Raw genomic sequence first — 72089 nt, forward strand, 5'->3', positions numbered from 1 at the left:
TGCGAATGGTGACTGTTGCCTTCAATCCCGAGGCAATATCTGTGTTTCATCAACACTTTAAAGGTCCACAGATTGCAGAATGCCTCCAGATGTGCATCGGAAACTACTACTGGTCTAGCAGGGAACGATCAAAGCGTAGACTGTTAGAGACATTACTCTTATGGAGGAAAGTGCGCATGGTGACTGTTGTATTGAATACCGATGCAATTTCTGTGTTTCATCCACACTTTGTAGGTCCAAAGATTACAGAATGCCGCCAGATGTGCATCGGAGACTACTACTGGTCTTCCAGGAAACGATCAAACCGTAGACTGTTTGAGACATAACTCACCTGGAGGAAAGTGCGCATGGTGACTGTTGTATTCAATCCCGATGCAATTTCTGTGTTTCATCAACACTCTGATAGTCCACAGATTACAGAATGACACCAGATGTGCATCGGAAACTACTACTGGTCATCCAAGGAACGATCAAAGCGTAAACTGTATGAGACATTACTCCCATGGAGGAAAGTGCGCATGGTGACTGTTGCATTCCATCCCGATGCAATTTCTGTGTTTCATCAACACCCTGATAGACCACACATTTCAGAATGCCACCAGATATTCATCGGAAACAACTACTGGACTTCCAGGGAACGATCAAAGCGTAAACTGTTTGAGTTATAACTCCCATGGAGGAAAGTGCGCATTGTGACTGTTGTATTGAATTCCCATGCAATTTCTGTGTTTCATCAAAACTTTGTAGGTCCAAAGATTACAGAATGCCTCCACATGTGCATCGGAGACTACTACTGGTCTTCCAGGAAACCATCAAACCGTAGACTGTTTGAGACATTACTCCCATGGAGGAAAGTGCGCATGGTGACTGTTGTATTCAATCCCGAGGCAATTTCTGTGTTTCATCAACACTTTGAAGAACCACAGATTACAGAATGCCTAAAGATGTGCATCGGAAACTACTACTGGTCTTGCAGGGAACGATCAAAGCGTAGACTGTTTGAGACATTACTCCCATGGAGGAAATTGCGCATGGTGACTGGTGTATTCAATCCCGCGTCAATTTCTGTGTTTCATCAACACTTTGAAGGTCCACAGATTAAAGAATGCCTACAGATGTGCATCGGAAACTACTACTGGTCTTGCAGGGAACGATCAAAGCGTAGACTGTTTGAGACCTTACTCCCATTTAGGAAAGTGCGCATGGTGACTGTTGTATTTAATCCTGATGCAATTTCTGTGTTTCATCAACACTCTGCTAGTCCACACATTACAGAATGACCCCCGATGTGCATCGGAAATTAATACTGGTCTTCTATGGAACGATGAAAATCGTAAACTGTTTGAGACATTACTCCCATGGAGGAAAGTGCGCATGATGACTGTTGTATTCAATCCCGAGGCAATTTCTGTGATTCATCAACACTCTGATAGTCCACACAATACAGAATGAATCCAGATGTTTATCGGAAACATCTACTGGTCTTCCAGGGAGCGATCAAAGCGTAAACTCTTTGAGACATTACTCCCATGGAGGAAAGTGCGCATGGTGACTGTTGTATTCAATCCCGATGCCATTTCTGTGTTTCATCAACACTTTAAAGGTCCACAGATTACAGAATGCCTCCAGATGTGCATCGGAAACTACTACTGGTCTTGCAGGGAACGATCAAAGCGTAAACTGTTAGAGACATTACTCCAATGGAGGAAAGTGCGCATGGTGACTGTTGTATTCAATCCCGATGCAATTTCTGTGTTTCATCAACACTCTGATAGTCCACAGATTACAGAATGCCATCAAATGTGCATCGGAAACTACTACTGGTCTTCTAGGGAACGATCAAAGCGTAAACTGTTTGAGACATTACTCGCATGGAGGAAAGTGCGAATGGTGACTGTTGCCTTCAATCCCGAGGCAATATCTGTGTTTCATCAACACTTTAAAGGTCCACAGATTGCAGAATGCCTCCAGATGTGCATCGGAAACTACTACTGGTCTAGCAGGGAACGATCAAAGCGTAGACTGTTAGAGACATTACTCTTATGGAGGAAAGTGCGCATGGTGATTGTTGTATTGAATACCGATGCAATTTCTGTGTTTCATCCACACTTTGTAGGTCCAAAGATTACAGAATGCCGCCAGATGTGCATCGGAGACTACTACTGGTCTTCCAGGAAACGATCAAACCGTAGACTGTTTGAGACATAACTCACCTGGAGGAAAGTGCGCATGGTGACTGTTGTATTCAATCCCGATGCAATTTCTGTGTTTCATCAACACTCTGATAGTCCACAGATTACAGAATGACACCAGATGTGCATCGGAAACTACTACTGGTCATCCAAGGAACGATCAAAGCGTAAACTGTATGAGACATTACTCCCATGGAGGAAAGTGCGCATGGTGACTGTTGCATTCCATCCCGATGCAATTTCTGTGTTTCATCAACACCCTGATAGACCACACATTTCAGAATGCCACCAGATATTCATCGGAAACAACTACTGGACTTCCAGGGAACGATCAAAGCGTAAACTGTTTGAGTTATAACTCCCATGGAGGAAAGTGCGCATTGTGACTGTTGTATTGAATTCCCATGCAATTTCTGTGTTTCATCAAAACTTTGTAGGTCCAAAGATTACAGAATGCCTCCACATGTGCATCGGAGACTACTACTGGTCTTCCAGGAAACCATCAAACCGTAGACTGTTTGAGACATTACTCCCATGGAGGAAAGTGCGCATGGTGACTGTTGTATTCAATCCCGAGGCAATTTCTGTGTTTCATCAACACTTTGAAGGTCCACAGATTACAGAATGCCTAAAGATGTGCATCGGAAACTACTACTGGTCTTGCAGGGAACGATCAAAGCGTAGACTGTTTGAGACATTACTCCCATGGAGGAAATTGCGCATGGTGACTGGTGTATTCAATCCCGCGTCAATTTCTGTGTTTCATCAACACTTTGAAGGTCCACAGATTAAAGAATGCCTACAGATGTGCATCGGAAACTACTACTGGTCTTGCAGGGAACGATCAAAGCGTAGACTGTTTGAGACCTTACTCCCATTTAGGAAAGTGCGCATGGTGACTGTTGTATTTAATCCTGATGCAATTTCTGTGTTTCATCAACACTCTGATAGTCCACACATTACAGAATGACCCCCGATGTGCATCGGAAATTAATACTGGTCTTCTATGGAACGATGAAAATCGTAAACTGTTTGAGACATTACTCCCATGGAGGAAAGTGCGCATGATGACTGTTGTATTCAATCCCGAGGCAATTTCTGTGATTCATCAAAATTTTGAAGGTCCACAGATTACAGAATGCCTCCAGATGTGCATCAGAAACTACTACTGGCCTTGCAGGGTACGATCAAAGCGTACACTGTTTGAGACATTACTCCCAAAGAGGAAAGAGCGCATGGTGACTGTTGTATTCAATCCTGATGCAATTTCTGTGTTTCATCAACACTCTGATAGTCCACAGATTACAGAATGCCCCCAGATGTGCAACGGAAACTACACTGGTCTTGCAGGGAACGATAAAAGCGTAAACTGTTTGAGACATTACTCCCATGAAGGGAAGTGCGCATAATGACTGTTGTATTCACTCCCGATGCAATTTCTGTGTTACATCAAAATTTTGAAGGTCCATAGATTACAGAATGCCTCCAGATGTGCATCGGAAACACCTACTGGTCTTCCAGGAAACGATCAAAGCGTAGACTGTTTGAGACATTACTCCCGATGAGGAAAGTGTGCATGGTGACTGTTGTATTCAATCCCGAGGCAATTTCTGTGTTTCATCAACACTTTGAAGGTCCACGGATTACAGAATGCCTCCAGATGTGGATCGGAAACTACTACTGGTCTTGCAGGGCACGATCAAAGAGTAGACTGTTTGAGACATCACTCCAATGGAGGAGAGTGAGCATGGTGACAGTTGTATTCAATCCTATGCAATTTCTGTGTTTCATCAACACTCTGATAGTCCACAGATTACAGAATTCCTCCAGATGTGAATCGGAAACTATTACTGGTCTTCGAGGGAACGATCAAAGCGAAGACGGTTTGAGACATTACCCCCATTTAGGAAAATTGCGCATGGTCACTGTTGTATTCAATCCCGATGCAATTTCTGTGTTTCAACAACACTCTGATAGTCCACACATTAGAGAATGAACCCAGATGTGCGTCGGAAACTACTACTGGTCTTCTAGGGAACAATCAATGCGTAGACTGTTTGAGACATTACTCCCATGGAGTAAAGTGCGCATGGTTACTGTTGTATTCACTCCCGATGCAATTTCTGTGTTTCATCAACACTTTGAAGGTACACAGATTACAGAATGCCTCCAGATGTGCATCGGAAACTACTACTGGTCATATAGGAGACGATCAAGGCGTAGACTGTTTGAGACACTACTCCCATGGGTGAAAGTGCGCATGCTAACTGTTGTATTCAATCCCGATGCAATTTCTGTGTCTCATCAACACTTTAAATGTCAACAGATTACAGAGTGACTCCAGATGTGCATCGGAAACTACTATTGGTCTTCCAGGAAACGATCAAAGCGTAGACTGTTTGAGACAATACTCCCATGGAGGGAAGTGCGCATGGTGACTGTTGCATTCAATTAGGAGGCAATTTCTGTGTCTCATCAACACTTTAAAGGTCCACAGATTACAGAATTCTTCCAGATGTGCCTCGGAAACTACAATGGTCTTGCAGGGAACGATCGAAACGTAAACTCTTTGAGACATTACTCCCACTGAATAAAGTGCGCATGGTGACTGTTTTATTCATTCCCGATGCAATTTCTGTGTTTCATCCACACTCTGATGGTCCACACATTACAGAATGCCCCCAGATGCGCATCGGAAACTTCTACTGGTCTTCTAGGGAACGATCAATGCGTAGACTGTTTGAGACATTACTCCCACGGAGAAAAGTGCGCATGGTTACTGTTGTATTCACTCCCGGTGCAATTTCTGTGTTCCATCAACACTTTGAAGGTACACAGATTACAGAATGCCTCCAGATGTGCATCGTAACTGTTGTATTCAATCCCGATGTAATTTCTGTGTCTCATCAACACTTTAAAAGTCAACAGATTACAGAGTGCCTCCAGATGTGCATCGGAAACTACTATTGGTCTTCCAGGAAACGATCAAAGTGTAGACTGTTTGAGACAATACTCCCATGGAGGAAATTGCGCATGGTGACTGTTGCATTCAATCCCGATGAAATTTCTGTGTTTCATCATCACTTTAAAGGTCGACAGATTACAGAATGCCTCCAGATATGCCTCGGAAACTACAATGGTCTTGCTGGAAACGATCAAAACGTAAACTGTTTGAGACATTACTCCCATGGAATAAAGTGCGCATGGTGACTGTTGTATTCAATACCGATGCAATTTCTGTGTTTCATCAACACTCTGATAGTCCACACATTACAGAATGCCCCCAGATGTGCATAGGAAACTACTACTGGTCTTCCAGGAAACGACCAAAGCGTAGACAGTTTGAGACATTACTCTTATTGAGGAATGTGCGCATGGTGACTGTTGTATTCTCCCCGATGCAATTTCTGTGTTTCAACAACACTCTGATAGTCCACAGATTACAGAATGCCTCCAGATGTGCATCGGAAACTCCTACTGGTCTTCCAGGTAACGATAAAGGCGTAGACTATTTGAGACATTACTCCCATTTAGGAGTATTGAGCATGGTGACTGTTGTATTCAATCCCGATGCAATTTCTGTGTTTCAACAACACTCTGATAGTCCACATATTACAGAATGAACCCAGATGTTCATCGGAATCGAGTACTGGTCTTCCAGGGAACGATCAATGCGTAAACTGTTTGAGACATTACTCCCATGGAATAAAGTGCGCATGTTGACTGTTGTATTAAGTCCCGATGTAATTTCTGTGTTTCATCAACGCTCTGATAGTCCACACATTGCAGAATGCCCCCAGATGTGCATCGGAAACTTCTACTGGTCTTCCAGGGAACGATCAAAGCGTAAACGGTTTGAGACATTACTCCCATGGAGGAAAATGCTCATGGTGACTGTTGTATTCAATCCCTATGCAATTTCTGTGTTTCATCAACACTCTGATAGACTACACATTACAGAGTGCCCCCAGATGTGCATCGGAAACTACTACTTGTCTTCAAGGGAACGATCAAAGCGTAAACTGTTTGAGACATTACTCCCATGGAGGAAAGTGCGCATGGTGACTGTTGTATTCCATCCCGATGCCATTTCTGTGTTTCATCAACACTTTAAAGGTCCACAGATTACAGAATCCCTCCAGATGTGCATCGCAAACTACTACTGGCCTTGCAGGGAACGATAAAAGCGTAGACTGTTAGAGACATTACTCTCATGGAGGAAAGTACGCATGGTGACTGTTGTATTGAATACCGATGCAATTTCTGTGTTTCATCAACACTTTGTAGGTCCAAAGATTACAGAATGCCTCCAGATGTGCATCGGAGACTACTACTGGTCTTCCAGGAAACGATCAAAGCGTAAACTGTTTGAGACATTACTCCCTTGGAGGAAAGTGCGCATGGTGACTTTTGTATTCAATCCTGATACAATATCTGTGCTTCATCAACACTCTGATAGTCCACACATTACAGAATGAACCCAGTTGTTCTTCAGAAACAACTACTGGACTTCCAGGGAGCGATCAAAGCGTAAACTGTTTGGGACATTACTCCCTTGGAGGAAAGTGCGCATGGTGACTGTTGTATTCAATCCTGATGCAATTTCTGAGTTTCATCAACAGTCTGATAGTCCACACATTACAGAATGAATCCAGATGTTCATCGGAAACAACTACAGGTCTTCCAGGGAGCGATCAAAGCGTAAACTCTTTGAGACATTACTCCCATGGAGGAAAGTGCGCATGGTGACTGTTGTATTCAATCCCGATGCCATTTCTGTGTTTCATCAACACTTTAAAGGTCCACAGATTACAGAATGCCTCCAGATGTGCATCGGAAACTACTACTGGTCATGCTGGGAACGATCAAAGCGTAGACTGTTAGAGACATTACTCCCATGGAGGAAAGTGCGCATGGTGACTGTTATATTCAATCCTGATGCAGTTTCTGTGTTTCATCAACACTCTGATAGTCCACACATTACAGAATGCCATCAAATGTGCATCGGAAACTACTACTGGTCTTCTAGGGAACGATCAAAGCGTAAACTGTTTGAGACATTACTCGCATGGAGGAAACTGCGCATGGTGACTGTTGCCTTCAATCCCGAGGCAATATCTGTGTTTCATCAACACTTTAAAGGTCCACAGATTGCAGAATGCCTCCAGATGTGCATCGGAAACTACTACTGGTCTTGCAGTGAACGATCAAAGCGTAGACTGTTAGAGACATTACTCCCATGGAGGAAAGTGCGCATGTGACTGTTGTATTGAATACCGATGCAATTTCTGTGTTTCATCCACACTTTGTAGGTCCAAAGATTACAGAATGCCGCCAGATGTGCATCGGAGACTACTACTGGTCTTCCAGGAAACGATCAAACCGTAGACTGTTTGAGACATAACTCCCCTGGAGGAAAGTGCGCATGGTGACTGTTGTATTCAATCCCGATGCAATTTCTGTGTTTCATCAACACTTTAAAGGTCCACAAATTACAGAGTGCCTCCAGATGTGCATCGGAAACTACTACTTGCCTTGCAGGGAACGATCAAAGCGTAGACTCTTTGAGACATTACTCCCATGGAGGAAAGTGCGTATGGTGACTGTTGTATTCAATCCCGATGCAATTTCTGTGTTTCATCAACACTCTGATAGTCCACAGATTAAAGAATGACACCAGATGTGCATCGGAAACTACTACTGGTCATCCAAGGAACGATCAAAGCGTAAACTGTATGAGACATTACTCCCATGGAGGAAAGTGCGCATGGTGACTGTTGCATTCCATCCCGATGCAATTTCTGTGTTTCATCAACACTCTGATAGACCACACATTACAGAATGCCACCAGATATTCATCGGAAACTACTACTGGTCTTCCAGGAAACGATCAAAGCGTAGACTGTTTGAGACACTACTCCCATGGGTGAAAGTGCGAATGGTAACTGTTGTATTCAATCCCGATGCAATTTCTGTGTCTCATCAACACTTTAAAAGTCAACAGATTACAGAGTGCCTCCAGATGTGCATCGGAAACTACTATTGGTCTTCCAGGAAACGATCAAAGTGTAGACTGTTTGAGACAATACTCCCATGGAGGAAAGTGCGCATGGTGACTGTTGCATTCAATCCCGAGGCAATTTCTGTGTTTCATCAACACTTTAAAGGTCCACAGATTAAAGAATGCCTCCATATGTGCCTCGGAAACTACTACTGGTCTTCCAGGGAACGACCAAAGCGTAAACTGTTTGGGACATTACTCCCTTGGAGGAAAGTGCGCATGGTGACTGTTGTATTCAATCCTGATGCAATTTCTGTGTTTCATCAAAACTCTGATAGTCCACACATTACAGAATGAATCCAGATGTTCATCGGAAACAACTACTGGTCTTCCAGGGAGCGATCAAAGCGTAAACTCTTTGAGACATTACTCCCATGGAGGAAAGTGCGCATGGTGACTGTTGCCTTCAATCCCGAGGCAACATCTGTGTTTCATCAACACCTTAAAGGTCCACAGATTGCAGAATGCCTCCAGATGTGCATCGGAAACTACTACTGGTCTTGCAGTGAACGATCAAAGCGTAGACTGTTAGAGACATTACTCCCATGGAGGAAAGTGCGCATGGTGACTGTTGTATTGAATACCGATGCAATTTCTGTGTTTCATCCACACTTTGTAGGTCCAAAGATTACAGAATGCCACCAGATGTGCATCGGAGACTACTACTGGTCTTCCAGGAAACTATCAAACCGTAGACTGTTTGAGACATAACTCCCCTGGAGGAAAGTGCGCATGGTGACTGTTGTATTCAATCCCGATGCAATTTCTGTGTTTCATCAACACTTTAAAGGTCCACAAATTACAGATTGCCTCCAGATGTGCATCGGAAACTACTACTGGCCTTGCAGGGTACGATCAAAGCGTAGACTCTTTGAGACATTACTCCCATGGAGGAAAGTGCGTATGGTGACTGTTGTATTCAATCCCGATGCAATTTCTGTGTTTCATCAACACTCTGATAGTCCACAGATTAAAGAATGACACCAGATGTGCATCGGAAACTACTACAGGTCCTCCAAGGAACGATCAAAGCGTAAACTGTATGAGACATTACTCCCATGGAGGAAAGTGCGCATAGTGACTGTTGTATTCAATCCCGATGAAATTTCTGTGATTCATCAACACTTTGAAGGTCCACAAATTACAGAATAGAATGCCTCCAGATGTGCATCGGAAACTACTACTGGTCTTGCAGGGAACGATCAAAGCGTAAACTGTTTGAGACATTACTCCAATGGAGGAAAGTACGCATAGTGACTGTTGTGTTGAATCCCGATGCAATTTCTGGGTTTCATCAAAACTTTGAAGGTCCAAAGACTACAGGATGCCTCCAGATGTGCATCGGAAACTACTACTGGTCTTCCAGGAAACGATCAAACCGTAGACTCTTTGAGACATTACTCCTATGGAGGAAAGTGCGCATGGTGACTGTTGTATTCGTTCCCGATGCAATTTCCTTTTTCATCAACTCTCTGATAGTCCACATATTACAGGATGACACCAGATGTGCATCGGAAACTACTACTGGTCTTCCAGGGAACGATCAAAGCGTAAACTGTTTGAGACAGTACTCCCATGGAGGAAAGTGCGCATGGTGACTGTTGTATTCAATCCCGATGCAATTTCTGTGTTTCATCAACACTCTGATAGTCCACAGATAACAGATTGCCTAAAGATGTGCATCGGAAAGTACTACTGGTCTTCCAGGGAACGATCAAAGCGTAGACTGTTTGTGACATTACTAACATGGAGGAAAGTGCGCATGGTGACTGTTGTATCCAATCCCGATGCAATTTCTGTGTTTCATCAACACTTTGAAGGTCCACAGAATGCCTCCAGATGTGCATCGGAAACTACTACTGTTCTTGCAGGGAACGATCAAAGCGTGGACTGTTTGAGACATTACTCCCATGGAGGAAAGTGCGCATGTTGACTGTTTTATTCAATCCTGATGCAATTTCTGTGTTTCATCAACACTCTGATAGTCCACAGATAACAGATTGCCTCGAGATGTGCATCGGAAACTACTACTGGTCTTCCAGGGAACGATCAAAGCGTAGACTGTTTGAGACATTAGTCCCATGGAGGAAAGTGCGCATGGTGACTGTTGTATTCTATCCCAATGCAATCTCTGTGTTTCATCAACTCTCTGATAGTCCACAGATTACATAATGCCTCCAGATGTGCATCGGAAACTACCACTGGCCTTCAGGGAACGGTCAAAGCGTAGACTGTTTGAGACATTACTCCCATTTACTAAAATTGCGCATGGTGACTGTTGTATTCAATCCCGATGCAATTTCTGTGTTTCATCAACACTCTGATAGTCCACACATTACAGAATGCCGCCATATGTCCATCGGAAACTTCTACTGGTCTTCTAGGGAACGATCAAAGCGTAGACTGTTTGAGACATTCCTCCCATGTAGGAAAGTGCGCATGGTTACTGGTGTATTCAATCCCGATGCAATTTCTGTGTTTCATCAACACACTAATAGTCCACACATTACAGAATGTCCCCAGATGTGCATCGAGAACTACTACTGGTCTTCCAGGCAACGATCAAAGCGTAAACTGGTTGAGACATTACTCCCATATAGGAAAGTGCGCATGGTGACTGTTGTATTCAATCCCGATGCACTTTCTGTGTTTCATCAACACTATGATAGACCACACATTACAGAATGCCACCAGATATTCATCGGAAACAACTACTGGTCTTCCAGGGAACGATCAAAGCGTAAACTGTTTGAGACATTACTCCCATGGAGGAAAGTGCGCATTGTGACTGTTGTATTGAATACCGATGCAATTTCTGTGTTTCATCAACACTTTGTAGGTCCAAAGATTACAGAATGCCTCCAGATGTGCATCGGAGACTACTACTGGTCTTCCAGGAAACGATCAAACCGTAGACTCTTTGAGACATTACTCCCATGGAGGAAAGTGGGCATGGTGACTTTTGTATTCAATCCCGCGGCAATTTCTGTGTTTCGTCAACACTTTGAAGGTCCACAGATTACAGAATGCCTCCAGATGTGCATCAGAAACTACTACTGGTCTTGCAGGGAACGATCAAAGCGTAGACTGTTTGAGACATTACTCCCGATGAGGAAAGTGCGCATGGTGACTGTTGTATTCAATCCCGAGGCAATTTCTGTGTTTCATCAACACTTTGAAGGTCCACGGATTACAGAGTGCCTCCAGATGTGTATCGGAAACTACTACTGGTCTTGCAGGAAACGATCAAAGCGTAGACTGTTTGAGACATCACTCCCATGGAGGAAAGTGCGCATGGTGACTGTTGTATTCAATCCCGATGCAATTTCTGTGTTTCATCAACACTCTGATAGTCCACAGATTACAGAATGCCCCCAGATGTGCATCGGAAACTATACTAGTCTTCCAGGGAACGATCAAAGCGTAAACTGTTTGAGTCATTACTCCCATGGAGAGAAGTGCGCATCCTGACTGTTATATTCAATTCCGATGGAATTTCTGTGTTTCATCAACACTCTGATAGTCCACAGATAACAGATTGCCCAAAGATGTGCATCGGAAACTACTACTGGTCTTCCAGGGAACGATCAAAGCGTAGACTGTTTGTGACATTACTCCCATGGAGGAAAGTGTGCATGGTGACTGTTGTATTCAATCGCGATGCAATTTCTGTGTTTCATCAACACTCTGTTAGTCCACAGATTACAGAATGACACCAGATGTGAATCGAAAACTACTACTGGTAATCCAAGGAACGATCAATGCGTAAACTGTATGAGACATTACTCCCATGGAGGAAAGTGCGCATGGTGACTGTTGCATTCCATCCCGATGCAATTTCTGTGTTTCATCAACACTGTGATAGACCACACATTACAGAATGCCACCAGATATTCATCGGAAACAACTACTGGTCTTCCAGGGAACGATCAAAGCGTAAACTGTTTGAGACATTACTCCCATGGGGGAAAGTGCGCATTGTGACTGTTGTATTGAATACCGATGCAATTTCTGTGTTTCATCAACACTTTGTAGGTCCAAAGATTACAGAATGCCTCCAGATGTGCATCGGAGACTACTACTGGTCTTCCAGGAAACGATCAAACCGTAGACTCTTTGAGACATTACACCCATGGAGGAAAGTGCGCATGGTGACTGTTGTATTCAATCCCGAGGCAATTACTGTGTTTCATCAACACTTTGATGGTCCACAGATTACAGAATGCCTAAAGATGTGCATCGGAAACTGCTACTGGTCTTGCAGGAAACGATCAAAGCGTAGACTGTTTGAGACATTACTCCCATGGAGGAAAGTGCGCATGGTGACTGTTGTATTCAATCCCGCGGCAATTTCTGTGTTTCATCAACACTTTGAAGGTCCACAGATTACAGAATGCCTCCAGATGTGCATCGGAAACTACTACTGGTCTTGCAGGGAACGATCAAAGCGTAGACTGTTTGAGACATTACTCCCGATGAGGAAAGTGCGCATGGTGACTGTTGTATTCAATCCCGAGGCAATTTCTGTGTTTCATCAACACTTTGAGGTCCACGGATTACATAATGCCTCCAGATGTGTATCGGAAACTACTACTGGTCTTGCAGGAAACGATCAAAGCGTAGACTGTTTGAGACATCACTCCCATGGAGGAAAGTGCGCATGGTAACTGTTGTATTCAATCCCGATGCAATTTCTGTGTTTCATCAACACTCTGATAGTCCACAGATTACAGAATGCCTCCAGATGTGCATCGGAAACTATACTAGTCTTCCAGGGAACGATCAAAGCGTAAACTGTTTGAGACATTACTCCCATGCAGGAAAGTGCGCATGGTGACTGTTGTATTCAATCCCGATGCACTTTCTGTGTTTCATCAACACTCTGATAGTCCACACATTACAGAATGCACACAGATGTGCATCGGAAACTACTACTGTACTTCCAGGGAACGATCAAAGCGTAAACTGTTTGAGACATTACTCCCATGGAGGAAAGTGCGCATGGTGACTGTTGTATTCAATCCCGCGGCAATTTCTGTGTTTCATCAACACTTTGAAGGTCCACAGATTACAGAATTCCTCCAGATGTGCATCGGAAACTACTACTGGTCTTGCAGGGAACGATCAAAGCGTCGACTGTTTGAGACATTACTCCCGATGAGGAAAGTGCGCATGGTGACTGTTGTATTTAATCCTGATGCAATTTCTGTGTTTCATCAACACTCTGATAGTCCACAGATTACAGAATGCCCCCAGATGTGCATCGGAAACTATACTAGTCTTCCAGGGAACGATCAAAGCGTAGACTGTTTGAGACATTACTCCCATGGAGGAAAGTGCGCATGGTGACTGTTGTATTCAATCCCGCGGCAATTTCTGTGTTTCATCAACACTTTGAAGGTCCACAGATTACAGAATGCCTCCAGATGTGCATCGGAAACTACTACTGGTCTTGCAGGGAACGATCAAAGCGTAGACTGTTTGAGACATTACTCCCGATGAGGAAAGTGCGCATGGTGACTGTTGTATTCAATCCCGAGGCAATTTCTGTGTTTCATCAACACTTTGAGGTCCACGGATTACATAATGCCTCCAGATGTGTATCGGAAACTACTACTGGTCTTGCAGGAAACGATCAAAGCGTAGACTGTTTGAGACATCACTCCCATGGAGGAAAGTGCGCATGGTAACTGTTGTATTCAATCCCGATGCAATTTCTGTGTTTCATCAACACTCAGATAGTCCACAGATTACAGAATGCCTCCAGATGTGCATCGGAAACTATACTAGTCTTCCAGGGAACGATCAAAGCGTAAACTGTTTGAGACATTACTCCCATGCAGGAAAGTGCGCATGGTGACTGTTGTATTCAATCCCGATGCACTTTCTGTGTTTCATCAACACTCTGATAGTCCACACATTACAGAATGCACACAGATGTGCATCGGAAACTACTACTATACTTCCAGGGAACGATCAAAGCGTAAACTGTTTGAGACATTACTCCCATGGAGGAAAGTGCGCATGGTGACTGTTGTATTCAATCCCGCGGCAATTTCTGTGTTTCATCAACACTTTGAAGGTCCACAGATTACAGAATTCCTCCAGATGTGCATCGGAAACTACTACTGGTCTTGCAGGGAACGATCAAAGCGTCGACTGTTTGAGACATTACTCCCGATGAGGAAAGTGCGCATGGTGACTGTTGTATTCAATCCCGAGGCAATTTCTGTGTTTCATCAACACTTTGAAGGTCCACGGATTACAGAATGCCTCCAGATGTGTATCGGAAACTACTACTGGTCTTGCAGGAAACGTTCAAAGCGTAGACTGTTTGAGACATTACTCCCATGGAGGAAAGTGCGCATGGTGACTGTTGTATTTAATCCTGATGCAATTTCTGTGTTTCATCAACACTCTGATAGTCCACATATTACAGAATGACCCCCGATGTGCATCGGAAATTAATACTGGTCTTCTATGGAACGATGAAAATCGTAAACTGTTTGAGACATTACTCCCATGGAGGAAAGTGCGCATGATGACTGTTGTATTCAATCCCGAGGCAATTTCTGTGATTCATCAAAACTTTGAAGGTCCACAGATTACAGAATGCCTCCAGATGTGCATCAGAAACTACTACTGGCCTTGCAGGGTACGATCAAAGCGTAGACTGTTTGAGACATTACTCCCATGGAGGAAAGTGCGCATGGTGACTGTTGTATTCAATCCTGATGCAATTTCTGTGTTTCATCAACACTCTGATAGTCCACAGATTACAGAATGCCCCCAGATGTGCATCGGAAACTACACTGGTCTTGCAGGGAACGATAAAAGCGTAAACTGTTTGAGATATTACTCCCATGATGGGAAGTGCGCATAATGACTGTTGTATTCACTCCCGATGCAATTTCTGTGTTTCATCAACACTTTGAAGGTCCATAGATTACATCATGCCTCCAGATGTGCATCGGAAACTACTACTGGTCTTCCAGGAAACGATCAAAGCGTAGACTGTTTGAGACATTACTCCCGATGAGGAAAGTGCTCATGGTGACTGTTGTATTCAATCCCGAGGCAATTTCTGTGTTTCATCAACACTTTGAAGGTCCACGGATTACAGAATGCCCCCAGATGTGCATCGGAAACTATACTAGTCTTCCAGGGAACGATCAAAGCGTAAACTGTTTGAGACATTACTCCCATGCAGAGAAGTGCGCATGGTGACTGTTGTATTCAATCCCGATGCACTTTCTGTGTTTCATAAACACTGATAGTCCACACATTACAGAATGCACCCAGATGTGCATCGGAAACTACTACTGGACTTCCAGGGAACGATCAAAGCGTAAACTGTTTGAGACATTACTCCCATGGAGGAAAGTGCGCATGGTGACTGTTATATTCAATCCCGATGCAATATCTGGGTTTCATCAACACTCTGATAGTCCACACATTACAGAATGCACCAAGATGTGCATCGGAAACTACTACTGGTCTTCAAGGGAACGATCAAAGCGTAAAGTGTTTGTGACATTACTTCCATGAAGGAAAGTGCGCATAGTGACTGTTGTGTTGACTCGCGATGCAATTTCTGGGTTTCATCAACACTTTGAAGGTCCAAAGACTACAGAATGCCTCCAGATGTGCATCGGAAACTACTACTGGTCTTCCAGGAAACTAACAAACCGTAGACTGTTTGAGACATTACTCCTATGGAGGAAAGTGCCTATGGTGAGTGTTGTATTCAATCCCGATGCAATTTCTGTGATTCATCAACACTTTGAAGGTCCACAGATTACAGAATGCCTCCAAATGTGCATCGGAAACTACTACTGGTCTTGCAGGGAACGATCAAATCGTAAACTGTTTGAGACATAACTCCAATGGAGGAAAGTGCGCATGGTGACTGTTGTATTCAATCCCGATGCACTTTCTGTGTTTCATCAACACTCTGATAGTCCACACATTACAGAATGCACCCAGATGTGCATCGGAAACTACTACTGGACTTCCGGGGAACGATCAAAGCGTAAACTGTTTGAGACATTACTCCCATGGAGGAAAGTGCGCATGGTGACTGTTGTATTCAATCCCGCGGCAATTTCTGTGTTTCATCAACACTTTGAAGGTCCACAGATTACAGAATTCCTCCAGATGTGCATCGGAAACTACTACTGGTCTTGCAGGGAACGATCAAAGCGTCGACTGTTTGAGACATTACTCCCGATGAGGAAAGTGCGCATGGTGACTGTTGTATTCAATCCCGAGGCAATTTCTGTGTTTCATCAACACTTTGAAGGTCCACGGATTACAGAATGCCTCCAGATGTGTATCGGAAACTACTACTGGTCTTGCAGGAAACGTTCAAAGCGTAGACTGTTTGAGACATCACTCCCATGAAGGAAATTGCGCATGGTAACTGTTGTATTCAATCCCGCGTCAATTTCTGTGTTTCATCAACACTTTGAAGGTCCACAGATTACAGAATGCCTACAGATGTGCATCGGAAACTACTACTGGTCTTGCAGGGAACGATCAAGGCGTAGACTGTTTGAGACATTACTCCCATGGAGGAAAGTGCGCATGGTGACTGTTGTATTTAATCCTGATGCAATTTCTGTGTTTCATCAACACTCTGATAGTCCACATATTACAGAATGACCCCCGATGTGCATCGGAAATTAATACTGGTCTTCTATGGAACGATGAAAATCGTAAACTGTTTGAGACATTACTCCCATGGAGGAAAGTGCGCATGATGACTGTTGTATTCAATCCCGAGGCAATTTCTGTGATTCATCAACACTTTGAGGTCCACGGATTACATAATGCCTCCAGATGTGTATCGGAAACTACTACTGGTCTTGCAGGAAACGATCAAAGCGTAGACTGTTTGAGACATCACTCCCATGGAGGAAAGTGCGCATGGTAACTGTTGTATTCAATCCCGATGCAATTTCTGTGTTTCATCAACACTCTGATAGTCCACAGATTACAGAATGCCTCCAGATGTGCATCGGAAACTATACTAGTCTTCCAGGGAACGATCAAAGCGTAAACTGTTTGAGACATTACTCCCATGCAGGAAAGTGCGCATGGTGACTGTTGTATTCAATCCCGATGCACTTTCTGTGTTTCATCAACACTCTGATAGTCCACACATTACAGAATGCACACAGATGTGCATCGGAAACTACTACTGTACTTCCAGGGAACGATCAAAGCGTAAACTGTTTGAGACATTACTCCCATGGAGGAAAGTGCGCATGGTGACTGTTGTATTCAATCCCGCGGCAATTTCTGTGTTTCATCAACACTTTGAAGGTCCACAGATTACAGAATTCCTCCAGATGTGCATCGGAAACTACTACTGGTCTTGCAGGGAACGATCAAAGCGTCGACTGTTTGAGACATTACTCCCGATGAGGAAAGTGCGCATGGTGACTGTTGTATTTAATCCTGATGCAATTTCTGTGTTTCATCAACACTCTGATAGTCCACAGATTACAGAATGCCCCCAGATGTGCATCGGAAACTATACTAGTCTTCCAGGGAACGATCAAAGCGTAGACTGTTTGAGACATTACTCCCATGCAGGAAAGTGCGCATGGTGACTGTTGTATTCAATCGCGATGCAATTTCTGTGTTTCATCAACACTCTGTTAGTCCACAGATTACAGAATGACACCAGATGTGAATCGAAAACTACTACTGGTAATCCAAGGAACGATCAATGCGTAAACTGTATGAGACATTACTCCCATGGAGGAAAGTGCGCATGGTGACTGTTGCATTCCATCCCGATGCAATTTCTGTGTTTCATCAACACTGTGATAGACCACACATTACAGAATGCCACCAGATATTCATCGGAAACAACTACTGGTCTTCCAGGGAACGATCAAAGCGTAAACTGTTTGAGACATTACTCCCATGGGGGAAAGTGCGCATTGTGACTGTTGTATTGAATACCGATGCAATTTCTGTGTTTCATCAACACTTTGTAGGTCCAAAGATTACAGAATGCCTCCAGATGTGCATCGGAGACTACTACTGGTCTTCCAGGAAACGATCAAACCGTAGACTCTTTGAGACATTACACCCATGGAGGAAAGTGCGCATGGTGACTGTTGTATTCAATCCCGAGGCAATTACTGTGTTTCATCAACACTTTGATGGTCCACAGATTACAGAATGCCTAAAGATGTGCATCGGAAACTGCTACTGGTCTTGCAGGAAACGATCAAAGCGTAGACTGTTTGAGACATTACTCCCATGGAGGAAAGTGCGCATGGTGACTGTTGTATTCAATCCCGCGGCAATTTCTGTGTTTCATCAACACTTTGAAGGTCCACAGATTACAGAATGCCTCCAGATGTGCATCGGAAACTACTACTGGTCTTGCAGGGAACGATCAAAGCGTAGACTGTTTGAGACATTACTCCCGATGAGGAAAGTGCGCATGGTGACTGTTGTATTCAATCCCGAGGCAATTTCTGTGTTTCATCAACACTTTGAGGTCCACGGATTACATAATGCCTCCAGATGTGTATCGGAAACTACTACTGGTCTTGCAGGAAACGATCAAAGCGTAGACTGTTTGAGACATCACTCCCATGGAGGAAAGTGCGCATGGTAACTGTTGTATTCAATCCCGATGCAATTTCTGTGTTTCATCAACACTCTGATAGTCCACAGATTACAGAATGCCTCCAGATGTGCATCGGAAACTATACTAGTCTTCCAGGGAACGATCAAAGCGTAAACTGTTTGAGACATTACTCCCATGCAGGAAAGTGCGCATGGTGACTGTTGTATTCAATCCCGATGCACTTTCTGTGTTTCATCAACACTCTGATAGTCCACACATTACAGAATGCACACAGATGTGCATCGGAAACTACTACTGTACTTCCAGGGAACGATCAAAGCGTAAACTGTTTGAGACATTACTCCCATGGAGGAAAGTGCGCATGGTGACTGTTGTATTCAATCCCGCGGCAATTTCTGTGTTTCATCAACACTTTGAAGGTCCACAGATTACAGAATTCCTCCAGATGTGCATCGGAAACTACTACTGGTCTTGCAGGGAACGATCAAAGCGTCGACTGTTTGAGACATTACTCCCGATGAGGAAAGTGCGCATGGTGACTGTTGTATTTAATCCTGATGCAATTTCTGTGTTTCATCAACACTCTGATAGTCCACAGATTACAGAATGCCCCCAGATGTGCATCGGAAACTATACTAGTCTTCCAGGGAACGATCAAAGCGTAGACTGTTTGAGACATTACTCCCATGGAGGAAAGTGCGCATGGTGACTGTTGTATTCAATCCCGCGGCAATTTCTGTGTTTCATCAACACTTTGAAGGTCCACAGATTACAGAATGCCTCCAGATGTGCATCGGAAACTACTACTGGTCTTGCAGGGAACGATCAAAGCGTAGACTGTTTGAGACATTACTCCCGATGAGGAAAGTGCGCATGGTGACTGTTGTATTCAATCCCGAGGCAATTTCTGTGTTTCATCAACACTTTGAGGTCCACGGATTACATAATGCCTCCAGATGTGTATCGGAAACTACTACTGGTCTTGCAGGAAACGATCAAAGCGTAGACTGTTTGAGACATCACTCCCATGGAGGAAAGTGCGCATGGTAACTGTTGTATTCAATCCCGATGCAATTTCTGTGTTTCATCAACACTCAGATAGTCCACAGATTACAGAATGCCTCCAGATGTGCATCGGAAACTATACTAGTCTTCCAGGGAACGATCAAAGCGTAAACTGTTTGAGACATTACTCCCATGCAGGAAAGTGCGCATGGTGACTGTTGTATTCAATCCCGATGCACTTTCTGTGTTTCATCAACACTCTGATAGTCCACACATTACAGAATGCACACAGATGTGCATCGGAAACTACTACTATACTTCCAGGGAACGATCAAAGCGTAAACTGTTTGAGACATTACTCCCATGGAGGAAAGTGCGCATGGTGACTGTTGTATTCAATCCCGCGGCAATTTCTGTGTTTCATCAACACTTTGAAGGTCCACAGATTACAGAATTCCTCCAGATGTGCATCGGAAACTACTACTGGTCTTGCAGGGAACGATCAAAGCGTCGACTGTTTGAGACATTACTCCCGATGAGGAAAGTGCGCATGGTGACTGTTGTATTCAATCCCGAGGCAATTTCTGTGTTTCATCAACACTTTGAAGGTCCACGGATTACAGAATGCCTCCAGATGTGTATCGGAAACTACTACTGGTCTTGCAGGAAACGTTCAAAGCGTAGACTGTTTGAGACATTACTCCCATGGAGGAAAGTGCGCATGGTGACTGTTGTATTTAATCCTGATGCAATTTCTGTGTTTCATCAACACTCTGATAGTCCACATATTACAGAATGACCCCCGATGTGCATCGGAAATTAATACTGGTCTTCTATGGAACGATGAAAATCGTAAACTGTTTGAGACATTACTCCCATGGAGGAAAGTGCGCATGATGACTGTTGTATTCAATCCCGAGGCAATTTCTGTGATTCATCAAAACTTTGAAGGTCCACAGATTACAGAATGCCTCCAGATGTGCATCAGAAACTACTACTGGCCTTGCAGGGTACGATCAAAGCGTAGACTGTTTGAGACATTACTCCCATGGAGGAAAGTGCGCATGGTGACTGTTGTATTCAATCCTGATGCAATTTCTGTGTTTCATCAACACTCTGATAGTCCACAGATTACAGAATGCCCCCAGATGTGCATCGGAAACTACACTGGTCTTGCAGGGAACGATAAAAGCGTAAACTGTTTGAGATATTACTCCCATGATGGGAAGTGCGCATAATGACTGTTGTATTCACTCCCGATGCAATTTCTGTGTTTCATCAACACTTTGAAGGTCCATAGATTACATCATGCCTCCAGATGTGCATCGGAAACTACTACTGGTCTTCCAGGAAACGATCAAAGCGTAGACTGTTTGAGACATTACTCCCGATGAGGAAAGTGCTCATGGTGACTGTTGTATTCAATCCCGAGGCAATTTCTGTGTTTCATCAACACTTTGAAGGTCCACGGATTACAGAATGCCCCCAGATGTGCATCGGAAACTATACTAGTCTTCCAGGGAACGATCAAAGCGTAAACTGTTTGAGACATTACTCCCATGCAGAGAAGTGCGCATGGTGACTGTTGTATTCAATCCCGATGCACTTTCTGTGTTTCATAAACACTGATAGTCCACACATTACAGAATGCACCCAGATGTGCATCGGAAACTACTACTGGACTTCCAGGGAACGATCAAAGCGTAAACTGTTTGAGACATTACTCCCATGGAGGAAAGTGCGCATGGTGACTGTTATATTCAATCCCGATGCAATATCTGGGTTTCATCAACACTCTGATAGTCCACACATTACAGAATGCACCAAGATGTGCATCGGAAACTACTACTGGTCTTCAAGGGAACGATCAAAGCGTAAAGTGTTTGTGACATTACTTCCATGAAGGAAAGTGCGCATAGTGACTGTTGTGTTGACTCGCGATGCAATTTCTGGGTTTCATCAACACTTTGAAGGTCCAAAGACTACAGAATGCCTCCAGATGTGCATCGGAAACTACTACTGGTCTTCCAGGAAACTAACAAACCGTAGACTGTTTGAGACATTACTCCTATGGAGGAAAGTGCCTATGGTGAGTGTTGTATTCAATCCCGATGCAATTTCTGTGATTCATCAACACTTTGAAGGTCCACAGATTACAGAATGCCTCCAAATGTGCATCGGAAACTACTACTGGTCTTGCAGGGAACGATCAAATCGTAAACTGTTTGAGACATAACTCCAATGGAGGAAAGTGCGCATGGTGACTGTTGTATTCAATCCCGATGCACTTTCTGTGTTTCATCAACACTCTGATAGTCCACACATTACAGAATGCACCCAGATGTGCATCGGAAACTACTACTGGACTTCCGGGGAACGATCAAAGCGTAAACTGTTTGAGACATTACTCCCATGGAGGAAAGTGCGCATGGTGACTGTTGTATTCAATCCCGCGGCAATTTCTGTGTTTCATCAACACTTTGAAGGTCCACAGATTACAGAATTCCTCCAGATGTGCATCGGAAACTACTACTGGTCTTGCAGGGAACGATCAAAGCGTCGACTGTTTGAGACATTACTCCCGATGAGGAAAGTGCGCATGGTGACTGTTGTATTCAATCCCGAGGCAATTTCTGTGTTTCATCAACACTTTGAAGGTCCACGGATTACAGAATGCCTCCAGATGTGTATCGGAAACTACTACTGGTCTTGCAGGAAACGTTCAAAGCGTAGACTGTTTGAGACATCACTCCCATGAAGGAAATTGCGCATGGTAACTGTTGTATTCAATCCCGCGTCAATTTCTGTGTTTCATCAACACTTTGAAGGTCCACAGATTACAGAATGCCTACAGATGTGCATCGGAAACTACTACTGGTCTTGCAGGGAACGATCAAGGCGTAGACTGTTTGAGACATTACTCCCATGGAGGAAAGTGCGCATGGTGACTGTTGTATTTAATCCTGATGCAATTTCTGTGTTTCATCAACACTCTGATAGTCCACATATTACAGAATGACCCCCGATGTGCATCGGAAATTAATACTGGTCTTCTATGGAACGATGAAAATCGTAAACTGTTTGAGACATTACTCCCATGGAGGAAAGTGCGCATGATGACTGTTGTATTCAATCCCGAGGCAATTTCTGTGATTCATCAAAACTTTGAAGGTCCACAGATTACAGAATGCCTCCAGATGTGCATCGGAAACTACACTGGTCTTGCAGGGAACGATAAAAGCGTAAACTGTTTGAGATATTACTCCCATGATGGGAAGTGCGCATAATGACTGTTGTATTCACTCCCGATGCAATTTCTGTGTTTCATCAACACTTTGAAGGTCCATAGATTACATCATGCCTCCAGATGTGCATCGGAAACTACTACTGGTCTTCCAGGAAACGATCAAAGCTTAGACTGTTTGAGACATTACTCCCGATGAGGAAAGTGCTCATGGTGACTGTTGTATTCAATCCCGAGGCAATTTCTGTGTTTCATCAACACTTTGAAGGTCCACGGATTACAGAATGCCCCCAGATGTGCATCGGAAACTATACTAGTCTTCCAGGGAACGATCAAAGCGTAAACTGTTTGAGACATTACTCCCATGCAGAGAAGTGCGCATGGTGACTGTTGTATTCAATCCCGATGCACTTTCTGTGTTTCATAAACACTGATAGTCCACACATTACAGAATGCACCCAGATGTGCATCGGAAACTACTACTGGACTTCCAGGGAACGATCAAAGCGTAAACTGTTTGAGACATTACTCCCATGGAGGAAAGTGCGCATGGTGACTGTTATATTCAATCCCGATGCAATATCTGGGTTTCATCAACACTCTGATAGTCCACACATTACAGAATGCACCAAGATGTGCATCGGAAACTACTACTGGTCTTCAAGGGAACGATCAAAGCGTAAAGTGTTTGTGACATTACTTCCATGAAGGAAAGTGCGCATAGTGACTGTTGTGTTGACTCGCGATGCAATTTCTGGGTTTCATCAACACTTTGAAGGTCCAAAGACTACAGAATGCCTCCAGATGTGCATCGGAAACTACTACTGGTCTTCCAGGAAACTAACAAACCGTAGACTGTTTGAGACATTACTCCTATGGAGGAAAGTGCCTATGGTGAGTGTTGTATTCAATCCCGATGCAATTTCTGTGATTCATCAACACTTTGAAGGTCCACAGATTACAGAATGCCTCCAAATGTGCATCGGAAACTACTACTGGTCTTGCAGGGAACGATCAAATCGTAAACTGTTTGAGACATAACTCCAATGGAGGAAAGTGCGCATGGTGACTGTTGTATTCAATCCCGATGCACTTTCTGTGTTTCATCAACACTCTGATAGTCCACACATTACAGAATGCACCCAGATGTGCATCGGAAACTACTACTGGACTTCCGGGGAACGATCAAAGCGTAAACTGTTTGAGACATTACTCCCATGGAGGAAAGTGCGCATGGTGACTGTTGTATTCAATCCCGATGCAATTTCTGGGTTTCATCAGCACTCTGATAGTCCACACATTACAGAATGCACCCAGATGTGCATCGGAAACTACTACTGGTCGTCCAGGGAACGATCAAAGCGTAAACTGTTTGAGACATTACTCCCATGGAGGAAAGTACGCATAGTGACTGTTGTGTTGAATCCCGATGCAATTTCTGGGTTTCATCAAAACTTTGAAGGTCCAAAGACTACAGGATGCCTCCAGATGTGCATCGGAAACTACTACTGGTCTTCCAGGAAACGATCAAACCGTAGACTGTTTGAGACATTACTCCTATGGAGGAAAGTGCGCATGGTGACTGTTGTATTCGATCCCGATGCAATTTCCTTTTTCATCAACTCTCTGATAGTCCACATATTACAGGATGACACCAGATGTGCATCGGAAACTACTACTGGTCTTCCAGGGAACGATCAAAGCGTAAGCTGTATGAGATATTACTCCCATGGAGGAAAGTGCGCATAGTGACTGTTGTATTCAATCCCGATGCAATTTCTGTGTTTCATCAACACTCTGATAGTCCACAGATAACAGATTGCCTCGAGATGTGGATCGGAAACTACTACTAGTCTTCCAGGGAACGATCAAAGCGTAGACTGTTTGAGACATTACTCCAATGGAGGAAAGTGCTCATGGTGACTGTTGTATTCAATCCCGATGCAATTTCTGTGTTTCATCAACACTCTAATAGTCCACACATTGCAGAATGTCCCCAGATGTGCATCGGGAACTACTACTGGTCTTCCAGGGAACGATCAAAGCGTAGACTGTTTGAGACATTACTATCATGGAGGAAAGTGCGCATGGTGACTGTTGTATTCTATCCCAATGCAATCTCTGTGTTTCATCAACTCTCTGATAGTCCACAGATTACATAATGCCGCCAGATGTGCATCGGAAACTAATACTGGCCATCAGGGAACGGTCAAAGCGTAGACTGTTTGTGACATTACTCCCATTTACTAAAATTGCGCATGGTGACTGTTGTATTCACTCCCGATGCAATTTCTGTGTTTCATCAACACTTTGAAGGTCCATAGATTACAGAATGCCTCCAGATGTGCATCGGAAACTACTACTGGTCTTCCAGGAAACGATCAAAGCGTAGACTGTTTGAGACATTACTCCCGATGAGGAAAGTGCGCATGGTTACTGGTGTATTCAATCCCGATGCAATTTCTGTGCTTCATCAACACTTTAAAGGTCCTTAGATCACAGAGTGCCTCCAGATGTGCATCGGAATCTACTACTGGTCTTACAGGGAACGATCAAAGCGTAGACTGTTTGAGACATTACTCCCATGGAGGAAAGTGCGCATGGTGACTGTTGTATTCAATCCCGATGCAATTTCTGTGTTTCATCATCACTCTGATATTCCACACATTAAAGAATGCCCACAGATGTGCATCGGAAAATACTACTGGTCTTCCAGGGAACGATCAAAGTTTAAACTGTTTGAGACATTACTCCCATGGAGGAAAGAGCGCATGGTGACTGTTGTATTCAATTATTTTGCAATTTCTGTGTTTCATCAACACTCTGATAGTGCACACATTACAGAATGTCCTCAGATGTGCATCGAGAACTACTACTGGTCTTCCAGGGAACGATCAAAGCGTAAACTGGTTGAGACATTACTCCCATATAGGAAAGTGCGCATGGTGACTGTTGTATTCAATCCCGATGCAATTTCTGTGTTTCATTAACACTCTGATAGTCCACGGATTAGGGAATGACACCAGATGTGCATCGGAAACTATTACTGGTCTTCCAGGGAACGATCAAATCGTAAACTGTTTGAGACATTACTCCCATGGATGAAAGTGCACATGGTTACTGTTGTATTCAATCCCGATGCAATTTCTGTGGTTCATCAACACCCTGATAGTCCACAGATTACAGAATGACACCAGATGTGCATCGGAAACTATTACTGGTCTTCCAGGGAACGATCAAAGCGTAAACTGTTTGAGACAGTACTCCCATGGAGGAAAGTGCGCATAGTGACTGTTGTATTCAATCCCGATGCAATTTCCGTGTTTCATCAAAACTTTGAGGGTCCACAGATTACAGAATGTTTCCAGATGTGCATCGGAAACTACTACTGGTCTTGCAGGGAACGATCAAAGCGTAAACTGTTTGCGACATTACTCCAATGGAGGAAAGTGCGCACGGTGACTGTTGTATTCAATCCTGATGCAATTTCTGTGTTTCATCAACACTTTGATAGTCCACGCATTACAGAATGTCCCCAGATGTGCATCGGGAACTACTACTGGTCTTCCAGGGAACGATCAAAGCGTAAACTGTTTGAGACAGTACTCCCATGGAGGAAAGTGCGCATGCTGACTGTTATATTCGATTCCGATGGAATTTCTGTGTTCCATCAACACTCTGATAGTCCACAGATAACAGATTGCCTAAAGATGTGCATCGGAAACTACTACTGGTCTTCCAGGGAACGATCAAAGCGTAGACTGTTTGTGACATTACTGCCATGGAGGAAAGTGTGCATGGTGACTGTTGTATTCAATCCCGATGCAATTTCTGTGTTTCATCAACACTTTTAAGGTCCACAGATTACAGAATGCCTCCAGATGTGCATCGGAGACTACTACTGGTCTTCCAGGAAACGATCAAACCGTAGACTCTTTGAGACATTACTCCCATGGAGGAAAGTGCGTATGGTGACTGTTGTATTCAATCCCGATGCAATTTCTGTGTTTCATCAACACTCTGTTAGTCCACAGATTACAGAATGACACCAGATGTGCATCGGAAACTACTACTGGTAATCCAAGGAACGATCAAAGCGTAAACTGTATGAGACATTACGCCCATGGAGGAAAGTGCGCATGGTGACTGTTGCATTCCATCCCGATGCAATTTCTGTGTTTCATCAACACTTTGATAGACCACACATTACAGAATGCCACCAGATATTCATCGGAAACAACTACTGGTCTTCCAGGGAACGATCAAAACGTAAACTGTTTGAGACATTACTCCCATGGAGGAAAGTGAGCATTGTGACTGTTGTATTGAATACCGATGCAATTTATGTGTTTCATCAACACTTTGTAGGTCCAAAGATTACAGAATGCCTCCAGATGTGCATCGGAGACTACTACTGGTCTTCCAGGAAACGATCAAACCGTAGACTCTTTGAGACATTACTCCCATGGAGGAAAGTGCGCATGGTGACTGTTGTATTCAATCCCGAGGCAATTTCTGTGTTTCATCAACACTTTGAACGTCCACAGATTACAGAATGCCTAAAGATGTGCATCGGAAACTACTACTGGTCTTGCAGGAAACTATCAAAGCGTAGACTGTTTTTGACATTACTCCCATGGAGGAAAGTGCGCATGGTGACTGTTGTATTCAATCCCGCGGCAATTTCTGTGCTTCATCAACACTTTGAAGGTCCACGGATTACAGAATGCCTCCAGATGTGCATCGGAAACTATACTAGTCTTCCAGGGAACGATCAAAGCGTAAACTGTTTGAGACATTACTCCCATGGAGAGAAGTGCGCATGCTGACTGTTATATTCAATTCCGATGGAATTTCTGTGTTTCATCAACACTCTGATAGTCCACAGATAACAGATTGCCTAAAGATGTGCATCGGAAACAACTACTGATCTTCCAGGGAACGATCAAAGCGTAGACTGTTTGTGACATTACTCCCATGGAGGAAAGTGTGCATGGTGACTGTTGTATTCAATCGCGATGCAATTTCTGTGTTTCATCAACACTCTGTTAGTCCACAGATTACAGAATGACACCAGATGTGAATCGAAAATTACTACTGGTAATCCAAGGAACGATCAATGCGTAAACTGTATGAGACATTACTCCCATGGAGGAAAGTGCGCATGGTGACTGTTGCATTCCATCCCGATGCAATTTCTGTGTTTCATCAACACTCTGATAGACCACACATTACAGAATGCCACCAGATATTCATCGGAAACAACTACTGGTCTTCCAGGGAACGATCAAAGCGTAAACTGTTTGAGACATTACTCCCATGGGGGAAAGTGCGCATTGTGACTGTTGTATTGAATACCGATGCAATTTCTGTGTTTCATCAACACTTTGTAGGTCCAAAGATTACAGAATGCCTCCAGATGTGCATCGGAGACTACTACTGGTCTTCCAGGAAACGATCAAACCGTAGACTCTTTGAGATATTACACCCATGGAGGAAAGTGCGCATGGTGACTGTTGTATTCAATCCCGAGGCAATTACTGTGTTTCATCAACACTTTGATGGTCCACAGATTACAGAATGCCTAAAGATGTGCATCGGAAACTACTACTGGTCTTGCAGGAAACGATGAAAGCGTAGACTGTTTGAGACATTACTCCCATGGAGGAAAGTGCGCATGGTGACTGTTGTATTCAATCCCGCGGCAATTTCTGTGTTTCATCAACACTTTGAAGGTCCACAGATTACAGAATGCCTCCAGATGTGCATCGGAAACTACTACTGGTCTTGCAGGGAACGATCAAAGCGTAGACTGTTTGAGACATTACTCCCGATGAGGAAAGTGCGCATGGTGACTGTTGTATTCAATCCCGAGGCAATTTCTGTGTTTCATCAACACTTTGAGGTCCACGGATTACATAATGCCTCCAGATGTGTATCGGAAACTACCACTGGTCTTCCAGGAAACGATCAAACCGTAGACTCTTTGGGACATTACTCCCATGGAGGAAAGTGCGTATGGTGACTGTTGTATTCAATCCCGATGCAATTTCTGTGTTTCATCAACACTCTGTTAGTCCACAGATTACAGAATGACACCAGATGTGCATCGGAAACTACTACTGGTAATCCAAGGAACGATCAAAGCGTAAACTGTATGAGACATTACTCCCATGGAGGAAAGTGCGCATGGTGACTGTTGCATTCCATCCCGATGCAATTTCTGTGTTTCATCAACACTTTGTAGGTCCAAAGATTACAGAATGCCTCCAGATGTGCATCGGAGACTACTACTGGTCTTCCAGGAAACGATCAAACCGTAGACTCTTTGAGACATTACACCCATGGAGGAAAGTGCGCATGGTGACTGTTGTATTCAATCCCGAGGCAATTTCTGTGTTTCATCAACACTTTGATGGTCCACAGATTACAGAATGCCTAAAGATGTGCATCGGAAACTACTACTGGTCTTGCAGGAAACGATCAAAGCGTAGACTGTTTGAGACATTACTCCCATGGAGGAAAGTGCGCATGGTGACTGTTGTATTCAATCCCGAGGCAATATCTGTGTTTCATCAACACTTTGAAGGTCCACGGATTACAGAATGCCTCCAGATGTGTATCGGAAACTACTACTGGTCTTGCAGGAAACGATCAAAGCGTAGACTGTTTGAGACATCACTCCCATGGAGGAAAGTGCGCATGGTGACTGTTGTATTCAATCCCGATGCAATTTCTGTGTTTCATCAACACTCTGATAGTCCACAGATTACAGAATGCCCCCAGATGTGCATCGGAAACTATACTAGTCTTCCAGGGAACGATCAAAGCGTAAACTGTTTGAGACATTACTCCCATGGAGAGAAGTGCGCATGGTGACTGTTGTATTCAATCCCGATGCACTTTCTGTGTTTCATCAACACTCTGATAGTCCACACATTACAGAATGCACCTAGATGTGCATCGGAAACTACTACTGGACTTCCAGGGAACGATCAAAGCGTAAACTGTTTGAGACATTACTCCCATGGAGGAAAGTGCGCATGGTGACTGTTGTATTCAATCCCGATGCAATTTCTGGGTTTCATCAGCACTCTGATAGTCCACACATTACAGAATGCACCCAGATGTGCATCGGAAACTACTACTGGTCGTCCAGGGAACGATCAAAGCGTAAAGTGTTTGTGACATTACTTCCATGGAGGAAAGTGCGCATAGTGACTGTTGTGTTGACTCCCGATGCAATTTCTGTGTTTCATCAGCACTTTGAAGGTCCAAAGACTACAGAATACCTAAAGATGTCATCGGAAACTACTACTGGTCTTCCAGGAAACTAACAAACCGTAGACTGTTTGAGACATTACTCCTATGGAGGAAAGTGCCTAAGGTGAGTGTTGTATTCAATCCCGATGCAATTTCTGTGATTCATCAACACTTTGAAGGTCCACAGATTACAGAATGCCTCCAGATGTGCATCGGAAACTACTACTGGTCTTGCAGGGAACGATCAAATCGTAAACTGTTTGATACATAACTCCAATGGAGGAAAGTGCGCATGGTGACTGTTGTATTCAATCCCGATGCACTTTCTGTGTTTCATCAACACTCTGATAGTCCACACATTACAGAATGCACCCAGATGTGCATCGGAAACTGCTACTGGACTTCCAGGGAACGATCAAAGCGTAAAAAGTTTGAGACATTACTCCCATGGTGGAAAGTGCGCATGGTGACTGTTGTATTCAATCCCGATGCAATTTCTGGGTTTCATCAAAACTTTGAAGTTCCAAAGACTACAGAATGCCTCCAGATGTGCATCGGAAACTACTACTGATCTTCCAGGAAACGATCAAACCGTAGACTGTTTGAGACATTACTCCTATGGAGGAAAGTGCGCATGGTGACTGTTGTATTCGATCCCGATGCAATTTCTGTGATTCATCAACACTTTTAAGGTCCACAGATTACAGAATAGAATGCCTCCAGATGTGCATCGGAAACTACTACTGGTCTTGCAGGGAACGATCAAAGCGTAAACTGATTGAGACATTACTCCAAAGGAGGAAAGTGCTCATGGTGACTGTTGTATTCAATCCCGATGCAATTTCTGTGTTTCTTTAACACTCTGATAGTCCACACATTACAGAATGTCCCCAGATGTGCATCGGAAACTACTACTGGTCTTCCAGGGAACGATCAAATCGTAGACCGTTTGTGACATTACTAACATGGAGGAAAGTGCGCATGGTAACTGTTGTATTCAATCCCGATGCAATTTCTGTGTCTCATCAACACTCTGATAGTCCACAGATAACAGATTGCCTCGAGATGTGCATCGGAAACTACTACTGGTCTTCCAGGGAACGATCAAAGCGTAGACTGTTTGAGACATTAGTCCCATGGAGGAAAGTGCGCATGGTGACTGTTGTATTCAATCCCAATGCAATTTCTGTGTTTCATCAACACTCTGATAGTCCACAGATTACATAGTGCCTCCAGATGTGCATCGGAAACTACTACTGGTCTTCCAGGGAACGGTCAAAGCGTAGACTGTTTGAGACATTACTCCCATTTACTAAAATTGCGCATGGTGACTGTTGTATTCAATCCCGATGCAATTTCTGTGTTTCATCAACACTCTGATAGTAGACACATTACAGAATGCCCCCATATGTCCATCGGAAACTTCTACTGGTCTTCTAGGGAACGATCAAAGCGTAGACTGTTTGAGATATTCCTCCCATGGAGGAAAGTGCGCATGGTTAGTGGTGTATTCAATCCCGATGCAATTTCTGCCTTTCATCAACACTTTAAAGGTCCATAGATTACAGAGTGCCTCCAGATGTGCATCGGAAACTACTACTGGTCTTACAGCTAACGATCAAAGCGTAGACTGTTTGAGACATTACTCCCATGGAGGAATGTGCGCATGGTGACTGATGTATTCAATCCCGATGCAATTTCTGTGTTTCATCATGACTCTGATATTCCACACATTGCAGAATGCCCACAGATGTGCATCGGAAACTACTACTGGTCTTCCAGGGAAAGATCAAAGCGTAAACTGTTTGAGACATTACTCCCATGGTGGAAAGTGCGCATGGTGACTGTTATATTCAATCCCGATGCAATTTCTGTGTTTGAACAACACTCTGATGGCTTACAGATTACAGAATGCCTCCAGATGTGCATCGGAAACTACAACAGGTCTTGCAGGGAACGATCAAAGCGTAGACTGTTTGAGACATTACTCAGATGGAGGAAAATGCGCATGATGACAGTTGTATTCAATCCCGAGGCAATTTCTGCGTTTCATCAACATTTTGAAGATCCACAGATTACAGAATGCCTCCAGATGTGCATCGGAAACTACTACTGGTCTTGCAGGGAACGATCAAAGAGTAGACTCTATGAGACATTACTCCCATGGAGGAAAGTGCGCATGGTGACTGTTGTATTCAATACCGATGCAATTTCTGTGTTTCATCAACACTCTGATAGTCCACAGATTACAGAATGCCCCCAGATGTGCATCGGAATCTAAAATGGACTTCCAGATAACGATAAAAGCGTAAACTGTTTGAGATATTACTCCCATTGAGGAAAGTGCGCATTTTGAATGTTGTATTCACTCCCGATGCAATTTCTGTGTTTCATCAACACTTTGAAGGTCCACAGATTACAGAATGCCCACAGATATGCATCGGAAACTACTACTGGTCTTCCAGGGAACGATAAAACCGTAACCTGTTTGAGACATTACTCCCATGGAGGAAAGTGCGCATGGTGACTGTTGTATTCAATCCTTTTGCAATTTCTGTGTTTCATCAATACTCTGATAGTCCACACATTACAGAATGCACCCAGATGTGCATCGGAAACTACTACTGGTCTTCCAGGGAACGATAAAAGCGTAAACTGTTTGAGACATTTCTCCCATGGAGGAAAGTGCGCATGGTGACTTGTATTCAATCCTTTTGCAATTTCTGTGTTTCATCAACACCCTGATAGTCCACAGAGTGGGGAATGACACCAGATGTGCATCGGAAACTATTACTGGTCTTCCAGGGAACGATAAAAGCGTAAACTGTTTGAGACAGTACTCCCATGGAGGAAAGTGCGCATGGTGACTGTTGTATTCAATCCCGATGCAATTTCTGTGTTTCATCAACACTTAGAAGGTCCACAGATTACAGAATGCCTCCAGATGTGCACCGGAAACTACTACTGGTCATGCAGGAAACGATCAAAGCGTAGACTGTGTGAGACATTACTCCCATACAGGAAAGTGCGCATGGTGACTGTTGTATTCAATCCCGATGCAATTTCTGTGTTTCATCAACACTCTGATTCTCCACGTATTACAGAATGACACCAGATGTGCATGGGAAACTACTACTGGTCTTCCAGGGAACGATCAAAGCGTAAACTGTTTGAGACAGTACTCCCATGGAGGAAAGTGCGCATAGTGACTGTTGTATTCAATCCCGATGCAATTTCCGTGTTTCATCAAAACTTTGAGGGTCCACAGATTACAGAATACCTCCAGATGTGCATCGGAAACTACTACTGGTCTTGCAGGGAACGATCAAAGCGTAAACTGTTTGCGACATTACTCCAATGGAGGAAAGTGCGCATGGTGACTGTTGTATTCAATCCTGATGCAATTTCTGTGTGTCATCAACACTCTGATAGTCCACGCATTACAGAATGTCCCCAGATGTGCATCGGGAACTACTACTGGTCTTCCAGGGAACGATCAAAGCGTAAACTGTTTGAGACAGTACTCCCATGGAGGAAAGTGCTCATGCTGGCTGTTATATTCAATTCCGATGCAATTTCTGTGTTTCATCAACACTCTGATAGTCCACAGAAAACAGATTGCCTAAAGATGTGCATCGGAAACTACTACTGGCCTTCCAGGGAACGATCAAAGCGTAGACTGTTTGTGACATTACTCCCATGGAGGAAAGTGTGCAGGGTGACTGTTGTATTCAATCCCGATGCAATTTCTGTGTTTCATCAACACTTTAAAGGTCCACAGATTAGAGAGTGCCTCCAGATGTGCATCGGAAGCTACTACTGGTCATCCAGGGAACGATCAAAGCGTAGACTGTTTGAGACATTACTCCCATGGAGGAAAATGCGCATGATGACTGTTGTATTCAATCCCGAGGCAATTTCTGTGTTTCATCAAAACTTTGAAGGTCCACAGATTACAGAATGCCTCCAGATGTGCATCGGAAACTACTACTGGCCTTGCAGGGAACGATCAAAGCGTAGACAGTTTGAGACATTACTCAGATGGAGGAAAATGCGCATGATGACAGTTGTATTCAATCCCGAGGCAATTTCTGCGTTTCATCAACATTTTGAAGATCCACAGATTACAGAATGCCTCCAGATGTGCATCTTAAACTACTACTGGTCTTGCAGGGAACGATCAAAGCGTAGACTCTTTGAGACATTACTCCCATGGAGGAAAGTGCGCATGGTGACAGTTGTATTCAATCCCGATGCAATTTCTGTGTTTCATTAACACTCTGATAGTCCACGGATTAGGGAATGACACCAGATGTGCATCGGAAACTATTACTGGTCTTCCAGGGAACGATCAAATCGTAAACTGTTTGAGACATTACTCCCATGGATGAAAGTGCACATGGTTACTGTTGTATTCAATCCCGATGCAATTTCTGTGGTTCATCAACACCCTGATAGTCCACAGATTACAGAATGACACCAGATGTGCATCGGAAACTATTACTGGTCTTCCAGGGAACGATCAAAGCGTAAACTGTTTGAGACAGTACTCCCATGGAGGAAAGTGCGCATAGTGACTGTTGTATTCAATCCCGATGCAATTTCCGTGTTTCATCAAAACTTTGAGGGTCCACAGATTACAGAATGTTTCCAGATGTGCATCGGAAACTACTACTGGTCTTGCAGGGAACGATCAAAGCGTAAACTGTTTGCGACATTACTCCAATGGAGGAAAGTGCGCACAGTGACTGTTGTATTCAATCCTGATGCAATTTCTGTGTTTCATCAACACTTTGATAGTCCACGCATTACAGAATGTCCCCAGATGTGCATCGGGAACTACTACTGGTCTTCCAGGGAACGATCAAAGCGTAAACTGTTTGAGACAGTACTCCCATGGAGGAAAGTGCGCATGCTGACTGTTATATTCGATTCCGATGGAATTTCTGTGTTCCATCAACACTCTGATAGTCCACAGATAACAGATTGCCTAAAGATGTGCATCGGAAACTACTACTGGTCTTCCAGGGAACGATCAAAGCGTAGACTGTTTGTGACATTACTCCCATGGAGGAAAGTGTGCATGGTGACTGTTGTATTCAATCCCGATGCAATTTCTGTGTTTCATCAACACTTTTAAGGTCCACAGATTACAGAATGCCTCCAGATGTGCATCGGAGACTACTACTGGTCTTCCAGGAAACGATCAAACCGTAGACTCTTTGAGACATTACTCCCATGGAGGAAAGTGCGTATGGTGACTGTTGTATTCAATCCCGATGCAATTTCTGTGTTTCATCAACACTCTGTTAGTCCACAGATTACAGAATGACACCAGATGTGCATCGGAAACTACTACTGGTAATCCAAGGAACGATCAAAGCGTAAACTGTATGAGACATTACGCCCATGGAGGAAAGTGCGCATGGTGACTGTTGCATTCCATCCCGATGCAATTTCTGTGTTTCATCAACACTTTGATAGACCACACATTACAGAATGCCACCAGATATTCATCGGAAACAACTACTGGTCTTCCAGGGAACGATCAAAACGTAAACTGTTTGAGACATTACTCCCATGGAGGAAAGTGAGCATTGTGACTGTTGTATTGAATACCGATGCAATTTATGTGTTTCATCAACACTTTGTAGGTCCAAAGATTACAGAATGCCTCCAGATGTGCATCGGAGACTACTACTGGTCTTCCAGGAAACGATCAAACCGTAGACTCTTTGAGACATTACTCCCATGGAGGAAAGTGCGCATGGTGACTGTTGTATTCAATCCCGAGGCAATTTCTGTGTTTCATCAACACTTTGAACGTCCACAGATTACAGAATGCCTAAAGATGTGCATCGGAAACTACTACTGGTCTTGCAGGAAACTATCAAAGCGTAGACTGTTTTTGACATTACTCCCATGGAGGAAAGTGCGCATGGTGACTGTTGTATTCAATCCCGCGGCAATTTCTGTGCTTCATCAACACTTTGAAGGTCCACGGATTACAGAATGCCTCCAGATGTGCATCGGAAACTATACTAGTCTTCCAGGGAACGATCAAAGCGTAAACTGTTTGAGACATTACTCCCATGGAGAGAAGTGCGCATGCTGACTGTTATATTCAATTCCGATGGAATTTCTGTGTTTCATCAACACTCTGATAGTCCACAGATAACAGATTGCCTAAAGATGTGCATCGGAAACAACTACTGGTCTTCCAGGGAACGATCAAAGCGTAGACTGTTTGTGACATTACTCCCATGGAGGAAAGTGTGCATGGTGACTGTTGTATTCAATCGCGATGCAATTTCTGTGTTTCATCAACACTCTGTTAGTCCACAGATTACAGAATGACACCAGATGTGAATCGAAAATTACTACTGGTAATCCAAGGAACGATCAATGCGTAAACTGTATGAGACATTACTCCCATGGAGGAAAGTGCGCATGGTGACTGTTGCATTCCATCCCGATGCAATTTCTGTGTTTCATCAACACTCTGATAGACCACACATTACAGAATGCCACCAGATATTCATCGGAAACAACTACTGGTCTTCCAGGGAACGATCAAAGCGTAAACTGTTTGAGACATTACTCCCATGGGGGAAAGTGCGCATTGTGACTGTTGTATTGAATACCGATGCAATTTCTGTGTTTCATCAACACTTTGTAGGTCCAAAGATTACAGAATGCCTCCAGATGTGCATCGGAGACTACTACTGGTCTTCCAGGAAACGATCAAACCGTAGACTCTTTGAGACATTACACCCATGGAGGAAAGTGCGCATGGTGACTGTTGTATTCAATCCCGAGGCAATTACTGTGTTTCATCAACACTTTGATGGTCCACAGATTACAGAATGCCTAAAGATGTGCATCGGAAACTACTACTGGTCTTGCAGGAAACGATCAAAGCGTAGACTGTTTGAGACATTACTCCCATGGAGGAAAGTGCGCATGGTGACTGTTGTATTCAATCCCGCGGCAATTTCTGTGTTTCATCAACACTTTGAAGGTCCACAGATTACAGAATGCCTCCAGATGTGCATCGGAAACTACTACTGGTCTTGCAGGGAACGATCAAAGCGTAGACTGTTTGAGACATTACTCCCGATGAGGAAAGTGCGCATGGTGACTGTTGTATTCAATCCCGAGGCAATTTCTGTGTTTCATCAACACTTTGAGGTCCACGGATTACATAATGCCTCCAGATGTGTATCGGAAACTACCACTGGTCTTCCAGGAAACGATCAAACCGTAGACTCTTTGGGACATTACTCCCATGGAGGAAAGTGCGTATGGTGACTGTTGTATTCAATCCCGATGCAATTTCTGTGTTTCATCAACACTCTGTTAGTCCACAGATTACAGAATGACACCAGATGTGCATCGGAAACTACTACTGGTAATCCAAGGAACGATCAAAGCGTAAACTGTATGAGACATTACTCCCATGGAGGAAAGTGCGCATGGTGACTGTTGCATTCCATCCCGATGCAATTTCTGTGTTTCATCAACACTTTGTAGGTCCAAAGATTACAGAATGCCTCCAGATGTGCATCGGAGACTACTACTGGTCTTCCAGGAAACGATCAAACCGTAGACTCTTTGAGACATTACACCCATGGAGGAAAGTGCGCATGGTGACTGTTGTATTCAATCCCGAGGCAATTTCTGTGTTTCATCAACACTTTGATGGTCCACAGATTACAGAATGCCTAAAGATGTGCATCGGAAACTACTACTGGTCTTGCAGGAAACGATCAAAGCGTAGACTGTTTGAGACATTACTCCCATGGAGGAAAGTGCGCATGGTGACTGTTGTATTCAATCCCGCGGCAATTTCTGTGTTTCATCAACACTTTGAAGGTCCACAGATTACAGAATGCCTCCAGATGTGCATCGGAAACTACTACTGGTCTTGCAGGGAACGATCAAAGCGTAGACTGTTTGAGACATTACTCCCATGGAGGAAAGTGCGCATGGTGACTGTTGTATTCAATCCCGAGGCAATATCTGTGTTTCATCAACACTTTGAAGGTCCACGGATTACAGAATGCCTCCAGATGTGTATCGGAAACTACTACTGGTCTTGCAGGAAACGATCAAAGCGTAGACTGTTTGAGACATCACTCCCATGGAGGAAAGTGCGCATGGTGACTGTTGTATTCAATCCCGATGCAATTTCTGTGTTTCATCAACACTCTGATAGTCCACAGATTACTGAATGCCCCCAGATGTGCATCGGAAACTATACTAGTCTTCCAGGGAACGATCAAAGCGTAAACTGTTTGAGACATTACTCCCATGGAGAGAAGTGCGCATGGTGACTGTTGTATTCAATCCCGATGCACTTTCTGTGTTTCATCAACACTCTGATAGTCCACACATTACAGAATGCACCTAGATGTGCATCGGAAACTACTACTGGACTTCCAGGGAACGATCAAAGCGTAAACTGTTTGAGACATTACTCCCATGGAGGAAAGTGCGCATGGTGACTGTTGTATTCAATCCCGATGCAATTTCTGGGTTTCATCAGCACTCTGATAGTCCACACATTACAGAATGCACCCAGATGTGCATCGGAAACTACTACTGGTCGTCCAGGGAACGATCAAAGCGTAAAGTGTTTGTGACATTACTTCCATGGAGGAAAGTGCGCATAGTGACTGTTGTGTTGACTCCCGATGCAATTTCTGTGTTTCATCAGCACTTTGAAGGTCCAAAGACTACAGAATACCTAAAGATGTCATCGGAAACTACTACTGGTCTTCCAGGAAACTAACAAACCGTAGACTGTTTGAGACATTACTCCTATGGAGGAAAGTGCCTAAGGTGAGTGTTGTATTCAATCCCGATGCAATTTCTGTGATTCATCAACACTTTGAAGGTCCACAGATTACAGAATGCCTCCAGATGTGCATCGGAAACTACTACTGGTCTTGCAGGGAACGATCAAATCGTAAACTGTTTGATACATAACTCCAATGGAGGAAAGTGCGCATGGTGACTGTTGTATTCAATCCCGATGCACTTTCTGTGTTTCATCAACACTCTGATAGTCCACACATTACAGAATGCACCCAGATGTGCATCGGAAACTGCTACTGGACTTCCAGGGAACGATCAAAGCGTAAAAAGTTTGAGACATTACTCCCATGGTGGAAAGTGCGCATGGTGACTGTTGTATTCAATCCCGATGCAATTTCTGGGTTTCATCAAAACTTTGAAGTTCCAAAGACTACAGAATGCCTCCAGATGTGCATCGGAAACTACTACTGATCTTCCAGGAAACGATCAAACCGTAGACTGTTTGAGACATTACTCCTATGGAGGAAAGTGCGCATGGTGACTGTTGTATTCGATCCCGATGCAATTTCTGTGATTCATCAACACTTTTAAGGTCCACAGATTACAGAATAGAATGCCTCCAGATGTGCATCGGAAACTACTACTGGTCTTGCAGGGAACGATCAAAGCGTAAACTGATTGAGACATTACTCCAAAGGAGGAAAGTGCTCATGGTGACTGTTGTATTCAATCCCGATGCAATTTCTGTGTTTCTTTAACACTCTGATAGTCCACACATTACAGAATGTCCCCAGATGTGCATCGGAAACTACTACTGGTCTTCCAGGGAACGATCAAATCGTAGACCGTTTGTGACATTACTAACATGGAGGAAAGTGCGCATGGTAACTGTTGTATTCAATCCCGATGCAATTTCTGTGTCTCATCAACACTCTGATAGTCCACAGATAACAGATTGCCTCGAGATGTGCATCGGAAACTACTACTGGTCTTCCAGGGAACGATCAAAGCGTAGACTGTTTGAGACATTAGTCCCATGGAGGAAAGTGCGCATGGTGACTGTTGTATTCAATCCCAATGCAATTTCTGTGTTTCATCAACACTCTGATAGTCCACAGATTACATAGTGCCTCCAGATGTGCATCGGAAACTACTACTGGTCTTCCAGGGAACGGTCAAAGCGTAGACTGTTTGAGACATTACTCCCATTTACTAAAATTGCGCATGGTGACTGTTGTATTCAATCCCGATGCAATTTCTGTGTTTCATCAACACTCTGATAGTAGACACATTACAGAATGACCCCATATGTCCATCGGAAACTTCTACTGGTCTTCTAGGGAACGATCAAAGCGTAGACTGTTTGAGATATTCCTCCCATGGAGGAAAGTGCGCATGGTTAGTGGTGTATTCAATCCCGATGCAATTTCTGTCTTTCATCAACAATTTAAAGGTCCATAGATTACAGAGTGCCTCCAGATGTGCATCGGAAACTACTACTGGTCTTACAGCTAACGATCAAAGCGTAGACTGTTTGAGACATTACTCCCATGGAGGAATGTGCGCATGGTGACTGATGTATTCAATCCCGATGCAATTTCTGTGTTTCATCATGACTCTGATATTCCACACATTGCAGAATGCCCACAGATGTGCATCGGAAACTACTACTGGTCTTCCAGGGAAAGATCAAAGCGTAAACTGTTTGAGACATTACTCCCATGGTGGAAAGTGCGCATGGTGACTGTTATATTCAATCCCGATGCAATTTCTGTGTTTGAACAACACTCTGATGGCTTACAGATTACAGAATGCCTCCAGATGTGCATCGGAAACTACAACAGGTCTTGCAGGGAACGATCAAAGCGTAGACTGTTTGAGACATTACTCCCATGGAGGAAAGTGCGCATGGTGACTGTTGTATTCAATACCGATGCAATTTCTGTGTTTCATCAACACTCTGATAGTCCACAGATTACAGAATGCCCCCAGATGTGCATCGGAATCTAAAATGGACTTCCAGATAACGATAAAAGCGTAAACTGTTTGAGATATTACTCCCATTGAGGAAAGTGCGCATTTTGAATGTTGTATTCACTCCCGATGCAATTTCTGTGTTTCATCAACACTTTGAAGGTCCACAGATTACAGAATGCCCACAGATATGCATCGGAAACTACTACTGGTCTTCCAGGGAACGATAAAACCGTAACCTGTTTGAGACATTACTCCCATGGAGGAAAGTGCGCATGGTGACTGTTGTATTCAATCCTTTTGCAATTTCTGTGTTTCATCAATACTCTGATAGTCCACACATTACAGAATGCACCCAGATGTGCATCGGAAACTACTACTGGTCTTCCAGGGAACGATAAAAGCGTAAACTGTTTGAGACACTTCTCCCATGGAGGAAAGTGCGCATGGTGACTTGTATTCAATCCTTTTGCAATTTCTGTGTTTCATCAACACCCTGATAGTCCACAGAGTGGGGAATGACACCAGATGTGCATCGGAAACTATTACTGGTCTTCCAGGGAACGATAAAAGCGTAAACTGTTTGAGACAGTACTCCCATGGAGGAAAGTGCGCATGGTGACTGTTGTATTCAATCCCGATGCAATTTCTGTGTTTCATCAACACTTAGAAGGTCCACAGATTACAGAATGCCTCCAGATGTGCACCGGAAACTACTACTGGTCATGCAGGAAACGATCAAAGCGTAGACTGTGTGAGACATTACTCCCATACAGGAAAGTGCGCATGGTGACTGTTGTATTCAATCCCGATGCAATTTCTGTGTTTCATCAACACTCTGATTCTCCACGTATTACAGAATGACACCAGATGTGCATGGGAAACTACTACTGGTCTTCCAGGGAACGATCAAAGCGTAAACTGTTTGAGACAGTACTCCCATGGAGGAAAGTGCGCATAGTGACTGTTGTATTCAATCCCGATGCAATTTCCGTGTTTCATCAAAACTTTGAGGGTCCACAGATTACAGAATACCTCCAGATGTGCATCGGAAACTACTACTGGTCTTGCAGGGAACGATCAAAGCGTAAACTGTTTGCGACATTACTCCAATGGAGGAAAGTGCGCATGGTGACTGTTGTATTCAATCCTGATGCAATTTCTGTGTGTCATCAACACTCTGTTAGTCCACGCATTACAGAATGTCCCCAGATGTGCATCGGGAACTACTACTGGTCTTCCAGGGAACGATCAAAGCGTAAACTGTTTGAGACAGTACTCCCATGGAGGAAAGTGCTCATGCTGGCTGTTATATTCAATTCCGATGCAATTTCTGTGTTTCATCAACACTCTGATAGTCCACAGAAAACAGATTGCCTAAAGATGTGCATCGGAAACTACTACTGGCCTTCCAGGGAACGATCAAAGCGTAGACTGTTTGTGACATTACTCCCATGGAGGAAAGTGTGCAGGGTGACTGTTGTATTCAATCCCGATGCAATTTCTGTGTTTCATCAACACTTTAAAGGTCCACAGATTAGAGAGTGCCTCCAGATGTGCATCGGAAGCTACTACTGGTCATCCAGGGAACGATCAAAGCGTAGACTGTTTGAGACATTACTCCCATGGAGGAAAATGCGCATGATGACTGTTGTATTCAATCCCGAGGCAATTTCTGTGTTTCATCAAAACTTTGAAGGTCCACAGATTACAGAATGCCTCCAGATGTGCATCGGAAACTACTACTGGCCTTGCAGGGAACGATCAAAGCGTAGACAGTTTGAGACATTACTCAGATGGAGGAAAATGCGCATGATGACAGTTGTATTCAATCCCGAGGCAATTTCTGCGTTTCATCAACATTTTGAAGATCCACAGATTACAGAATGCCTCCAGATGTGCATCTTAAACTACTACTGGTCTTGCAGGGAACGATCAAAGCGTAGACTCTTTGAGACATTACTCCCATGGAGGAAAGTGCGCATGGTGACAGTTGTATTAAATCCCGATGCAATTTCTGTGTTTCATTAACACTCTGATAGTCCACAGATTACAGAATGCCCCCAGATGTGCATCGGAAACTAAAATGGACTTCCAGGTAACGATAAAAGCGTAAACTGTTTGAGATATTACTCCCATTGAGGAAAGTGCGCATGGTGAATGTTGTATTCACTCCCGATGCAATTTCTGTGTTTCATCAACACTTTGAAGGTCCACAGATTACAGAATGCCCACAGATATGCATCGGAAACTACTACTGGTCTTCCAGGGAACGATAAAACCGTAACCTGTTTGAGACATTACTCCCATGGAGGAAAGTGCGCATGGTGACTGTTGTATTCAATCCTTTTGCAATTTCTGTGTTTCATCAATACTCTGATAGTCCACACATTACAGAATGCACCCAGATGTGCATCGGAAACTACTACTGGTCTTCCAGGGAACGATAAAAGCGTAAACTGTTTGAGACATTTCTCCCATGGAGGAAAGTGCGCATGGTGACTTGCATTCAATCCTTTTGCAATTTCTGTGTTTCATCAACACTCTGATAGTCCACAGAGTAGGGAATGACACCAGATGTGCATCGGAAACTATTACTGGTCTTCCAGGGAACGATAAAAGCGTAAACTGTTTGAGACAGTACTCCCATGGAGGAAAGTGCGCATGGTGACTGTTGTATTCAATCCCGATGCAATTTCTGTGTTTCATCAACACTTAGAAGGTCCACAGATTACAGAATGCCTCCAGATGTGCATCGGAAACTACTACTGGTCATGCAGGAAACGATCAAAGCGTAGACTGTGTGAGACATTACTCCCATACAGGAAAGTGCGCATGGTGACTGTTGTATTCAATCCCGATGCAATTTCTGTGTTTCATCAACACTCTGATTGTCCACATATTACAGAATGACACCAGATGTGCATGGGAAACTACTACTGGTCTTCCAGGGAACGATCAAAGCGTAAACTGTTTGAGACAGTACTCCCATGGAGGAAAGTGCGCATAGTGACTGTTGTATTCAATCCCGATGCAATTTCCGTGTTTCATCAAAACTTTGAGGGTCCACAGATTACAGAATACCTCCAGATGTGCATCGGAGACTACTACTGGTCTTGCAGGGAACGATCAAAGCGTAAACTGTTTGCGACATTACTCCAATGGAGGAAAGTGCGCATGGTGACTGTTGTATTCAATCCTGATGCAATTTCTGTGTGTCATCAACACTCTGATAGTCCACGCATTACAGAATGTCCCCAGATGTGCATCGGGAACTACTACTGGTCTTCCAGGGAACGATCAAAGCGTAAACTGTTTGAGACAGTACTCCCATGGAGGAAAGTGCTCATGCTGGCTGTTATATTCAATTCCGATGCAATTTCTGTGTTTCATCAACACTCTGATAGTCCACAGAAAACAGATTGCCTAAAGATGTGCATCGGAAACTACTACTGGCCTTCCAGGGAACGATCAAAGCGTAGACTGTTTGTGACATTACTCCCATGGAGGAAAGTGTGCAGGGTGACTGTTGTATTCAATCCCGATGCAATTTCTGTGTTTCATCAACACTTTAAAGGTCCACAGATTAGAGAGTGCCTCCAGATGTGCATCGGAAGCTACTACTGGTCATCCAGGGAACGATCAAAGCGTAGACTGTTTGAGACATTACTCCCATGGAGGAAAATGCGCATGATGACTGTTGTATTCAATCCCGAGGCAATTTCTGTGTTTCATCAAAACTTTGAAGGTCCACAGATTACAGAATGCCTCCAGATGTGCATCGGAAACTACTACTGGCCTTGCAGGGAACGATCAAAGCGTAGACAGTTTGAGACATTACTCAGATGGAGGAAAATGCGCATGATGACAGTTGTATTCAATCCCGAGGCAATTTCTGCGTTTCATCAACATTTTGAAGATCCACAGATTACAGAATGCCTCCAGATGTGCATCTTAAACTACTACTGGTCTTGCAGGGAACGATCAAAGCGTAGACTCTTTGAGACATTACTCCCATGGAGGAAAGTGCGCATGGTGACAGTTGTATTAAATCCCGATGCAATTTCTGTGTTTCATTAACACTCTGATAGTCCACAGATTACAGAATGCCCCCAGATGTGCATCGGAAACTAAAATGGACTTCCAGGTAACGATAAAAGCGTAAACTGTTTGAGATATTACTCCCATTGAGGAAAGTGCGCATGGTGAATGTTGTATTCACTCCCGATGCAATTTCTGTGTTTCATCAACACTTTGAAGGTCCACAGATTACAGAATGCCCACAGATATGCATCGGAAACTACTACTGGTCTTCCAGGGAACGATAAAACCGTAACCTGTTTGAGACATTACTCCCATGGAGGAAAGTGCGCATGGTGACTGTTGTATTCAATCCTTTTGCAATTTCTGTGTTTCATCAATACTCTGATAGTCCACACATTACAGAATGCACCCAGATGTGCATCGGAAACTACTACTGGTCTTCCAGGGAACGATAAAAGCGTAAACTGTTTGAGACATTTCTCCCATGGAGGAAAGTGCGCATGGTGACTTGTATTCAATCCTTTTGCAATTTCTGTGTTTCATCAACACTCTGATAGTCCACAGAGTAGGGAATGACACCAGATGTGCATCGGAAACTATTACTGGTCTTCCAGGGAACGATAAAAGCGTAAACTGTTTGAGACAGTACTCCCATGGAGGAAAGTGCGCATGGTGACTGTTGTATTCAATCCCGATGCAATTTCTGTGTTTCATCAACACTTAGAAGGTCCACAGATTACAGAATGCCTCCAGATGTGCATCGGAAACTACTACTGGTCATGCAGGAAACGATCAAAGCGTAGACTGTGTGAGACATTACTCCCATACAGGAAAGTGCGCATGGTGACTGTTGTATTCAATCCCGATGCAATTTCTGTGTTTCATCAACACTCTGATTGTCCACATATTACAGAATGACACCAGATGTGCATGGGAAACTACTACTGGTCTTCCAGGGAACGATCAAAGCGTAAACTGTTTGAGACAGTACTCCCATGGAGGAAAGTGCGCATAGTGACTGTTGTATTCAATCCCGATGCAATTTCCGTGTTTCATCAAAACTTTGAGGGTCCACAGATTACAGAATACCTCCAGATGTGCATCGGAGACTACTACTGGTCTTGCAGGGAACGATCAAAGCGTAAACTGTTTGCGACATTACTCCAATGGTGGAAAGTGCGCATGGTGACTGTTGTATTCAATCCTGATGCAATTTCTGTGTTGCATCAACACTCTGATAGTCCACGCATTACAGAATGTCCCCAGATGTGCATCGGGAACTACTACTGGTCTTCCAGGGAACGATCAAAGCGTAAACTGTTTGAGACAGTACTCCCATGGAGGAAAGTGCTCATGCTGACTGTTATATTCAATTCCGATGCAATTTCTGTGTTTCATCAACACTCTGATAGTCCACAGATAACAGATTGCCTAAAGATGTGCATCGGAAACTACTACTGGTCTTCCAGGGAACGATCAAAGCGTAGACTGTTTGTGACATTACTCCCATGGAGGAAAGTGTGCAGGGTGACTGTTGTATTCAATCCCGATGCAATTTCTGTGTTTCATCAACACTTTAAAGGTCCACAGATTACAGAGTGCCTCCAGATGTGCATCGGAAACTACTACTGGTCATCCAGGGAACGATCAAAGCGTAGACTGTTTGAGACATTACTCCCATGGAGGAAAATGCGCATGATGACTGTTGTATTCAATCCCGAGGCAATTTCTGTGTTTCATCAAAACTTTGAAGGTCCACAGATTACAGAATGCCTCCAGATGTGCATCGGAAACTACTACTGGCCTTGCAGGGAACGATCAAAGCGTAGACTGTTATAGACATTACTCCCATGGAGGAAAGTGCGCATGGTGACTGTTGCATTCCATCCCGATGCAATTTCTCTGTTTCATCAACACTCTGATAGACCACACATTACGGAATGCCACCAGATATTCATCGGAAACAATTACTGGTCTTCCAGGAAACGATCAAAGCGTAAACTGTTTGAGACATTACTCCCATGGAGGAAAGTGCGCATTGTGACTTTTGTATTGAATACCGATGCAATTTCTGTGTTTCATCAACACTTTGTAGGTCCAAAAATTACAGAATGCCTACAGATGTGCATCGGAAACTACTACTGGTCTTGCAGGGAACGATCAAAGCGTAGACTGTTTGAGACATTACTCCCATGGAGGAAAGTGCGCATGGTGACTGTTGTATTTAATCCTGATGCAATTTCTGTGTTTCATCAACACTCTGATAGTCCACACATTACAGAATGACCCCCGATGTGCATCGGAAAATAATACTGGTCTTCTATGGAACGATCAAAGCGTAAACTGTTTGAGACATTACTCCCATGGAGGAAAGTGCGCATGGTGACTGTTGTATTCAATCCCGATGCAATTTCTGTGTTTCATCAACACTCTGATAGTCCACACATTACAGAATGCCCACAGATGTGCATCGGAAACTACTACTGGTTTTGCAGGGAACGATCAAAGCGTAAACTGTTTGCGACATTACTCCAATCGAGGAAAGTGCGCATGGTGACTGTTGTATTCAATCCTGGTGCAATTTCTGTGTTTCATCAACACTCTGATAGTCCACGCATTACAGAATGTCCCCAGATGTGCATCGGGAACTACTACTGGTCTTCCAGGGAACGATCAAAGCGTAAACTGTTTGAGACAGTACTCCCATGGAGGAAAGTGCACATGCTGACTGTTATATTCAATTCCGATGCAATTTCTGTGTTTCATCAACACGCTGATAGTCTACAGATAACAGATTGCCTAAAGATGTGCATCGGAAACTACTACTGGTCTTCCAGGGAACGATCAAAGCGTAGACTGTTTGTGACATTACTCCAATGGAGGAAAGTGTGCATGGTGACTGTTGTATTCAATCCCGATGCAATTTCTGTGTTTCATCAACACTTTGAAGGTCCACAGATTACATAATGCCTCCAGATGTGCATCGGATACTACTACTGTTCTTGCAGGGAACGATCAAAGCGTAGACTGTTTGAGACATTACTCCTATGGAGGAAAGTGCGCATGGTGACTGTTGTATACAATCCTGATGCAATTTCTGTGTTTCATCAACACTCTGATAGTCCACACATTACAGAATGTCCCCAGATGTGCATCGGGAACTACTACTGGTCTTCCAGGGAACGATCAAAGCGTAAACTGTTTGAGACATTACTCCCATGGTGGAAAGTGCCCATGGTGACTGTTATATTCAATCCTGATGCAATTTCTGTGTTTGAACAACACTCTGATAGTTTACAGATTACAGAATGCCTCCTGATGTGCATCGGAAACTACACTGGACTTCCAGGTAACAATAAAAGCGCAAACTGTTTGAGATATTACTAACATTGAGGAAAGTGCGCATGGTGAATGTTGTATTAACTCCCGATGCAGTTTCTGTGTTTCATCAACACTTTGAAGGTCCACAGATTACAGATTGACCACATATGTGCATCGGAAACTACTACTAGTCTTCCAGGGAACGATAAAATCGTAAACTGTTTGAGACATTACTCCCATGGGGGAAAGTGCGCATGGTGACTGTTGTATTCAATCATTTTTCAATTTCTGTGTTTCATCAACACTCTGATAGTCGACACATTACAGAATGGTCTCAGATGTGCATCGGGAACTACTACTGGTCTTCCAGGGAACGATAAAAGCGTAAACTGTTTGAGACATTACACCCATGGAGGAAAGTGCGCATGGTGACTGTTGTATTCAATCCTTTTGCAATTTCTGTGTTTCATCAACACTCTGATAGTCCACAGATTAGGGAATGACACCAGATGTGCATCGGAAACTATTACTGGTCTTCCAGGGAACGAAAAAAGCGTAAGCTGTTTGAGACAGTACTCCCATGGAGGAAAGTGCGCATGGTGACTTTTGTATTCAATCCCGATGCAATTTCAGTGTTTCATCAACACTTTGAAGGTCCACAGTTTACAGAATGCCTCCTGATGAGCATCGGAAACTACTACTGGTCATGCAGGAAACGATCAAAGCGTAGACTATTTGAGACATTACTCCCAATGCAGGAAAGTACGCATGGTGACTGTTGTATTCAATCCCGATGCAATTTCTGTGTTTCATCAACACTCTGATTGTCCACATATTACAGAATGACACCAGATGTGCATCGGAAACTACTACTGGTCTTCCAGGGAACGATCAAAGCGTAAACTGTATGAGACATTACTCCCATGGAGGAAAGTGCGCATAGTAACTGTTGTATTCAATCCCGATGCAATATCTGTGTTTCATCAAAACTTTGAGGGTCCACAGATTACAGAATGCCTCCAGATGTGCATCGGATACTACTACTGGTCTTGCAGGGAACGTTCAAAGCGTAAACTGTTTGAGACATTACTCCCATGGAGGAAAGAGCGTATGGTGACTTTTGTATTCAATCCCGATGCAATTTCTGTGTTTCATCAACACTCTGATAGTCCACAGATTACAGAATGCCCCCAGATGTGCATCGGAAACTACACTGGACTTCCAGGTAACGATAAAAGCGTAAACTGTTTGAGACATTACTCCCATTGACGAAAGTGCTCATGGTGACTGTTGTATTCACTCCCGATGCAATTTCTGTGTTTCAGCAACACTTTGAAGGTCCACAGATTACAGAATGCCTCCAGATGTGCATCGGAAACTACTACTGGTCATGCAGGAAACGATCAAAGCGTAGACTATTTGAGACATTACTCCCAATGCAGGAAAGTACGCATGGTGACTGTTGTATTCAATCCCGATGCAATTTCTGTGTTTCATCAACACTCTGATTGTCCACATATTACAGAATGACACCAGATGTGCATCGGAAACTACTACTGGTCTTACAGGAAACAATCAAAGCGTAGACTGTTTGAGACATTACTCCCATAGAGGAAAGTGCTCATAATGACTGTTGTATTCAATCCCGAGGCAATTTCTGTGTTTCATCTACACTTTAAAGGTATACAGATTACAGAATGCCTCCAGATGTGCATCGGAAACTACTACTGGTCTTACAGGAAACAATCAAAGCGTAGACTGTTTGAGACATTACTCCCATGGAGGAAAGTGCTCATAATGACTGTTGTATTCAATCCCGAGGCAATTTCTGTGTTTCATCAACACTTTAAAGGTCTAGAGATTACAGAATGCCTCCAGATGTGCATCGGAAACTACTACTGGTCTTGCAGAGAACGATCAAAGCGTAGACTGTTTAAGACAATACTCCCACGGACGAAAATGCGCATGATGACTGTTGTATTCAATTCCGAGGCAATTTCTGTGTTTCATCAACACTTTGAAGGTCCACAGATTACAGAATGCCGGCAGATATGCATCGGAAACTACTAGTGGTCTTGCAGGGAACGATCAAAGCGTAGACTGTTTGAGGCATTACTCCCATGGAGGAAAATGCGCATGGTGACTGTTGTATTTCATCCCGATGCAATTTCTGTGTTTCATCAACACTCTGATAGTCCACAGATTAGGGAATGACACCAGATGTGCATCGGAAACTACTACTGGTCTTCCAGGGAACGATCAAAGCGTACACTGTTTGAGACATTACTCCCATGGAGGAAAGTGCGCATGGTGAGTGTTGTATTCAATCCCGATGCAATTTCTGTGTTTCATCAACACTCTGATAGTCCACACATTACGTAATGCCCCCAGATGTGCATCGGAAACTACTACCGGTCTTCCAGGGAACGATCAAAGCGTAAACTGTTTGAGACATTACTCCCATGGAGGAAAGTGTGCATGGTGACTGTTGTTTTCAATCCCGCGGAAATTTCTGTGTTTCATCAACACTTTGACGGTCGACAGATTACAGAATGCCTCTAGATGTGCATCAGAAACTACTACTGGTCTTGCAGGGAACGATCAAAGCGTAGACTGGTTGAGACATTACTCCCATGGAGGAAAGTGCGCATGGTGACTGTTGTTTTCAATCCCGCGGAAATTTCTGTGTTTCATCAACACTTTGACGGTCCACAGATTACAGAATGCCTCTAGATGTGCATCAGAAACTACTACTGGTCCTGTAGGGAACGATCAAAACGTAGACTGTTTCTGACAATAGTCCCATGGAAGAACGTGCGCATGCTGACTGTTGTATTCAATCCCAATGCAATTACTGTGTTTCATCAACTGTCTGATAGTCCACAGATTACAGAATGACACCAGATGTGCATCGGAAACTACTACTGGTCTCTCAGGGAACGATAAAAGCGTAGACTGTTTGAGACACTCCTCCCATGGAGGAAAGTGCGCATGATGACAGTTGTATTCAATCCCGAGGCAATTTCTGCGTTTCATCAACATTTTGAAGATCCACAGATTACAGAATGCCTCCAGATGTGCATCGGAAACTAGTACTGGTCTTCCAGGGAACGATCTAAGCGTAGACTGTTTGAGACATTACTCCCATGGAGGAAAATGTGCATGGTGACTGTTGTATTCAATCCCGATGCAATGTCTGTGTTTCATCAACACTCTGATAGTCCACAGATTAGGGAATGACACCAGTTGTGCATCGGAAACTACTACTGGTCTTCCAGGGAACGATCAAAGCGTAGACTGTTTGAGACATTACTCCCAATGAGGAAAGTTCGCATGGTGACTGTTGTATTCAATCCCTATGCAATTTCTGTGTTTCATCAACACTCTAATAGTCCACAGATTACAGAATGCCCCCAGATGTGCATCGGAAACTACACTGGACTTCCCGGTAACGATAAAAGCGTAAACTGTTTGAGACATTACTCCCATGGAGGAAAGTGCGCATGGTGATTGTTGTATTCACTCCCGATGCAATTTCTGTATTTCATCAACACTTTGAAGGTCCACAGATTACAGAATGCCTCCAGATGTGCATCGGAAACTACTACTGGTCTTACAGGAAACGATCAAAGCGTAGACTGTTTGAGACATTACTCCCAATGAGGAAAGTGCGCTTGGTAACTGTTGTATTCAATCCCGATGCAATTTCTGTGTTTCATCAACACTCTGATAGTCCACAGATTACAGAATGCCCCCAGATGTGCATCGGAAACTACTACTGGTCTTCCAGGGAACGATCGAAGCATAATCTTTTTGACACAGTACTCCCATGGAGGAAAGTGCGCATGGTGACTGTTGTATTCAATCCCGATGCAATTTCCGTGTTTCATCAAAACTTTGAAGGTCCACAGATTACAGAATGCCTCCAGATGTGCATCGGAAACTACTACTGGTCTTGCAGGGAACGATCAAAGCGTAAACTGTTTGCGACATTACTCCAATGGAGGAAACTGCACATGGTGACTGTTGTATTCAATCCTGGTGCAATTTCTGTGTTTCTTCAACACTCTGATAGTCCACGCATTACAGAATGTCCCCAGATGTGCATCGGGAACTACTACTGGTCTTCCAGGGAACGATCAAAGCGTAAACTGTTTGAGACAGTACGCCCATTGAGGAAAGTGCGCATGCTGACTGTTATATTCAATTCCGATGCAATTTCTGTGTTTCATCAACACGCTGATAGTCCACAGATAACAGATTGCCTAAAGATGTGCATCGGAAACTAACTACTGGTCTTCCAGGGAACGATCAAAGCGTAGACTGTTTGTGACATTACTCCAATGGAGGAAAGTGTGCATGGTGACTGTTGTATTCAATCCCGATGCAATTTCTGTGTTTCATCAACACTTTGAAGGTTTACAGATTACATAATGCCTCCAGATGTGCATCGGATACTACTACTGTTCTTGCAGGGAACGATCAAAGCGTAGACTGTTTGAGACATTACTCCTATGGAGGAAAGTGCGCATGGTGACTGTTGTATACAATCCTGATGCAATTTCTGTGTTTCATCAACACTCTGATAGTCCACACATTACAAAATGTCCCCAGATGTGCATCGGGAACTACTACTGGTCTTCCAGGGAACGATCAAAGCGTAAACTGTTTGAGACATTACTCCCATGGTGGAAAGTGCGCATGGTGACTGTTATATTCAATCCCGATGCAATTTCTGTGTTTGAACAACACTCTGATAGTTTACAGATTACAGAATGCCTCCTGATGTGCATCGGAAACTACACTGGACTTCCAGGTAACGATAAAAGCGCAAACTGTTTGAGATATTACTAACATTGAGGAAAGTGCGCATGGTGAATGTTGTATTAACTCCCGATGCAGTTTCTGTGTTTCATCAACACTTTGAAGGTCCACAGATTACAGATTGCCCACAGATGTGCATCGGAAACTACTACTGGTCTTCCAGGGAACGATAAAATCGTAAACTGTTTGAGACATTACTCCCATGGAGGAAAGTGCGCATGGTGACTGTTGTATTCAATCCTTTTGCAATTTCTGTGTTTCATCAACACTCTGATAGTCGACACACTACAGAATGGTCTCAGATGTGCATCGGGAACTACTACTGGTCTTCCAGGGAACGATCAAAGCGTAAACTCGTTGAGACATTACTCCCGTGGAGGAAAGTGCGCATGGTGACTGTTGTATTCAATCCCGATGCAATTTCTGTGTTTCATCAACACTCTGATAGTCCACAGAATAGGGAATGACACCAGATGTGCATCGGAAACTATTACTGGTCTTCCAGGGAACAATCAAATAATAAACTGTTTGAGACATTACTCCCATGGATGAAAGTGCACATGGTTACTGTTGTATTCAATCCCGATGCAATTTCTGTGGTTCATCAACACTCTGATGGTCCACAGATTACAGAATGACACCAGATGTGCATCGGAAACTACAACTGGTCTTCCAGGGAACGATAAAAGCGTAAACTCTTTGAGACAGTACTCCCATGGAGGAAAGTGCGCATGGTGACTTTTGTATTCAATCCCGATGCAATTTCAGTGTTTCATCAACACTTTGAAGGTACACAGTTTACAGAATGCCTCCTGATGAGCATCGGAAACTACTACTGGTCATGCAGGAAACGATCAAAGCGTAGACTGTTTTAGACATTACTCCCAATGCAGGAAAGTACGCATGGTGACGGTTGTATTCAATCCCGATGCAATTTCTGTGTTTCATCAACACTCTGATTGTCCACATATTACAGAATGACACCAGATGTGCATCGGAAACTACTACTGGTCTTCCAGGGAACGATCAAAGCGTAAACTGTATGAGACATTACTCCCATGGAGGAAAGTGCGCATAGTAACTGTTGTATTCAATCCCGATGCAATTTCTGTGTTTCATCAAAACTTTGAGGGTCCACAGATTACAGAATGCCTCCAGATGTGCATCGGATACTACTACTGGTCTTGCAGGGAACGTTCAAAGCGTAAACTGTTTGAGACATTACTCCCATGGAGGAAAGAGCGTATGGTGACTGTTGTATTAAATCCCGATGCAATTTCTGTGTTTCATCAACACTCTGATAGTCCACAGATTACAGAATGCCCCCAGATGTGCATCGGGAACTACTACTGGTCTTCCAGGGAACGATCAAAGCGTAAACTGTTTGAGACAGTACTCCCATGGAGGAAAGTGCGCATGGTGACTGTTGTATTCAATCCCGATGCAATTTCTGTGTTTCATCAACACTTTGAAGGTCCACAGATTACATAATGCCTCCCGATGTGCATCGGATACTACTACTGTTCTTTTAGGGAACGATCAAAGCGTAGGCTGTTTGAGACATTACTCCTATGGAGGAAAGTGCGCATGGTGACTGTTGTATACAATCCTGATGCAATATCTGTGTTTCATCAACACTCTGATAGTCCACACATTACAGAATGTCCCCAGATGTGCATCGGGAACTACTACTGGTCTTCAGGGAACGATCAAAGCGTAAACTGTTTGAGACATTACTCCCATGGTGGAAAGTGCGCATGGTGACTGTTATATTCAATCCCGATGCAATTTCTGTGTTTGAACAACACTCTGATAGTTTACAGATTACAGAATGCCTCCTGATGTGCATCGGAAACTACACTGGACTTCCAGGTAACGATAAAAGCGCAAACTGTTTGAGATATTACTAACATTGAGGAAAGTGCGCATGGTGAATGTTGTATTAACTCCCGATTCAGTTTCTGTGTTTCATCAACACTTTGAAGGTCCACAGATTACAGATTGCCCACAGATGTGCATCGGAAACTACTACTGGTCTTCCAGGGAACGATAAAATCGTAAACTGTTTGAGACATTACTCCCATGGAGGAAAGTGCGCATGGTGACTGTTGTATTCAATCCTTTTGCAATTTCTGTGTTTCATCAACACTCTGATAGTCGACACATTACAGAATGGTCTCAGATGTGCATCGGGAACTACTACTGGTCTTCCAGGGAACGATCAAAGCGTAAACTGGTTGAGACATTACTCCCGTGGAGGAAAGTGCGCATGGTGACTGTTGTATTCAATCCCGATGCAATTTCTGTGTTTCATCAACACTCTGATAGTCCACAGAATAGGGAATGACACCAGATGTGCATCGGAAACTACTACTGGTCTTCCAGGGAACGATAAAAGCGTAAACTGTTTGAGACATTACACCCATGGAGGAAAGTGCGCATGGTGACTGTTGTATTCAATCCTTTTGCAATTTCTGTGTTTCATCAACACTCTGATAGTCCACAGATTAGGGAATGACACCAGATGTGCATCGGAAACTATTACTGGTCTTCCAGGGAACGAAAAAAGCGTAAACTCTTTGAGACAGTACTCCCATGGAGGAAAGTGCGCATGGTGACTTTTGTATTCAATCCCGATGCAATTTCAGTGTTTCATCAACACTTTGAAGGTCCACAGTTTACAGAATGCCTCCTGATGAGCATCGGAAACTACTACTGGTCATGCAGGAAACGATCAAAGCGTAGACTGTTTGAGACATTACTCCCAATGCAGGAAAGTACGCATGGTGACTGTTGTATTCAATCCCGATGCAATTTCTGTGTTTCATCAACACTCTGATTGTCCACATATTACAGAATGACACCAGATGTGCATCGGAAACTACTACTGGTCTTCCAGGGAACGATCAAAGCGTAAACTGTATGAGACATTACTCCCATGGAGGAAAGTGCGCATAGTAACTGTTGTATTCAATCCCGATGCAATTTCTGTGTTTCATCAAAACTTTGAGGGTCCACAGATTACAGAATGCCTCCAGATGTGCATCGGATACTACTACTGGTTTTGCAGGTAACGTTCAAAGCGTAAACTGTTTGAGACATTACTCCCATGGAGGAAAGAGCGTATGGTGACTGTTGTATTCAATCCCGATGCAATTTCTGTGTTTCATCAACACTCTGATAGTCCACAGATTACAGAATGCCCCCAGATGTGCATCGGAAACTACACTGGACTTCCAGGTAACGATAAAAGCGTAAACTGTTTGAGACATTACTCCCATTGAGGAAAGTGCTCATGGTGACTGTTGTATTCACTCCCGATGCAATTTCTGTATTTCAGCAACACTTTGAAGGTCCACAGATTACAGAATGCCTCCAGATGTGCATCGGAAACTACTACTGGTCTTACAGGAAACAATCAAAGCGTAGGCTGTTTGAGACATTACTCCCATGGAGGAAAGTGCTCATAATGACTGTTGTATTCAATCCCGAGGCAATTTCTGTGTTTCATCAACACTTTAAAGTTATACAGATTACAGAATGCCTCCAGATGTGCATCGGAAACTACTACTGGTCTTACAGGAAACAATCAAAGCGTAGACTGTTTGAGACATTACACCCATGGAGGAAAGTGCTCATAATGACTGTTGTATTCAATCCCGAGGCAATTTCTGTGTTTCATCAACACTTTAAAGGTCTACAGATTACAGAATGCCTCCAGATGTGCATCGGAAACTACTACTGGTCTTGCAGAGAACGATCAAAGCGTAGACTGTTTAAGACAATACTCCCACGGACGAAAATGCGCATGATGACTGTTGTATTCAATCCCGAGGCAATTTCTGTGTTTCATCAACACTTTGAAGGTCCACAGATTACAGAATGCCGGCAGATATGCATCGGAAGCTACTAGTGGTCTTGCAGGGAACGATCAAAGCGTAGACTGTTTGAGACATTACTCCCATGGAGGAAAATGCGCATGGTGAGTGTTGTATTTCATCCCGATGCAATTTCTGTGTTTCATCAACACTCTGATAGTCCACAGATTAGGGAATGACACCAGATGTGCATCGGAAACTACTACTGGTCTTCCAGGGAACGATCAAAGCGTACACTGTTTGAGACATTACTCCCATGGAGGAAAGTGTGCATGGTGAGTGTTGTATTCAATCCCGATGCAATTTCTGTGTTTCATCAACACTCTGTTAGTCCACACATTACGGAATGCCCCCAGATGTGCATCGGAAACTACTACCGGTCTTCCAGGGAACGATCAAAGCGTAAACTGTTTGAGACATTACTCCCATGGAGGAAAGTGCGCATGGTGGCTGTTGTATTCAATCCCATGCATTTCTGTGTTTGAAAAACACTCTGATAGCTTACAGATTACCAAATGCCTCCAGATGTTTATCGGAAACTACTACTGGTCTTGCAGGGAACGATCAAAGCGTAGACTGGTTGAGACATTACTCCCATGGAGGAAAGTGCGCATGGTGACTGTTGTTTTCAATCCCGCGGAAATTTCTGTGTTTCATCAACACTTTGACGGTCCACAGATTACAGAATGCCTCTAGATGTGCATCAGAAACTACTACTGGTCTTGCAGGGAACGATCAAAACGTAGACTGTTTCTGACAATAGTCCCATGGAAGAACGTGCGCATGCTGACTGTTGTATTCAATCCCAATGCAATTACTGTGTTTCATCAACTGTCTGATAGTCCACAGATCACAGAATGACACGAGATGTGCATCGGAAACTACTACTGGTCTCTCAGGGAACGATAAAAGCGTAGACTGTTTGAGACACTCCTCCCATGGAGGAAAGTGCGCATGATGACTGTTGTATTCAATCCCGAGGCAATTTCTGCGTTTCATCAACATTTTGAAGATCCACAGATTACAGAATGCCTCCAGATGTGCATCGGAAACTAGTACTGGTCTTCCAGGGAACGATCTAAGCGTAGACTGTTTGAGACATTACTCCCATGGAGGAAAGTGCGCATGGTGACTGTTGTATTCAATCCCGATGCAATTTCTGTGTTTCATCAACACTCTGATAGTCCACAGATTAGGGAATGACACCAGATGTGCATCGGAAACTACTACTGGTCTTCCAGGGAACGATCAAAGCGTAGACTGTTTGAGACATTACTCCCAATGAGGAAAGTTCGCATGGTGACTGTTGTATTCAATCCCTATGCAATTTCTGTGTTTCATCAACACTCTAATAGTCCACAGATTACAGAATGCCCCCAGATGTGCATCGGAAACTACACTGGACTTCCCGGTAACGATAAAAGTGTAAACTGTTTGAGACATTACTCCCATGGAGGAAAGTGCGCATGGTGATTGTTGTATTCACTCCCGATGCAATTTCTGTATTTCATCAACACTTTGAAGGTCCACAGATTACAGAATGCCTCCAGATGTGCATCGGAAACTACTACTGGTCTTACAGGAAACGATCAAAACGTAGACTGTTTGAGACAATACTCTAATGGGGGAAAGTGCGCATGGTGAGTGTTGTATTCAATCCCGATGCAATTTCTGTGTATCATCAACACTGTGATAGTCCACACATTACAGAATGCCCCCAGATGTGCATCGGAAACTACTAGTGGTCTTGCAGGGAACGATCAAAGCGTAGACTGTTTGAGACATTATTCCCATGGAGGAAAGTGCGCATGGTGACTGTTGTATTCAATCCCGATGAAATTTTTGTGCTTCATCAACACTCTGATAGCCCACACATTACAGAATGCCCCCAGATGTACATCGGAAACTACTACTGGTCTTCCAGGGAACGATCAAAGCGTAAACTGTTTGAGACATTACTAACATGCAGGAAAGTGCGCATGGTGACTGTTGTATTCAATCCCGATGCAATTTCTGTGTTTCATCAACACTCTGATTGTCCACATATTACAGATTGACACCAGATGTGCATCGGAAACTACTACTGGTCTTCCAGGGAACGATCAAAGCGTAAACTGTTTGAGACAGTACTCCCATGGAGGAATGTTCTCATGCTGACTGTTGTATTCAATTCCGATGCAATTTCTGTGTTTCATCAACACTCTGATAGTCCACAGATAACAGATTGCCTAAAGATGTGCATCGGAAACTACTACTGGTCTTCCAGGGAACGATCAAAGCGTAGACTGTTTGTGACATTACTCCCATGGAGGGAAGTGTGCATGGTGACTGTTGTATTCAATCCCGATGCAATTTCTGTGTTTCATCAACACTTTGAAGGTCGACAGATTACAGAATGCCTCCAGATGTGCATCGGAAACTACTACTGTTCTTGCAGGGAACGATCAAAGCGTAGACTGTTTGAGACATTACTCCCAAGGAGGAAAGTGCGCATGGTGACTGTTGTATTCAATCCTGATGCAATTTCTGTGTTTCATCAACACTCTGATAGTCCACACATTACAGAATGTCCCCAAATGTGCATCGGGAACTACTACTGGTCTTCCAGGGAACGATCAAAGCGTAAGCTGTTTGAGACAGTACTCCCATGGCGGAAAGTGCGCATGGTGCCTGTTGTATTCAATCCTGATGCAATTTCTGTGTTTCATCAACACTCTGATAGTCCACAGATAACAGATTGCCTCCAGATGTGCATCGAAAACTACTACTGGTTTTTTTAGGGAACGATCAAGACGTAGACTGTTCCTGACATTAGTCCCATGGAGGAACGTGCGCATGGTGACTGTTGTATTCAATCCCAATGAAATTTCTGTGTTTCATCAACACTCTGATATCCCACACATTACAGAATGCCCCCACATGTGCATTGGAAACTACTACTGGTCTTCCAGGAAACGACCAAAGTGTAAACTGTTTGAGACATTACTCCCATGAAGGAAAGTGCGCATAGTGACTGTTGCATTCAATCCCGATGCAATTTCTGTGTTTCATCAACACTTTGAAAGTCCACAGATTACAGAGTGCCTCCAGATGTGCATCGGAAACTACTCTTGGTCTTGCAGGGAACGAACAAAGCGTAAAATGTTTGAGACATTACTCCAATGGAGGAAAGTGCGCATGGTGACTGTTGTATCAATCCCGATGCAATTTTTGTGTTTCATCAACACTCTGATAGTCCACAGATAACAGATTGCCTAAAGATGTGCATCGGAAACTACTACTGGTCTTCCAGGGAACGTTCAAATCGTAGACTGTTTGAGACATTACTCCCACGGAGGAAATTGCGCATGATGACTGTTGTATTCAATCCCGATGCAATTTCTGTGTTTCATCAACACTTTGAAGGTCCACAGACTACGGAATACCTCCAGATACGCATCGGAAACTACTAGTGGTCTTGCAGGGAACGATCAAAGCGTAGACTGTTTGAGACATTACTCCCATAGAGGAAAGTGCGCTTGGTGACTGTTGTATTCAATGCCGATGCAATTTCTGTGTTTCATCTACACTCTGATAGTCCACACATTACAGAATGTCCCCAGATGTGCATCGGGAACTACTACTGGTCTTCCAGGGAACGATCAAAGCGTAAACTGTTTGAGAGAGTACTCCCATGGCGGAAAGTGCGCATGGTGACTGTTGTATTCAATCCCGATGCAATTTCTGTGTTTCATCAACACTCTGATAGTCCACAGATAACAGATTGCCTAAAGATGTGCATCGGAAACTACTACTGGTCTCTCAGGGAACGATAAAAGCGTAGACTGTTTGAGACACTCCTCCCATGGAGGAAAGTGCGCATGATGACTGTTGTATTCAATCCCGAGGCAATTTCTGCGTTTCATCAACATTTTGAAGATCCACAGATTACAGAATGCCTCCAGATGTGCATCGGAAACTAGTACTGGTCTTCCAGGGAACGATCTAAGCGTAGACTGTTTGAGACATTACTCCCATGGAGGAAAATGCGCAAGGTGACTGTTGTATTCAATCCCGATGCAATTTCTGTGTTTCATCAACACTCTGATAGTCCACAGATTAGGGAATGACACCAGATGTGCATCGGAAACTACTACTGGTCTTCCAGGGAACGATCAAAGCGTAGACTGTTTGAGACATTACTCCCAATGAGGAAAGTTCGCATGGTGACTGTTGTATTCAATCCCTATGCAATTTCTGTGTTTCATCAACACTCTAATAGTCCACAGATTACAGAATGCCCCCAGATGTGCATCGGAAACTACACTGGACTTCCCGGTAACGATAAAAGCGTAAACTGTTTGAGACATTACTCCCATGGAGGAAAGTGCGCATGGTGATTGTTGTATTCACTCCCGATGCAATTTCTGTATTTCATCAACACTTTGAAGGTCCACAGATTACAGAATGCCTCCAGATGTGCATCGGAAACTACTACTGGTCTTACAGGAAACGATCAAAACGTAGACTGTTTGAGACATTACTCCCATGGGGGAAAGTGCGCATGGTGTGTGTTGTATTCAATCCCGATGCAATTTCTGTGTATCATCAACACTGTGATAGTCCACACATTACAGAATGCCCCCAGATGTGCATCGGAAACTACTAGTGGTCTTGCAGGGAACGATCAAAGCGTAGACTGTTTGAGACATTATTCCCATGGAGGAAAGTGCGCATGGTGACTGTTGTATTCAATCCCGATGAAATTTTTGTGCTTCATCAACACTCTGATAGCCCACACATTACAGAATGCCCCCAGATGTACATCGGAAACTACTACTGGTCTTCCAGGGAACGATCAAAGCGTAAACTGTTTGAGACATTACTAACATGCAGGAAAGTGCGCATGGTGACTGTTGTATTCAATCCCGATGCAATTTCTGTGTTTCATCAACACTCTGATTGTCCACATATTACAGATTGACACCAGATGTGCATCGGAAACTACTACTGGTCTTCCAGGGAACGATCAAAGCGTAAACTGTTTGAGACAGTACTCCCATGGAGGAATGTTCTCATGCTGACTGTTGTATTCAATTCCGATGCAATTTCTGTGTTTCATCAACACTCTGATAGTCCACAGATAAGAGATTGCCTAAAGATGTGCATCGGAAACTACTACTGGTCTTCCAGGGAACGATCAAAGCGTAGACTGTCTGTGACATTACTCCCATGGAGGGAAGTGTGCATGGTGACTGTTGTATTCAATCCCGATGCAATTTCTGTGTTTCATCAACACTTTGAAGGTCGACAGATTACAGAATGCCTCCAGATGTGCATCGGAAACTACTACTGTTCTTGCAGGGAACGATCAAAGCGTAGACTGTTTGAGACATTACTCCCAAGGAGGAAAGTGCGCATGGTGACTGTTGTATTCAATCCTGATGCAATTTCTGTGTTTCATCAACACTCTGATAGTCCACACATTACAGAATGTCCCCAAATGTGCATCGGGAACTACTACTGGTCTTCCAGGGAACGATCAAAGCGTAAGCTGTTTGAGACAGTACTCCCATGGCGGAAAGTGCGCATGGTGCCTGTTGTATTCAATCCTGATGCAATTTCTGTGTTTCATCAACACTCTGATAGTCCACAGATAACAGATTGCCTCCAGATGTGCATCGAAAACTACTACTGGTCTTTTTAGGGAACGATCAAGACGTAGACTGTTCCTGACATTAGTCCCATGGAGGAACGTGCGCATGGTGACTGTTGTATTCAATCCCAATGAAATTTCTGTGTTTCATCAACACTCTGATATCCCACACATTACAGAATGAACAAAGATGTTCATCGCAAACAACTACTGGTATTCCAGGGAATGAACAAAGCGTAAACTGTTTGAGACATTACTCCCATGGAAGAAAGTGCGCATGGTGACTGTTATATTCAATCCCGATGCAATTTCTGTGTTTGAACAACACTCTGATAGTTTACAGATTACAGAATGCCCCCACATGTGCATTGGAAACTACTACTGGTCTTCCAGGAAACGACCAAAGTGTAAACTGTTTGAGACATTACTCCCATGAAGGAAAGTGCGCATAGTGACTGTTGCATTCAATCCCGATGCAATTTCTGTGTTTCATCAACACTTTGAAGGTCGACAGATTACAGAATGCCTCCAGATGTGCATCGGAAACTACTACTGTTCTTGCAGGGAACGATCAAAGCGTAAACTGTTCGAGACATTACTCCCATGGAAGAAAGTGCGCATGGTGACTGTTATATTCAATCCCGATGCAATTTCTGTGTTTGAACAACACTCTGATAGTTTACAGATTACAGAATGCCCCCACATGTGCATTGGAAACTACTACTGGTCTTCCAGGAAACGACCAAAGTGTAAACTGTTTGAGACATTACTCCCATGAAGGAAAGTGCGCATAGTGACTGTTGCATTCAATCCCGATGCAATTTCTGTGTTTCATCAACACTTTGAAAGTCCACAGATTACAGAGTGCCTCCAGATGTGCATCGGAAACTACTCTTGGTCTTGCAGGGAACGAACAAAGCGTAAAATGTTTGAGACATTACTCCAATGGAGGAAAGTGCGCATGGTGACTGTTGTATCAATCCCGATGCAATTTTTGTGTTTCATCAACACTCTGATAGTCCACAGATAACAGATTGCCTAAAGATGTGCATCGGAAACTACTACTGGTCTTCCAGGGAACGTTCAAATCGTAGACTGTTTGAGACATTACTCCCACGGAGGAAATTGCGCATGATGACTGTTGTATTCAATCCCGATGCAATTTCTGTGTTTCATCAACACTTTGAAGGTCCACAGACTACGGAATACCTCCAGATACGCATCGGAAACTACTAGTGGTCTTGCAGGGAACGATCAAAGCGTAGACTGTTTGAGACATTACTCCCATAGAGGAAAGTGCGCTTGGTGACTGTTGTATTCAATGCCGATGCAATTTCTGTGTTTCATCTACACTCTGATAGTCCACACATTACAGAATGTCCCCAGATGTGCATCGGGAACTACTACTGGTCTTCCAGGGAACGATCAAAGCGTAAACTGTTTGAGAGAGTACTCCCAAGGCGGAAAGTGCGCATGGTGACTGTTGTATTCAATCCCGATGCAATTTCTGTGTTTCATCAACACTCTGATAGTCCACAGATAACAGATTGCCTAAAGATGTGCATCGGAAACTACTACTGGTCTTCCAGGAAACGATCAAAGCGTAGACTGTTTGAGACATTACTCCCATGGAGGAAAGTGCGCATGGTGAATGTTGTATTCAATCCCGATGCAATTTCTGTGGTTCATCAACACTCTGATAGTCCACAGATTACAGAATGACACCAGATGTGCATCGGAAACTACTACCAGTCTTCCAGGGAACGATCAAAGCGTTGACTGTTTGAGACATTACTCCCTATGAGGAAAGTGCGCATGGTGACTGTTGTATTCAATCCCGATGCAATTTCTGTGTTTCATCAACACTTTAAAGGTCCACAGATTACAGAATGCCTCCAGATGTGCATCGGAAACTACCCCTGGTCTTGCAGGGAACGATCAAAGCGTAGACTGTTTGAGACATTACTCCCACGGAGGAAATTGCGCATGATGACTGTTGTATTCAATCCCATGCAATTTTTGTGTTTGAAAAACACTCTGATAGTTTACAGATTACCAAATGCCTCCAGATGTGCATCGGAAACTACTACTGGTCTTGCAGTTAACGATCAAAGCGTAGACTGGTGAGACATTACTCCCATGGAGGAAAGTGCACATGGTGACTGTTGTATTCAATCCCGATGAAATTTCTGTGTTTCATCAACACTCTGATATCCCACACATTACAGAATGCCCCCATATGTGCATTGGAAACTACTACTGGTCTTCTAGGAAACGACCATAGTGTAAACTGTTTGAGACATTACTCCCATGGAGAAAAAAAGCTCATGGTGACTGTTGTATTCAATCGTGATGCAATTTCTGTGTTTCATCAACACTCTGATAGTCCACACATTACAGAATGCACCCAGATGTGCATCGGAATCTACTACTGGTCTTCCAGGGAACGATCAAAGCGTAAACTGTTTGAGACATTACTCCCATGGAGGAAAGTGCGCATGGTGACTTTTGTGTTGAATCCCGATGCAATTTCTGGGTTTCATCAATACTTTGAAGGTAAAAAGACTACAGAATGCCTCCAGATGTGCATCGGATACTACTACTGGTCTTCCAGGAAACGATCAAACCGTAGACTGTTTGAGACATTACTCCCATGAAGGAAAGTGCGCATAGTGACTGTTGTATTCAATCCCGATGCAATTTCTGTGTTTCATCAACACTTTGAAAGTCCACAGATTACAGAGTGCCTCCAGATGTGCATCGGAAACTACTCTTGGTCTTGCAGGGAACGAACAAAGCGTAAAATGTTTGAGACATTACTCCAATGGAGGAAAGTGCGCATGGTGACTGTTGTATCAATCCCGATGCAATTTCTGTGTTTCATCAACACTCTGATAGTCCACACATTACAGAATGTCCCCAGATGTGCATCGGGAACTACTACTGGTCTTCCAGGGAACGATCAAAGCGTAGACTGTTTGAGACATTACTCCCATGGAGGAAAGTGCGCATGGTGACTGTTGGATTCATTCGCGATGCACGTTCTGTGTTTCATCAACACTTTGAAGGTCCACAGATTACAGAATGCCTCCAGATGTGCATCGGAAACTACTACTGGTCTTCCAGGGAACGATCAAATCGTAGAGTGTTTGAGACGTTACTCCCATTTAGGAAAATTGCGCATGGGGACTGTTGTATTCAATCCCGAGGCAATTTCTGTGTTTCAACAACACTCTGATAGTCCACACATTACAGAATGAACAAAGATGTTCATCGCAAACAACTACTGGTATTCCAGGGAATGAACAAAGCGTAAACTGTTTGAGACATTACTCCCATGGAGGAAAGTGCACATGCTGAATGTTGTATTCAATCCCGATGCAATTTCTGTGGTTCATCAACACCCTGATAGTCCACAGATAACAGAATGACACCAGATGTGCATCGGAATCTACTACTAGTCTTCCAGGGAACGATCAAAGCGTTGACTGTTTGAGACATTACTCCCAATGAGGAAAGTGCGCATGGTGACTGTTGTATTCGATCCCGATGCAATTTCTGTGTTTCATCAACACTTTAAAGGTCCACAGATTACAGAATGCCTCCAGATGTGCATCGGAAACTACCACTGGTCTTGCAGGGAACGATCAAAGCGTAGACTGTTTGAGACATTACTCCCACGGAGGAAATTGCGCATGAAGACTGTTGTATTCAATACCGAGGCAATTTCTGTGTTTCATCAACACTTTGAAGGTCCACAGATTACGGAATACCTCCAGATACGCATCGGAAACTACTAGTGGTCTTGCAGGGAACGATCAAAGCGTAGTCTGTTTGAGACATTACTCCCATGGAGGAAAGTGCGCATGGTGACTGTTGTATTCAATCCCATGCAATTTCTGTGTTTGAAAAACACTCTGATAGTTTACAGATTACCAAGTGCCTCCAGATGTGCATCGGAAACTACTACTGGTCTTGCAGTTAACGATCAAAGCGTAGACTGGTGAGACATTACTCCCATGGAGGAAAGTGCGCATGGTGACTGTTGTATTCAATCCCGCGGAAATATCTGTGTTTCATCAACACTTTGACGGTCCACAGATTACAGAATGCCTCCAGATATGCATCAGAAACTACTACTGGTCTTGCAATGAACGATCAAAGCGTAGACTGTTTGAGACATTACTCCCATGGAGGAAAGTGCACATGGTGACTGTTGTATTCAATCCCGATGAAATTTCTGTGTTTCATCAACACTCTGATATCCCACACATTACAGAATGCCCCCATATGTGCATTGGAAACTACTACTGGTCTTCCAGGAAACGACCAAAGTGTAAACTGTTTGAGACATTACTCCCATGGAGGAAAGTGCGCATGGTGACTTTTGTGTTGAATCCCGATGCAATTTCTGGGTTTCATCAACACTTTGAAGGTCCACAGATTACAGAATGCCTCCAGATATGCATCGGAATCTACTACTGGTCTTCCAGGGAACGATCAAAGCGTAAACTGTTTGAGACATTACTCCCATGGAGGAAAGTGCGCATGGTGACTTTTGTGTTGAATCCCGATGCAATTTCTGGGTTTCATCAACACTTTGAAGGTCCAAAGACTACAGAATGCCTCCAGATGTGCATCGGATACTACTACTGGTCTTCCAGGAAACGATCAAACCGTAGACTGATTGAGACATTACTCCCATGAAGGAAAGTGCGCATAGTGACTGTTGTATTCACTCCCGATGCAATTTCTGTGTTTCATCAACACTTTGAAAGTCCACAGATTACAGAGTGCCTCCAGATGTGCATCGGAAACTACTCTTGGTCTTGCAGGGAACGAACAAAGCGTAAAATGTTTGAGACATTACTCCAATAGAGGAAAGTGCGCATGGTGACTGTTGTATCAATCCCGATGCAATTTCTGTGTTTCATCAACACTCTGATAGTCCACAGATAACAGATTGCCTAAAGATGTGCATCGGAAACTACTACTGGTCTTCCAGGGAACGTTCAAATCGTAGACTGTTTGAGACATTACTCCCACGGAGGAAATTGCGCATGATGACTGTTGTATTCAATCCCGAGGCAATTTCTGTGTTTCATCAACACTTTGAAGGTCCACAGACTACGGAATACCTCCAGATACGCATCGGAAACTACTAGTGGTCTTGCAGGGAACGATCAAAGCGTAGACTGTTTGAGACATTACTCCCATGGAGGAAAGTGCGCATGGTGACTGTTGTGTTCAATGCCGATGCAATTTCTGTGTTTCATCAACACTCTGATAGTCCACACATTACAGAATGTCCCCAGATGTGCATCGATAACTACTACTGGTCTTCCAGGGAACGATCAAAACGTAAACTGTTTGAGAGAGTACTCCCATGGCGGAAAGTGAGAATGGTGACTGTTGTATTCAATCCCGATGCAATTTCTGTGTTTCATCAACACTCTGATAGTCCACAGATAACAGATTGCCTAAAGATGTGCATCGGAAACTACTACTGGTCTTCCAGGGAACGATCAAAGCGTAGACTGTTTGAGACATTACTCCCATGGAGGAAAGTGCGCATGGTGACTGTTGTATTCATTCGCGATGCACTTTCTGTGTTTCATCAACACTTTGAAGGTCCACAGATTACAGAATGCCTCCAGATGTGCATCGGAAACTACTACTGGTCTTCCAGGGAACGATCAAATCGTAGAGTGTTTGAGACGTTACTCCCATTTAGGAAAATTGCGCATGGGGACTGTTGTATTCAATCCCGAGGCAATTTCTGTGTTTCAACAACACTCTGATAGTCCACGCATTACAGAATGAACAAAGATGTTCATCGCAAACAACTACTGGTATTCCAGGGAATGAACAAAGCGTAAACTGTTTGAGACATTACTCCCATGGAGGAAAGTGCACATGCTGAATGTTGTATTCAATCCCGATGCAATTTCTGTGGTTCATCAACACTCTGATAGTCCACAGATTACAGAATGACACCAGATGTTAATCGGAAACTACTACTAGTCTTCCAGGGAACGATCAAAGCGTTGACTGTTTGAGACATTACTCCCAATGAGGAAAGTGCTCATGGTGACTGTTGTATTCAATCCTGATGCAATTTCTGTGTTTCATCAACACTCTGATAGTCCACACATTACAGAATGAACAAAGATGTGCATCGGAATCTACTACTGGTCTTCCAGGGAACGATCAATGCGTAAACTGTTTGAGACATTACTCCCATGGAGGAAAGTGCGCATGGTGACTTTTGTGTTGAATCCCGATGCAATTTCTGGGTTTCATCTACACTTTGAAGGTCCAAAGACTACAGAATGCCTCCAGATGTGCATCGGATACTACTACTGGTCTTCCAGGAAACGATCAAACCGTAGACTGTTTGAGACATTACTCCCATGAAGGAAAGTGCGCATAGTGACTGTTGTATTCAATCCCGATGCAATTTCTGTGTTTCATCAACACTTTGAAAGTCCACAGATTACATAGTGCCTCCAGATGTGCATCGGAAACTACTCTTGGTCTTGCAGGGAACGAACAAAGCGTAAAATGTTTGAGACATTACTCCAATGGAGGAAAGTGCGCATTGTGACTGTTGTATCAATCCCGATGCAATTCCTGTGTTTCATCAACACTCTGATAGTCCGCAGATAACAGATTGCCTAAAGATGTGCATCGGAAACTACTACTGGTCTTCCAGGGAACGTTCAAATCGTAGACTGTTTGAGACATTACTCCCACGGAGGAAATTGCGCATGATGACTGTTGTATTCAATCCCGAGGCAATTTCTGTGTTTCATCAACACTTTGAAGGTCCACAGACTACGGAATACCTCCAGATACGCATCGGAAACTACTAGTGGTCTTTCAGGGAACGATCAAAGCGTAGACTGTTAGAGACATTACTCCCATGGAGGAAAGTGCGCTTGGTGACTGTTGTATTCAATGCCGATGCAATTTCTGTGTTTCATCAACACTCTGATAGTCCACACATTACAGAATGTCCCCAGATGTGCATCGGGAACTACTACTGGTCTTCCAGGGAACGATCAAAGCGTAAACTGTTTGAGAGAGTACTCCCATGGCGGAAAGTGCGCATGGTGACTGTTGTATTCAATCCCGATGCAATTTCTGTGTTTCATCAACACTCTGATAGTCCACAGATATCAGATTGCCTAAAGATATGCATCGGAAACCACTACTGGTCTTCCAGGGAACGATCAAAGCGTAGACTGTTTGAGACATTACACCCATGGAGGAAAGTGCGCATGGTGACTGTTGTATTCATTCGCGATGCACTTTCTGTGTTTCATCAACACTTTGAAGGTCCACAGATTACAGAATGCCTCCAGATGTGCATCGGAAACTACTACTGGTCTTCCAGGGAACGATCAAATCGTAGAGTGTTTGAGACGTTACTCCCATTTAGGAAAATTGCGCATGGGGACTGTTGTATTCAATCCCGAGGCAATTTCTGTGTTTCAACAACACTCTGATAGTCCACACATTACAGAATGAACAAAGATGTTCATCGCAAACAACTACAGGTATTCCAGGGAATGAAAAAAGCGTAAACTGTTTGAGACATTACTCCCATGGAGGAAAGTGCACATGCTGAATGTTGTATTCAATCCCGATGCAATTTCTGTGGTTCATCAACACTCTGATAGTCCACAGATTACAGAATGACACCAGATGTGCATCGGAAACTACTACTAGTCTTCCAGGGAACGATCAAAGCGTTGACTGTTTGAGACATTACTCCCAATGAGGAAAGTGCGCATGGTGACTGTTGTATTCAATCCCGATGCAATTTCTGTGTTTCATCAACACTTTAAAGGCCCACAGATTACAGAATGCCTCCAGATGTGCATCGGAAACTACCACTGGTCTTGCAGGGAACGATCAAAGCGTAGACTGTTTGAGACATTACTCCCACGGAGGAAATTGCGCATGATGACTGTTGTATTCAATCATGAGGCAATTTCTGTGTTTCATCAACACTTTGAAGGTACACAGATTACGGAATACCTCCAGATACGCATCGGAAACTACTAGTGGTCTTGCAAGGAACGATCAAAGCGTAGACTGTTTGAGACATTCCTCCCATGGAGGAAAGTGCGCATGGTGACTGTTGTATTCAATCCCATGCAATTTCTGTGTTTGAAAAACACTCTGATAGTTTACAGATTACCAAATGCCTCCAGATGTGCATCGGAAACTACTACTGGTCTTGCAGTTAACGATCAAAGCGTAGACTGGTGAGACATTACTCCCATGGAGGAAAGTGCGCATGGTGACTGTTGTATTCAATCCTGCGGAAATTTCTGTGTTTCATCAACACTTTGACGGTCCACAGATTACAGAATGCCTCCAGATATGCATCAGAAACTACTACTGGTCTTGCAATGAACGATCAAAGCGTAGACTGTTTGAGACATTACTCCCATGGAGGAAAGAGCTCATGGTGACTGTTGTATTCAATCGTGATGCAATTTCTGTGTTTCATCAACACTCTGATAGTCCACACATTACAGAATGCACCCAGATGTGCATCGGAATCTACTACTGGTCTTCCAGGGAACGATCAAAGCGTAAACTGTTTGAGACATTACACCCATGGAGGAAAGTGCGCATGGTGACTTTTGTGTTGAATCCCAATGCAATTTCTGGGTTTCATCAACACTTTGAAGGTCCAAAGACTACAGAATGCCTCCAGATGTGCATCGGATACTACTACTGGTCTTCCAGGAAACGATCGAACCGTAGACTGTTTGAGACATTACTCCCATGAAGGAAAGTGCGCATAGTGACTGTTGTATTCAATCCTGATGCAATTTCTGTGTTTCATCAACACTTTGAAAGTCCACAGATTACAGAGTGCCTCCAGATGTGCATCGGAAACTACTCTTGGTCTTGCAGAGAACGAACAAAGCGTAAAATGTTTGAGACATTACTCCAATGGAGGAAAGTGCGCATGGTGACTGTTGTATCAATCCCGATGCAATTTCTGTGTTTCATCAACACTCTGATAGTCCACAGATAACAGATTGCCTAAAGATGTGCATCGGAAACTACTACTGGTCTTCCAGGGAACGTTCAAATCGTAGACTGTTTGAGACATTACTCCCACGGAGGAAATTGCGCATGATGACTGTTGTATTCAATCCCGAGGCAATTTCTGTGTTTCATCAACAC

The sequence above is a fragment of the Schistocerca gregaria genome, chromosome 3 (assembly GCF_023897955.1).
Source record: "Schistocerca gregaria isolate iqSchGreg1 chromosome 3, iqSchGreg1.2, whole genome shotgun sequence".
In the NCBI taxonomy this organism is placed as follows: Eukaryota; Metazoa; Arthropoda; class Insecta; order Orthoptera; family Acrididae; genus Schistocerca; species Schistocerca gregaria.